General features: G+C 42.3%; 1 protein-coding gene across 1 annotated transcript; it reads right to left on the bottom strand.

Moving 5' to 3' along the window:
• Positions 1–19,668: 19,668 nt before the first annotated feature.
• Positions 19,669–57,627, bottom strand: CLRN1 (clarin 1). The gene is made up of 3 exons (XM_019748853.2): positions 57,135–57,627; positions 33,164–33,343; positions 19,669–21,280 (listed from the first exon to the last, which is right to left on the bottom strand). The coding sequence occupies exons 1-3, from the start codon at positions 57,385–57,387 to the stop codon at positions 21,015–21,017; spliced, it is 699 nt and encodes a 232-aa protein (XP_019604412.1). The 5' UTR covers positions 57,388–57,627; the 3' UTR covers positions 19,669–21,014.
• Between the last annotated feature and the right edge of the window lie 12,786 nt (positions 57,628–70,413).

Genomic DNA, 70,413 nt, shown 5'->3' with positions numbered 1-70,413 from the left:
CTTGTATTCTTTATCATAAAACATTATGCATAAGAAAAGTGGAGTCCTGTGAGCCATTCTAGCAAATTATTAACTTGAGAAGGGGATTGTGGGAACCTCTACTTTAGATAGCTGGTTGGTCAGAAGTTTAAATAACATTTCATTTGGTGTCAGAAAGAACCTGAAAACCAGCATTTAAAGCACATGGCCTAGAGTCAGATTGTTTGGGTGGGAATCTTTGCTTCTCTACTGTATTAGTTATCTATTGCTGCGTAACAAATTACCATAGACAGCCGCTTAAAACAACACCTATTTATTATGTCAAAGTTTCCATAGGTCAGGAGTCGAGGCATAGTTTAGCTGGGTCCTCTGTTCAGAGTCTCAAAGCTGCCATCAAGGTGTAGGCCAGGCCTTGAGTTCTTATTCAGGCTAGGGTCCTCTTCTAAGCTCACATAGTCCTTGGCAGAATTTATTTTCTCGTGACTACAGACCTTGTTTCTTTAAGACCAACAGAAAAAGTGGAGTCTCTGCTTCTTTAATTCTCTAATCTTGGGGGAAGCCTAAGATCTCTTACAAAGAACTCATGTGATTAGTTCAGGCCCATCCAGGATAATCTTCCTTTTGATAAGCTCAGAGTCAAATTGATTAGGGACCTTAATCACATCTGCAAAATCCCTTCACTTTTTAATCATGGGAGTGATATCCTATAACCTTTACCATATTCTATTGGCTTATACACGTGGTCTTTTTCTTTTTGTGTGAGTTGTGGCAGATTGTGTCTCTCAAGTACCATATTTTGCCGTGTATAATGCGTACTTTTTTGCCCAAATTTGTGAGGGAAAAATTAGGATGCGCATTATACATGGCTAGTACTAATTCCATATCTATATAAATGTTTTCAGTTCTTTTATTTATGCTTGGGAGTTAAAAGTGTAACTCTAGAAATCAATAACTATATCCATATGCAAAATAATACCCTGGAATAAGATAATCCATTTTGTTGAACTTGCAGCTGAAGAGTTGTTGGCTTTCTATGATGCATAAATATTGTAAATTTGTTACCGGTACATAAAATTTCTTGTACCTTGTATCTGTTCTTGTGTTTTGTAATTATTTGTCACATAAAATTTCTTGTACCATAATATGTTAAAAAATAAATGCTAAAACTCCTTTATAATACAAAAAACAAGTATTTAAATGCAAACAAATAAAAATTTAAATTAAAAAATTAAAATGAAAGATTTTTTCCCCTGAAAGTTTCGGCCAAAAACGTGAGTGCTCATTACACATGGCAAAATACTTAATTCGTCAATTTCATTTAGGTTATCAATTTTGTGAGCGTAGAGTTGTTCATAGTGTACCTTTTTTATCCTTTTAATGTCCATGGGATCTGTAGTGATGTCCCCTCTTTTATTTATATTAGTCATTTGTACCCTCTCTCTCTGTTTTGTCTTAGCTAGCCTGGCTAGAGGCTTATTGATTTAATGATCTTTTAGAAAAACAGCTTTTGGTCTGTTGATTTTCTCTGTTGATTTCCTGTTTTTAATTTCATCTCTAATTTTTATTATTTTCTTCATCTTATTTTGGATTTAATTTGCTCTTCTGTTTTCTAATTTTCTGAGGTGGAAACTTAGATTTTTGATTTTAGATCTTTCCTCTACTAATGTATGCATTCAGTGTTATAAATTTCCCTGTAAGCACTCCTTTTGCTGCATTCCACAAATTTGGATAAATTGTGTCCCATTTTCATTTAGTTCAAAATATTTTAAAATTTATCTTGAGATTTCTACTTTGACCTGTGTGTTATTTAGAAGTATATTGTTTAATCTCCCCATATTTTGGGTTTTTTTCCAGTTATCTTTCTGTTATTGATTTGTGGTTTAATTCCATTGTAGTGTAAGAGCAGGGATTATGTGATTTCTATTTTTTTAAATTTGTTAAGTTTTATAAGGACTCTAAGAGGTCAACAGGTCAACTGGGCAGGTATGTTTTAGGGGCCAGAATATGGGCCCCAACCTAACATCTTACAGTATTGAAGTGTGTTTTATGCCCCAGAATATGGTCTACCTTGGTGAATGTTCCATGTGAGCTTGAGAAGAATGTGTATTCTGCTGCTGTTGGATAAAGCAGTCTATAGATATTCACTATATTCAGTTGGTTGATGGTATTGTTAAGTTTGACTATGTCTGCCGGTTTTCTGCCTGTTGGACATGCCCGTTTCTGAGAGAGGTGTATTGAGGTATCCAACTATGATAGTGGATTCATCTATTTTTCCTTGCAGTTCTATCAGTTTTTGTCTCACAAAGTTTGATGCTCTGTTGTTAGGCACATACACATTAAGAATGGTGTCTTCTTGGAGAATTGACCCCTTTATCATTATGTAACGTCCTTCTTTACACAATATTCTGTTGATAAGAAGCAAGTCACAGGTCCCACCAGCATGCAAGGGGCAGGCATTACACAGAAACATGACTTGTTGGGAGGGTCACCCGAGGGTGTGTCCACCACATCTGTGTACTGGCAGTGATCTGGAGCCAATCATTTCACCTCTCTGTGCCTCAGTTTCTACTCGTGTAAAATGGGGATAATAATTTTAACCATCTTATTGGGTCACAATGAGGAATCGTTAATTAATACCTAAAAAGCATTTAGGACAGAGTGGCACATAGCAGGTGTTTATGACTTTTAGCTGTTTCTCCTCAAAATAGGGGCAACTCCTGCCTGGTTGCCCTCTTAGAGTTGTTACAAAACTTAGGGGGATGAGAGGTCTCTGTTAAAAGTGCCACATAAGTGGGGTGGATTATTGTTTTAGAGCTTGTCTTCCTCATTCTTTTAACAAATGTCTCTTTTTGACTACTTTCCTATGATTGTGCAACGACATGTCACGGTCTGTTTGCATCTGTGGATGAACGGAAGGGAAGGCTCTGCGTCAGTGCATCGTGTTGATGCTTCACCTCTGCCTGCTTTGTATTTTCTGCCTTGTTTTAGGGGCTGCTGAGACAACAGAAAGTTCATAGGGCGTTGAGTAAGGAGACATGGATTCACTGAATCTACTGTGTGATCTTACAGAAGTTACTTACCCTCTTTGAGCCTCCAAAGTTTAAAAAAAGGGGTGGTGGTGGTGGTGGACAGCAGTAGATAATCTTCAGATAACCCTTCAGTACTTACTTTCTTTGCTTTTGGCCTAATTTGTCAATTGTACCTGACTCCACATGGAATCTCTGACTCAGGCCCATGAAGCTTCTGCTATTTAAAGGCTGTTTGTGCTTTGGTGTCATGCTCTGTGCGCTTTCCCTGGACTTCAGATCACCCAATCTTCGATGGAACCAAGAAAGCCCTTCAGAGACTGCAGAATTCATTCTCAGGAACCTAATTGTAGGAACCAGAAGCAAAGTAATGCTTACCAAGTCAAAAGGCAGGCAAAATTAACAGATGCTCCCAGTAATGAACTAGGTGCAGAAAGGTTTTTCATAATGACTGCCTCCGTAAAGTATAAATAGGAATGCTTCCCTTCTCTCCCAGCTCCCCTCACACCATCTGTTATTTGTGTCACGCAGTCAGTAATTGCTGTATGTGACCTTTGTTGTTGGTGACAGGGATAACACTGTACATTGCCACTTCCTTGCTTTCTTCCATCTCCTGGCAGCTGTGGCTACAAGGTTTGTGTCTATCCTAAGATGGTAGATCAGGATTTCCCTGGTTCTTGTAACTAAATATAAACAAATCACTCACCCTCCCTATTGGGAAATAAGTTATAAATAACAAGTTGGAGCAATTTTTCATCAGAGAGGCTGTGGTTACTAGGAAACTGGGCACCGCAGTCAGGCTGTCTGTTGTTATTATGTATCCATATGGCGTTGAGTATAAGCTCTGGTTTTCTGTCTTTGGCCTTTCAAATGGTTGAGTATACTGTTCTTGCATACTGAAGTATTCTACTCTTTTGTGCATTTTAAGGGATGCAGACTTGGGTTCTAATTTGACCTCTGTCATCAACTTGCTGTGTGACTTTGGGTGAATTAATTCACCTCTCTGGCCCTCAGTTTAATTCTCGGTAAAAGAGATGTGAAGGTTGGGCTAGATCAGGGATTGGCAAATTATAGCTCAAAGGCAACAAATCCGGTCTGCCATCTGTGTATGTATGACCAGCAAGCTAAGAATGGTTTTTACATTTTTAAATGGTTGAAAATAAATTAAAATAATAGCAATATTTCATGACACAAAATATATACTATTTCATAGTATAATATAACAGTGTATACATATAAGATACAATATGTAATAATATATTATAGTATTTCACAGAAGTTATATGAAATTCAAGTTTGTATCCATAAATAAAATTGCATTGGAACACAACCACACTTGTTTACATGCTGCCTATGATTGCTTTTCTACTCAACGGCAGAGTTGAATAGTTGTGACAGAGGCTGTATGGCTTGCCAAGCCTAAAAAAATTACTATCTGGCCTTTTACGGAAAATGTTTGTTGCCTCCTGACCTAGGTGGTACCTTAGGTCCCCGAAACACCATTTTACAAATTGACTAATTCTCAGAAACGCTCTTTTTTTAATTTATTTTTATTTTTTATTGGGGACTATTGGGGAACAGTGTGTTTCTCCAGGGCCCACCAGCTCCAAGTCGTTGTCCTTCAATCTAGTTGTGGAGGGCGCAGCTCAGCTCCAAGTCCAGTTGCCGTTTTCAAGGAGCGCAGCCCAGCATCCCATGCGGGAATTGAATCCGCAACCTTGTTGTTGGGAGCTCGCGCTCTAACCAGCTGAGCCACCCAGCCACCCTTCAGAATTTCTCTTTTGCAACCTGGGAAAGAAATTCTAGGCTTTAGGCGAACCAGGCTTGGACTACTACTAGAGGAAATGTGGCACTTCCAATGAGTTCTGGCTGATAGGTGGCTTAAAAAGGACTAGAAATGTCTTGGCCCAAGATGGGATTGGGTGCTGGACTCTGGCCCTGCCCAGGCCTGGGGACCAGGGTAATGAGCCACAGGCTTGCCTGGAGAACCGGACCCTGCAGTGGTTCTAGGCTGAAGCCCCTGCAGGTCTAGTGGAGAAATGAGGTATTAGGATGACCCTGCTGTGACACAGAGACTCCAAGCTAACAGTGGCTTAAACAAGCCAGAAGCTCATTGGTCTTTCTCATAAAAGTCCCCATAACCTATGTATTAAAAGAGACATATCAACTGATTACAATCTATGGAGTTTATTTGGATGCTGCAAAAAAAATTTATGAGCTAATTAGGGAAATTTTAACACTGTATATTTGATAACAATAATAATTATTGATTTTTTTTAGTTGTGATAATGATATTGTGATCATGTTTTTTAAAAAAAGTACTTATCCTGGATGTATGCAAAATATTTACTGATGAAGTGATGTGATATCTGGGGTATGCCTCGAAATAATCCTTTGGGAGGATTAGATGTGGATGAGGCCATCTATGTAAAATTATTCAGGAATTTGTAGTTGAAGATGTGCAATAGGTATGTAGGGGTTCATTATATTATTTTTTCATCGTGTATATATTTGAAATTATCTGTAATAAAAATTTAAAAATATTTAATGTTCACAAGTAGTAATTAAAAATTTTCATTTTAAAGATATTTGGTCTATGAAAAATTTCACACAAAAGCCAAAAGTATATAATTACAGTCACTGTAGCTGGGTTTATAATAGAAATATCTGGAAAGAAAGTTTCCCTGTGAGTAAAGAAAAAAATCCCTGAAGAGGAATAATTATGTTGAAAGTTCCAAGCATTTAAAATTTTAAGCTGATGGAATATACTTTATTAATAATTTTACTATTAATATATAATCATTTAAACTGTTAAAGTAGATAAAGAAGACATAGAAATTACCACTAATTCTCTAGCCAAATACACCACATTTCTTTTGTATTTTTAGCCTATACATCAATCACAGAAACATTTGGCCTTTATTAGTACCTACTATGATACCGTGCGTGATGCATGGCATTTTATTATTTCTTCAATATAATCATTATAAAATTACTTCTTGGACTTAACAATAAGTCTGGGTTGGCAGTGATAGGTTGGTAGCTTCTCAGTTATCAGGAAGCCAGGCTTCTTCCATTGGTGGCTCTGCCATCCTCATACTTGGCTTGCATCTCATGGTCCAATATGGCTGCTTCACCTCCTGCCATTAACTCTGCATTCCACAGTGTTGGAAGGAGGAAAGGGTAAAGGACATGCCATTTAAGAGTGTGACATGGATTTTGCACATCTCACTTCTGCTCACATCCCATAGGCCAGAATCTTGTGGCCACTAGTGGGAAGGGAGGTTGGAAATGTAGCCCTTAGCTGGGCAGCCATTCATTCTACTAAGAATGTTTTTACTACATTGTAAGGGGAGAATAGCTATTGGGGGACAATGAATAGCCTGTCTGGGGTGCCTTATGGATATCTTTATGTGCAGATTCCAGGACTCTCCCTCTTGATCTGAGTCTATTTCTTGCTTTTCTCTCTCCTCCATCTGTGTTCTGGTCCCTCCTCCCTTTTCCCTGCCTTATTGTAAACAGCTTAGTTGGGGAGCACAAGTGGCCACATTTCTCCAGTTCTGATCCAGACACCCACTAACCTATTATTCATGAATTCCTACCCATATGGTTACTCATCTCACCCACACCCACACCCACATCACATACTTGGTTTTGTAGCTCAGCAGACAGGGGTTTAAGTCCTGCTTCCTGTACTTGGCCTATCTGTGACTGGGTAAGTTAACTAAGCTTTGTAAGCCTCAGCTTCCTCACCTGGAAAAGGGTATCATTGCATCACAGGAAAGAGTCCCTGCTTAGCTTACCGTATGTGATAACTGAGGATGCGAAGAGTTGTGGGCTTTATAAAGGACAAAGGCACTTCTTGGAAGTCATGTGTGGAGGCAGCCCTGGTGTACTGCACTTTCCCGAATCTGACCACACTGCCCTTCTCATAGAGGGTTCCTGTGTCTGTGCCTGAACCCCTCCCTCCTAGTCACAGCTTATTGATTCAGGCATAGAATCTTTTCTCACAACGACTTGATTGTTTATCTTGGGAATATGCATTTGGACTCAAGGGTCATGTGATGATGACAATCCTATTAGTGGTTGAGGTCTGTGGGACCTGTCCATGCTACTGGAGTCTTTCCTGAGTCCTGGAGGTCAAACAGCCCTTGTATTCTGTGAGATACATTTGTCCTTCAATAAATTCCATTTTGATCCAATTTGTTAGTTTCTCTTCCCTACAAGAACCTCAACTAAGCAATTCTATTATTGGCAAATTTGGCAAAGTATAACTTTTGGTGCCCTTGTCTTATAAATGTGTGCCCTTTCATCCTCTTGAAGTGAAAGGTAAATTGTGGTTTCTTACTGTTTTCATGTTCTTTTACGATCAAAATTAGCCATCAGAAAAGGCTCCAGCAGCAATCACTGGCACTGTAAAAAATGTGAATTTGTAGGTAATATATCTCTCCAGGATGACCATGTAAGCCTTTATTCTTAATTACATAATAAAACATACTTTTCCCAATAAAATAATTTTATATATCAGAAAAGAAATGAAGAAGTGAATGTTATGGGAAGAGGTTTCGACCCTCTCCACCTCTGCTTGACACCGTACCTAGTTTGCTTGTGTGCATGTCCACATGTGTGCATGTCCACATGTGTGCATTTCCAGATTTGCACACATCCACACCACACTCTATGCAATCACACTCTATGCAGTTAAGGTGAGCTTAACTATTCGAGATTTGGAGATAGGAGACCAGATATTTAGCTGGTTATTTCTCCTTGTCCCTTGGGACACCTCTCAAGCGTTTACACCTCTTGCTGTGGGTCCCACCTCTGAGGCTCTAGTCCTACATTCTGTCTTCTCACTCCTCACTCACTTCAGAGCATTTGGGTGGCTTGTCTGTGGTGTAAGAGATAAAACTCTCGCCAGACACTTGTTAACAAATGTCAAGAGAGATTTTATTCAAGCTATTGCGGTAGGGGAGAGAGACTTCAGTATAGAACTGAACTCAACTCTGAGGACAGCTCTTCTTTACTTCTTATGTTTGATCAATCACTGAATCCTGACTATTCTGCCTCATAAACATTTTTGTATTCCTCCACTGCCCGAGTCAGACTCTTATTATCTCCTGGGTGAGATTCTGCAAAATGCATGTCCTTGATGGTGACCCAGTCTCTGTTGTTATCCCCCCTCCATAAGCCCCAGCATAGTGTTCTTCTATTGTGTAAATCTACACCATTTCCTTTCAATGTTCTGCTGGAGAAACTCCCAGCATGCAGGCTCCCTCGCCCAGATTGGCGTGCTTCCTCCATACAGCCTCCACAGTTGGCCTCCCCAGGACACTGAACACCTCTTGGGGCCGGTGCCGACCTGCTGGGTAAATCGAAATCAGCCTTGCATATGCCTTCCTCTGGCCCTGTCAGCTTGCTAAGCCAACCCTGTCCTCCTTACCTTTCACGGGTGCCAGGATGATACCTCAGCTGGAGGCAGTGATTAATTCTACTTGACCTCTGGAGTATTTGCAACTCACAGGGTGCTGAAGATAGAGCTTTGAACTTTCTGAGCAGGGAGCAGACTTGGAAAGCCCCCAAGGTGCCCTGCACAGAAACTTTCAATTTCCAAAGTGAGCCATTTAAAAAGTATGATGTAAACCTTTTACTGCTTAAAGAAAATGGGAAGTAGTACTAACATAAGAGAAGATGAAAAAAAAGGGAAGAAGAAACCTCTAAGATTAGATGACTAAGGAATATCAGTGGCTTAAAATAATGACTATCCACCTGCTTGTCTCCTTGGTCTGTGTGGCAGGTCCTGCATGGAACAGACTCCCAGATGTGCATGGGGCGGGGCCACCAGGTTCTGGAGGCCCAGGTCGCCTCTGCTCGCCCCTGCATGGCCAAAGTCGGGGCTCCCAATGACACACCGCCCCAGCGAGCGGTACTGTGCTCTCATGGCAGCGCTGGACTCCTTGCAATCCCACACAGGCTGTTTTAGCCGTCAGGAATTGTAAAGATCTTTCGGGTGCTTCCTCTTTCATATAGTGGATAATCCAGCTGCGGATTAGATCTTGAATCCACAGAACATGGGCTGGAGACCCTTCTAGATGCATTGACAAGACATTTACAAGAGCTGGTAAGCATGAGGCTTCTCCTTTTGGGTTGGAGAAGGACATTTTGAAGCTGGGTAGTTGGAGAGGCGAGGAGGGACTTGTGACAGAAGACAATGCAAGCTTGTGGCATTTATGCCATGCTCAGCCTGTGGATCTACTTTTGAGCTTTCTTTCTTTCCTTTCCTTTCCTTTCCTTCCCCTTCCCCTTCCTTCCTTCCTTCCTTCCTTCCTTCCTTCCTTCCTTCCTTCCTTCCTTCCTTCCTTCATTTCTTTCTTTCTTTCCCTTCCTTCCTTCCTTCCTTCCTTCCTTCCTTCCTTCCTTCCTTCCTTCCTTCCTTCCTTCCTTCCTTCCTTCCTTCCTTCCTTCCTTCCTTCCTTCCTTCCTTCCTTCCTTCCTTCCTTCCTTCCTTCCTTCCTTCCTTCCTCTCTCTCTCCCTCCCTCTCTCTCTCTCTCTCTCTCTCTCTCTCTCTTTCTTTCTTTCTTTGTTTCTTATTTAAACCTGGTTGCTTCATTGCTTCTGAGCTTTCTTGTGAGATATTTGACATCCCAGACACAGACAAGGCTAGTTGAGAACACAGTTGACAGTGTGTGCAGCAGAGTTTGAGAGGCGCTCTTCTCCATCCCCGCCCCCACTCTGTCATAGACCTTGGTGCCTTCTGGGACCTTAGGGTGGGAGAACGTCCCTCAGGGAACAATACCTTTGCCTTGGGAAAGCAGTCCCCTCATAGAGGCCTCAGACCCAGGTAAGCTGTGAGCCGCCTTGGTGTGGACAGACTTGTTCCTGAGGAAACAGGAAGCCCTTGAAATTCCCAGAATGAAGTGGGAGGGATTAGGGGAGAGGGCAGGGGTGGGGAGGCAATGCCTTGGTTCTCAATTTGGCAGGGAGCTGTCTATTAACAGCCATCAAAAACTGGAAATTAGATCAAATATGATTGCGATTTATATTCATCTACTGAGCAATTCTGAGGCTATTGAGATTAGTTTCAGGCAAGTAAGCCAAGGTCAGGAAAAGTTAGGTGATGCCCCACCATCACAGAATGGATGCGAGGAAGAGTTGGGCTTGAACCCAGTCTCTTTCCCACTTCCACAAGCTGGTTCAACTTCAATTCACTTATTGAGAAGGTGATCTGTGTTTTAGTGGCAGCCTAGTTTCTGTGATTTTAAGAAACTGATTTAAGTTCTAAGAGCAGCGGACCATGCCCTGTACTTCTCTTTCCTGTAGGGTGCCCGTTTGAAGCTTCATCAATATCTTATAAGTGATTTGATTCACTCATTAGAACCAGCATTAGCATCTTCTCGTGAGTGTTGCAGGCAGCTATTGGCTAAGGATGGAGAAGATGTGTCAGCACAACAGAATTTATGTCTCAAATTAGTCACCCCCTTCAAAGGAAGGAGTGAAAGCCCCATTACATTTATAGTTAGATGAAAACTGAGGAGAAGGGTACATGCGAGATGGTTGGCAGGGGACTGAGTTTAGGGACTTCGGCAAAGATTAGAAGCAGTCAGTGCTCTGCGACAGAAAGGAGTGAAAATTGACCATATCATTCAACAAACAGTTATCGAGTGCTTAGCATGTCAGGCATTGTTCTAGGAACTGGGGATTCAGCAGGGGACAAAACAGAATTGATTTAAAGTGAAAGCGTTTTGAGGATCAGGTTATATTTTGTTTATGTCTCTTCTTATGCCCTTTTGTCCAAGGGTGATGGAAAGACTTAGATGTGAAAAATTTATATCCTATCTTGTTCTAAAAACCTAAAGCAACTTAGTATATAATTCATGAGAAGATTATAAAATAGAAGAGATAGGTAAATAAGTTTTAAAAAATTTGAAAAGCATAGGAACCCAAAATCAAGCCAGGCATAAAGCTAGTTACTAGGATATAATATGCACCTTTAAAATCCTAGACACCACATGTGGCTTTAGGCTTTTTGGTGACTAAATTATAGTGAGTGATGGTACCCAAACAAACAAACAAACAAACAAGCAACAGTGCTTTTGACGAAAGACAATGCCTCCTAATATACTAAGACCAGAAATACACTTCTCTAGTGCTCCAAAAAATAAGACACTCTGTGGTTGTGCTGTGGGACTACACCACAAGCAAAACACTCTTCGAATGAGGCTGGGAGAGCGGTCACCTTGAATCCGATGGCTGAGACTTTGTGAGTTCATATCGCATCTCCAGGCAGTGACCAGGGCCAAGGATGCCCATGGGAAGTCCGTCCCTGCAGCCCCATTGGGCAGAGACATCAAACACATGCTAAAGGTGTGGCATTGATCTTGCCTGTATCTCATGAGATAAAGAACTTTAATGTGATTCACAGAATAGCTAGAAGCGCGGGAGGAGGAACGTAAGAAGTCTTGATGTCAGCTTCTTGCCCAGAAGTGTGTGTTTGTAAACATGACTTCAGCTCTGGCCAGTTTGCTCCCCCAGCTCCTTATATACCTGTGAGTCTGGCCATAGGTGTGCTGTGATGGGGGTGAGAGAAGACCAGAGAAAGGATGCAAACATTCTGCCGTGTTAGAATAGAATGAATAAGTCTGGAAAGTGCTTTGCCTATTCAGTAGAAATCATCTAGAGTGTCTTTTTTTTTTTTTTTTTTTTTTTTTAAGGAAGTACTATTCAGTCAACAGGGATATCTGTGAATTAGATACACGCACAAAGTAAAGCTGTGACTCCATGTCTTTCTTTCAGTGTATCTCAATGTCTTTCTCTTTAGAAAACAATAAAATTGTGAAGAAAATTTTGTCAGTCATTATAAGGCTAGAAACTAGACCAAATGACCCACCAGGAGTACAGGTTAATATGTAGGATACAGAATTACAATTTTTTCAATCAACCCTGATGGGTAGTTATGAGGGTACCTACTAAATTCACATTTTCTGTGATAACTCCTCTATCCCTCCCTCCCCCCGCCCTGCATCCCCTGTACCGAGCCACTTCCAGTACCCATAAGTCATCGTCCTTCACTTCACATGTATGGGGCAGGGGTGGGCATCTGACCAAGGGCAGCTGGGCCAGAGGCCGGGCTTCACTCTTCTGACCATTCTCATCTTCTCTCTCTCTCTCTCTCTCTCTCTCTCTCTCTCTCTCTCTCTCCTTCTCTTGCTCTTACTCTCTCACTCTTTGCTTAAGACATTTCAAGTGGCTTTTTGTGTCTCATATGAAATTCACCCTGACCAAGTTATTAAGTAAAATAGGAAGCTTTCCTTTCCTTTGAGGTAAAGGATAGAGGGGTAATCGATATGACAAATGTATTTTACATTTTTATATATTTATGTATTAAAAAGGAAAGAGCAAGCATATTTTGTTATTTTGTGGGGGGCAGCTATGAAGTTTGTTAAAAAGTAATAAAAAAGAAAAATCTGAAGCAGAGAGTTTCCAGTTTAGTGTTAACGTGTGTGGTGAGCTAATACTTTGCAGGTTCCTTTTGCTGTGCTTTCCTGCCCACTATGCTCATTTCACTTCTTTCTCTGCACTGCAGGGACCTCTGTCCAGTCCAGGTAGCTGCACATAAGCTTTGGGGAGAAGGGCCGACTACGGTGAACTTAAAAAATGATGTTAAATTCAGTCATCACTCATCTGGGTGTAAATCAGTCAGACACACTCTTACAGAACAAGTTTTCTTTTGTCTCAAAACTAGCTAGAAAATTCCTAGGGCTGGGATTAGGTAGGAAAGGCAGAAGATGTACTCCTAGATTAAACCTAGAATCTCTGCTGGAGCAAGTACCATCTTTTTTCGGCACCAGAGAAAATTGGGAAAACTGAGTCAGTGTCAAGTTGTCCTCCAGGTAAAGCCCAAGCTGACAGCAGGGAGTAGTTCTCCCATCAACCAACCTGCAGGAGGGACACTATTCTGGGCCCCAGGACGTTTCTTTTAAATCAAAGTATAGTTGACATATAGCATTGGATTAGTTTCAACATAGTGATTCGACGTTTATATACCTTATGATGTGATCCCCATGGTAAGCCTAGTAACCATCTGACACAGTATGAAACTATTACGATATTACTGACTGTATTCCCTGGTCTGCTCAAGACTTTTCTCAGGGCTTGTCTGACCCAGAACTGTGGAAAATTCCCTCAGGAGAGGGAAGTGGGGGGACGTGGTATTGTGGAAGGGGAAATGGCCGCTTGAATAAGCACAACACAGGGAACACCCCCAAACCTGAACAGTGATAGAAAGCTCCCTCCTGGCTCTTTCAGATGAAAAGCTCTACTTTGCATTATTTAGTTCAGTACACAGTGCTTGCAGCATTTTGTGAAAATTGAGGCTCTAGGATAATTGTTGATTTTGGGGGGTAATTTATGTAGTTAAGGAAGCTCATCAGATTACTTTGGGTTTTCTTACTAGGAAACTTTTAAAACTGTCTTTAGTAATAAATTGAAGATAGAAGATCCAAGATGGCAGAGTAGATAAACAATCTACTTGCCTCACCCCATGACCATATTAAAATTAAAACTAAATTATAGAACAATAAACCTGGAGAACTATCTAAAGTCTAGCTGAACAGAAGTTTTATAACTAAGGACATAAAGAAGAAGCCACATCAAGACTGGTAGGAGGGACACAGACGTGGAACAGGCCAGCCCCACACATCTGTGTGGTGGTTGCAAATTGGGAGGCATATCTTAGCTGCAGAGATTCCCCCAGAGTAGTGAGGGACCCCAGCCCCACACTGGGCTCCCTAATACTCTTCCCAGAGTGTACTCTCACCAGTGCCAGGAAGAGGAGCCCCTACAACATCTGGCTGTGAAAAACAGTAGGGAGTCCGACCATCTGGGTGGGATGGAATGCTTCAGGCAACCCAGATGTCCTCTTAAAGGGACTGCACACAGACTCACTCACTCGCAGGTACTAACCCTGGGCTCTGGTGGAGGAATAGTGACTCAGGGAGCATCAGAGACCTAGGGGTAGAGACTGAGTTGTGTAGTTTTGGGGCAAGGACTGGAGAGACAGTTGCCATTTTCCCTGTGTGGATTCATTTGCTTCATAGGGAGGAGAAGAGAGAAAGCAAGAGATTGAGAACCTATTTGAAGAAATAATGACCGAAAACTTTCCTAACCTGGTGAAGGAAATAGACATACAAGTCCAGGAAGTTGAGAGAGTCCCAAACAATATTAACCCAAAGAGGCCCACACTAAGACACATTATAATTAAAATGCCAAAGGTTGAAGACAAAGAGAGAATCTTAAAAGCAGCAAAAGAAAGCAGTTAGTTACCTACAGGAAACCTAGATGTGCTCTTAAAGGGAGCTCCCATAAGACTATCAGCTCATTTCTCCACAGAAACTTTGCAGGTCAGAGGGATTGGTACAAAATATTCAAAGTAATGAAAGGCAAGGACCTACAATCAAGAGTACTCTACCCAGCAAGGCTGTCATTTAAAATAGAAAGATAAAGAGCTCCCCAGACAAGAAAAAGCTAAAGGAGTTCATCAGCACCAAACCAGTATTACAAGGAATCCTAGAGAGATTTCTTTAAGATGAAAAAAAAGGATAAAAAACATGAATAATAAAATGATAATAACTACATATCTATCAATAATTACTTTCAAGGTAAATGGGTTAATTGCTGCAATCAATAGACATATGGCAGCTGAATAGATAAGAAAACAAGACCCTTATGTGTGCTGCCTATAAGACTCTCACTTCAGATTGAGAGACACACTCAGACTGAAAGCAAAGGGATGGAAAAAGTTATTTCATAAAAATGGAAACAAACAAACAAAAAGCTGGAGTAGCAACATTTACACTAGAAAAAAATAGACTTTAAAATAAAGGCTATAACAAGAGACAAAAAAGGACCCAGTAATCTCACTTCTGGGTATTTATCTGAAAGAACCCAAAACACTACTTCAAGGGGACATGTGCATCCATATGTTCACTGCAGCATTGTTTACAATGACCAAGATGTGGGGGAAGCCTCGGTGTCTGTCAATGGATCAATGGATAGAGAGGAGGTGGTACATATATTGAATGCAATATTGTTTGGGCAGGGAAGGGAATGATCTCTTGTAATCTGTGGCAGCATGGATGGACCTGGAGGGTATTGTGCTGAGTGGAATATGTCAGACAGAGAAAGACAGATGCAATGTGATTTCACGTATATGTGGAATCTAAAGAGTAGACAAAAAAAAACCCAAAACAACCAGAAACATACTCTTAGATACAGAGAACATTTTGATGGTTGTCAGAAGGGAGGGGTTGGGAGGATGGGCAAAAAAGGGGAAGGGATTAAGAAGTATAAGTTGATTGTTATAGAGTGGTCAGGAATGTAAAGTACAGCATAAGGAATATAGTCAATAATATTGTAATAACTAGGTATGGTGTCAAATGGATACTAGATTTATTGAGTTTATAGATGGGAGGGGACTTGGGGGGGACAGAGTGAAGAAGGGGAAGGGATTAAGAAGTACAAATTGGCAGTCACAAAATAGTCATGGGGATATAAAATAAAGCATAGGGAGTATAGTCACTAATATGGTAATAACTATGTATAGTGCCAGGTGGGTACTAGGCTAAGTCAGGGGGATCACTTCTTAAATTATATAAATGTCTAACCATGTGCTGTACACCTGAAATTAATATAAAATAATATTGAATGTCAAATATAATTGAAAAATTTAAAAAGGAGGAGGAGGTGAAGAAAAATAAGGAGTCGAATCTCCAGGTATTAAACAAATAAGTCATGGAGATGTAATGTACAGCATGGGGAATATAGTCAATAATAATATGATAGTGTGGTACGGTGTCAGATGGTTGCTGGACTTACCATGGTGATCACTTCTTTAGGTATGTAAATGTTGAATAACTACTGTGTACACATGAAATTAATATAATATTGTATGCTAGCTATATTTTAATAAAAATGTTTTTAAAATAAAAATAAAACCAGAAAAAGGTAAATTGAATCTTTAAAAGGAAAATAAGAAGGGAGAGTCTTAAAGAATATTCCTTCAACCAAAGATCAAGAAAAAACAAATCTTTTACTCTTTTTACATTTCCTTCCCCTAATCTTTAGTGCCTTATGCACAGCTAGATCCATTGTAGATGCAAGATAAAACCTTGTTGAATGAATAAGAAAGAGTTTATTGTCATTTGGGAAGAACGCTGAAGGATACCAGCAGAAGCAAAAGAGTTTATTTAGTCTTTAGATATTTATGTAGAAAACTCATTCTCTGGTTCATTTGAGTGGGTGATGGGTAATGTGGTCAGAGAACCACAACTTCAAGAACAGTGGCACAGACAACATCTCACTGTTGATAGTGGAGGGTGCACTTAGCCTCTGGCTGCACCTCAAGAGACCTAGAAAAGTGTTTCACTGGCATGAAACAGGAGAGCTATCCTGGAGAAGAGGGCTTTGTTGGCTGGGCCTCGTGGGCTAGGCTAAGATAGGCTAAGCTGCAGTAAATATCCACCCAAACTCAGTGGCTCTACAGAAAGTTCATTGACCGCTCTTGACACATTCCAGTGCAGGTCATGAAGCCTGCCTCTGATTTGCAGTCTCGTCATCTGGATCCTATGACCTCCAAGGCTGCAGTACTGGGAAAGACAGAGCTGGAGGGATTTTCTTTTTTTAAAATAAATTTTATTGGGGAATATTGGGGAACAGTGTGTTTCTCCAGGGCCCATCAGCTCCAAGTTGTTGTCCTTCAATCTAGTTGTGGAGGGCGCAGCTCAGCTCCAAGTCCAGTTGCCATTTTCAATCTTTAGTTGCAGGGAGTGCTGCCCACCATCTGACGTGGGAATTGAACCAGCAACCTTGTTGTTGACAGCTCGTGCTCTAACCACCTGAGCCATCCGGCCGCCCCTAGAGCTGGAGTGTTGCATGGGATGTTCCTCAGGGCCAGGCCTGAAAGTGGCGTGGGTCACTTCAGCCTACATTCCACCAATCTAGACTCACTCACATGGGCCCACCTGCAAAGGAGGCTGGAAAGTGTAGTTTAGTTGTGTGCCTAAGAAGAGAACGCCTAAATGGCAGCAAATAACAGGGTATACACCAGCTTCTTTTGGGGTCTCTGGCCGGGGATGTGAAACAGACCCTGTCCTTCTCTACGTTAAGGCACACTCTTCATTATACTTGGTTAAATGGAAGGATAGCAACTGAAGTACAAATAAGCGAGCTGTGGCATCCTGAAATCCATACCACTGAGTTAGATATGCTACACTATTTTGCCTATGTAAAGTCCATGCCAAACTGGAACCTGAGGAAATTGCCATGACAAGCGAGCAGCTTGCGTGCACCGAGATTGCATGCTTCTGGTAGCGCATGGGCTTGAATTACTTGAGGGCCAGGCCACCTCCTCACCCACCAGACTAGATGAATGAACAAGGGCTTTTACAAGTGCCCGAGTCTCGCTCTCCTCCAGAATTATATTCATGGTCCACAGGGGCAAGAGTGGACTTTTGCCAAGTGAGGGACACATCTACCTTGCAACTCATTCTGTTCACTTTCACAGTGGGTTGAAATCTTTCAGACCAAGATTCTAGCAAAGAAACACAATCCTTTAAAATACTTGCCTTTAGTATTGGGTGGCTTTCACAACACCACACCTATTCTCTACCCCTGCCTCTGCCCCCGGGTCTCTACAACCATGTCTAACACTGTCCTTTAGGCCCTGCAGGGGACGTTCTCTGAAGATTTCTTATTTGGGTCTTGCAGTCAGTTTCAGGCTCATCCGGACTTTCCAAATAGCCCAGTGAGCTCTGGGTTGTGACATAGCAGGTGTGAATGGTTACATAAGTAGGTGGGTGGGTGGGGGAGTCACAAAGTCTGTAAATCAAAGTATAAGTTTATGGAGTTTACAACAGCATTTTGATTAGCAGGAGAGCTTTTCCCGAGGGGGAATTTCATCCCAGAATCCAGGGCCCCAACCTACCCAGTGTTTCTCTCTGCCTGTTAGTTTCAAGAAACAGGTACCTTTTTGCCTAAACTGACCAGCATGACTCTGTCCTTTGTCACTTGGAGGTGGGGGCTTATCTGTCCTGAACCATGAACCGTTGTCTCAGTGAAAGGAGTTGAGAATGGGCGTCTTGTCAGATCAAACACCGAGCAACCAAACAGCACAGGCTCCAAATATCTAAATAAAAGACATCAGGACAGCAAGGCAGCTACTAGAAAAACAGGGCAGGAGATTTCTGGTCAAGATGGAGAAGTAGCTTATTGTAGATTTTTTCACTGTCCTCCGACTTGCCAGATGTTACTGTCAAGCCCAATTCAGATCAAATAAAAAATATTTATTGAACACCTGAAAAAAAAAAGAAGGAAGGAAAAGAAAAACGGGGCGGGTAGCTTGGGACTGGTCTTGAAACAGCATTTCTATAACAACCGCACTGTTTTCACCTATACTGGACCTTTTACCTCTACTGGATCTTATCGGAAGGGGAGATGTTGAGGAAAATTGAGAGAGATGTGAAAGCTCCCTTCTCCCCGCCTCCAGACTCCCCCTTGATCCCTGTTCAGGTTTTGATAGGTAAATGGTGGGGACCAATACCCGTTCTCATGGCAAGCCGTGCTTACCTTGAAGCTGATGCACCATAATGAGGCCAGTGTTGTGCACCTCTTCCCTCCACCAGAGTTGAGAGGGAGCTGCTGCGTCTCCCCTGCAAATGGGCAGAGGGAGAAGAGAGGAAGTGTCCTAGGGCTGTGTAACGTGTGAGCAAACCGGCTAAACTGATCAACCTTGAACGCTTGTAAAGTGATGTGAGAGCAGCAGCTGTGGAGGAGTGGATGGGACCACGAGAGCCAAAGACCTTTGCAAACTGTAAAGTACCTTTCTCTTTCTCATTGTAAGCCGCCCTGTCTGCAGTTTAGTTCTGAAGCTTCCTCCTATTCCAGTGATCGCATCTTGTAAGCTCACTGCAGGGTTGACCCTGAAGGACTTCAGACAGCTTGCATAGCTTCTTGACAGTCTTTCCCATGGCGTAATAAACATTGAGAATTCTTGGTGCTCAGGGTGTCTACTGACCACTTGGAACCAACAGAGTGCCCAACTGTGGCCTTGTGTTTGCCACTCCAGAACCAGCAGGGGGCCCTGTGTCCCCATGAGAATGTGAGAATGCTGGCTGCCACCTGGGAGGGAGGTCGGACACAGCGTGATGAATGTTATTCCTTGGCCTTTGATCCCCACAGAGAGATCTGCGAAAAGACGTCCTGGCCAGCTCTCTCCTCAGAGGGTTACTCTTAGGGCACTGGGGACCACACATTTCATCTGCAAGAAAGAGGGAAAAGCTTAAGCACACTCGTCTGAGGGCGCAGATTGTATCTCGTTTTATTTTTGTGTGCGTCACAATTTTCAGGGATCGGCAGCCCAGCCTCTACTTTCCGTGGAGGGAATAGAACTGTTAGTTTGCCTGTTAGGTTCTCATTAGATTTTCAGCTGCTGCTGGAAGTTTTCTCTTTTTATAGAACAGAGAACAATGAGAGACTTGTTTTCTAAAGAAGAAAGCTTGGTGTTAGAAGTTTTTCAAACCTCTGAGGAGGGGGGAGAGAGAGAAAGAGAGAGAGGAGAGAGAGAGAGAGAGAGAGAGAGAGAGAGAGAGAGAGAGAGAGACCTGGCCTTCTGAGCCCTTGGGCCAATTACCCAAGTAGTGGCGGTCCTTGGGCTTTCCTGCCCACTCCTAGCTATGGATGCTTGTGTATTTAACCATTTCAGCTGAGGACTTCCATAACTGGGCTCTAACTCATTACCTCATTACCAAACCAAACATCCCTTTTATCGCTAGACTGACTTGTGGTCTACTAGAAGCTCTCCAGGTGTATTTCCTGAATGAAGGTGGAGGAACTAACATCTGGAAGCTAAGGGTGTCTGTTCTCATGTCAGCCTGTGGGCTGCAAATCACCACCAGAGCAAATTATTTCTCAGTTATATGAACAGTCATTCGTTTCTTGTAAGTTTTTCCAAAAAGGGAAAAGTACATTTTTTTTGAAAAATGAGCCCTTTCAAAACTGTGTCTGGGCTAAGTACCGAGCAGCTGTGGCAAGTGGCCTGGTGGTGGGTTCTCTGTCATTCTCTGCTTCTTCCCTGTTCATTTTCTTAAGAACAGCAGGTTGAGGAGAGAGGAAGGGTCAGTTCCAGGCTCAGCTGTGGTCTTTGGTCAGCTGCAGATCAATTTCATGGGTAATTCAGGGGGGAAAAAATGACTTGCTTTGTGACAGCCAGATCAAAACTTGGGATGACGTAGTGCTACCACCATAACCCCAGAATGTAACATAATTTTCCTAATTGGGAATTAGTACTCAAGACACTAAAGTTAGAAACAGCCCCAACAAGTCACTTTGCATCAAATTTACTGGGAAAATAATTTTTCATGATTCCTCAGTGGTCCCAGCTGTTACCTCCATTGAAAGTACGGTATTAATATAGTGGGATCTTCAGCACAGAAGTGAAAATACCCTTATCTTTGTCTTCTTCTTTTTTACGGTTAGAGGTTTGCAAATTTTGATCAACAGGCAGAGATAGTAAGACTGCTTTGAACGAACTTTCAACAAAATGCACTGATATATTTTATCGATGCTCATTTAATGCATTATCATTTTAGGAAATGATTCCAGCTCTGTTTTCTGGTATCTGTGGCAACGAATGTGTGGATATAGCAGAAATAGTATTCGTTTGTATTAAAATATATTCCCTCCGCCTTTCGATTCCTCCCTGATGGAGCAGGCATTTTGCACGTTGATATGTATATGGAATAACAATTTGTCCATGCTAGTAACAAAACCTTCCAAAGCCTTCCTTCTGCCCCCCTCATTTTCCAACCTGTACCCTTAGTACATAGTTTGTAAACATTATCTTTGAGGATTTAGGTGCTTTTACTGGACCATCTAAAAGGATGGACAAAATTAACTATGTCCAAGTGACCACAGCAAGGCCATTTTCTCCCTTGGAAAATTACCAAGATGCTTGCCTTTCAGTACATTAGATCTGCAGCCACGTTTGTTGTCTCTGTGTCTTTAGATTTTGCAAAAGGGAACTGAAATCCAGCAAGTCGTATGAGGAGCCCATTCAAAAAATGAACAAAAAAGCAAATGAAAACAACCCAGAACGAGGTGGTGTATTTTTCACTTTGCGTTTTGTAGGCATAAGTCCCTTCGTTATAATTTGCAATTTTTTCTGAGAGGTGGTGGATTTTCACTTCAGAGGCAAACAAAATCATGACGAGACAACCGCAGGAGCCTGCAACAAAAGGAACAAACAACATGTTGGGACAAATATTTCCTGAATGTAAGGAACAGGGAGGAGAGTTAATGTGCAAACTAAAGAAAGCCTTTGACCATCATCCTCATTTGCATTCTCCCGCAAAAATATACCATTTCAAATTAGTAATCATGAGCCTGATTCTCTACTCGATAGGTGGTAATGCCTAGGTTATGGCTCTGAGTGAGAAGATTGTGGGGGGTAGGATCAAGCTGCTCTTTCAAAGACTGGAAGATGTTCCTCTTTGCATGATGAGAAGGCTGAATTGCTCGGCACCTTAAAAGCACAACGGTGGGATCAGGCTACAAAGCAGCCACTACTATGATGCAGCTTCAAGAGAACAAATTTCTCTGAACAAATTTCTCAAAATACTTCATAGGCCATGCAGGATAAATGCCATGATACAACCCCGTGTGGAAGGCTCTAGGGCATCTTTTAGAGAGTTACATGATTCCTCCTCCACTCCAGCTCCCACCTGGCCACAGCTGCCCAGACAAGTCTGAGCAAAGGGGGTCGTAGATAAGGTATTGAGGCAGAGAGTATCTGCTCTCCTGTTTGTAACTCGGAATTTTCACCTGAACGTACGGCTACCTTGAATAAAAGCTGCATTGTTTGGCCGAGAGTGGCTGGGATACAGGGTAGGAAAGTCTCCTTCATGTATGCATGTATCAGGGACCTGCCCTCTCTTTCCCCATTCTTCCAGCAGCTGAAATATGGACGCAAAGGATGGAGCTCCAGGGGACATTTCGGACCAGGTGGCCTCAGAAATGGAAGCCATGTACTGTGGATAAACAAAAAGGGGGACTCTGGGTCCCAGACACCAGATCAACCCTGGACTTCTGCCTCTAGGTTTTGATGTGAGAAAAATGGAAACATCTACATTATTTAATCCACTATTATTATTTTTGCCCCGTTTATCACTTATTAGTATCCTGATCTAATTTTAACCGGTACAGCTGTGATCTGGGTGGAACCTCTGCAGGACAAGGCATCCATATGATTGGTGCCTAGAAATACTGAGGGTGGAGAATGGGGGACCCCCAGGTGGGTGGATGGCACAGGAGCAGAAGGGGTGGCAAGGGGGCAGGGCCAGGGGCACAGGGGGTGGCTGGGATTCCCAGCGCTTCCACAGCCGGTGCTGCATCGCAGGCTTCTGCACACGGTGCCAGTTCATACAAGACCTACTGAGATGGTTTTCTGACTTAGGTCCAACCAATTCGGGTTCATAACTTGATCTCACCACTTGCTATGTGAAATTAGGCTGTTTTAATCACCAAATCTCAATTTCTTCATCTATGAAATGTGGACAATAGAGATGATGCATGATTAGCACTTGGTATTAGAATTGACACCTGTAAATGCTTACTAATTGGTAAGTGTTCCTATGGTGTTTACATATTCCTTTCTTCTTGAAAGTCCTTACGTAATCCGTTACCCCGCAGCACACCAAGAAAACCTGACTAGATCAGGTAGACCACCCAAAAGAATGTATTAGTGCCTTGCTCCTCCAAATACTCTCCCATTAGGCAGGTGACTCCTTAGGCAGGGGTAAGTGCTTTTTGTTCTTCAATTATAGTTCATTCAAATACCCTGGGAGCAGCACACAGCGGCTTAAGTTTCCATTCATTAATTCACTCATTCATTTATTTAATTAGATTGATTACATGCCGAGCACAGGGATAGTGATGGAGATTTAAACATTAAAGAAAATGCATGTGGTTTCTGCTCTAACACAGAGTGTAGGGCAGGGAACACAGCTCAAACAATGATAAACTGGTCACAGTGAGTGTAAGGGAGGTACAAGTGGCTATTACTGAGGGGGTGGACAGCACCATGGAAGGTGTCTTGGGAGTAGCTGGGGCAAGCAAAAGGAGGCTGCGCTGTGTGAGGAGAGCATGTGGGGTGGGGGAGAAGCAATGCAAACAAAGGCCCCCATTCCTTTCCCAGAGGCAAGGTTTGTGCTGGGGTGAAGGTAGATCATGTGGGGTGGGGGATGGGAGTGAGCAGGAAAGGGGAAATCACATTTCTCTATTAGAATTTCACCTAGGACTGGCCCCATCAGCTTGATCATCATAATACACCCCCAAATAATCAAATGATGAAACTACTTCCCACAAGCCTCAGAGCGGCAGTTGAGAATATGCCTTTGTAAAATCTGTCAGCCTATTTTTGTATTCTGAGCTTAAAACCAGAGCTCTCCCCTGGCAAAACTGTATTATTCCTTTATTGTTAGATCCAACAAAAAAGGCTGCAATACTGTTTGCTCTGTATCTTTTATTTGAAAATTGTGGCGAAAATACCATTGCTTTTACCGTAAGAGCTTTCTTTGTCTGAGGAGGTGGTGAATTTCAGACAGAAGAGAAACACTGTACTTGCTTAGTGCTTGAAAGGAAAATTCAAGCTTGGTTTCCTTTTCAGGTTGTTAAATATTTTAAAGGTACTACTTTGTTAAGGAGGCAGTGTTGTAGTGAGACTGCATTTCAAATTCCTAAAGTAGAAGTTTCCTGGGGTGTCTTAAACTCACAGCCTTTTGCCACAGCTAATACTTTAAGCGCACAAGCTCTCGAATCAGAGTGCCTGGTCTAGTCATCGAGAGGATGGTCCAAGATTCTGCTCTGGATTCTGGGCTTGGCCATGAGGTCAATTTTGTCATTTCCGAGTCAGAACATAGAAACCCAGCCTGAATCTCTGCCAACACAGCTAAGAGATATGAAGGGAAACAATTCAGTGTGAATTTAGGATACTTTTGCTTTTCTCTGTAGATGGCTCTGAAAGAGACGTGAGACCAGGATAATAGTTTATGACTAATGGGCCAAAAGAGACACACAAAGAGTTTGTTTTGGTGGCCTGGCTGCTGGGGACATGGGGAGAGGTGTGTAAGGGAGGTGAGTGACGGTGAGAACAGGGCTTAGCCCATTTCTAGTGTGGCCCTTAGACTCCAGCAAGGGGGCTTCTGCTGTTGGTCCCACACTCAGAGGGTCCTGCTCTCTCTCTCTTCGGGAGAGTCCTCTCCCCACGGCATGAGGAATCCTTGAAGTCCATGGGGCAGGCCCTTCTGGAGTCCCTGACTCACATTCTAGATGTATTCCTGGGACCCAAACAGTCTGAGTGCTTTCCAGGGTCACCCAGGTACCTTCCCTGGGCCAGTCCTCCCAAGGGCAGACTTTGTAGCTGGTACACAGCCCAGAGGCCTGAAGGTGGCCAAGGCACAGCTGTTTGGGGATGTGGTCAGAGCTCAGATGCACAGTGGAGTGTCCACACACGTATGCGGGGGAGTCTTTTACATAGTGGAACCAGGAACAGGAAGGAAAGAGGACAGACGGGGCAGCTCTCCTCCCATCACCACATTCAAGTGTAGAATTCCCTGAGCTCAAGAATTCTTAATTTGCTTCTGGCCTTCCAGGTCCTTAGGGAGAGATGTTTGCCAAGGTAGGAGGGCAGAACATGGCTCTGCGACTAGTTTATTAGAGTTTAACTTTTAACTGTTTAGACACAGAGTATGTGCCCTTTCATTAATACTCTTGCCCAAGGCCTTACAAGTGTTAGGATCGGCCCTGCATTCTTCCCTCCTCCTTTACCCAGTTTTCCTTGCATACCAAGAGCCCAAACTCAGCTGGGGCCATTTAGACAGATTCCCCCCATGTCTGTCCATCGGACCAACACTGCTCCTGCTCACAAGAAAGGTTAGAGTACACGAGACCTAGGAAAGCCTGCCAAGCCTTGCTCAAGCTACAATTTGGAATATCACCAAACCTAGCACTCAGGTTTTTCTGCCCAGTGTTTTACTCAAAGACCAGCAATTTTTCCTTCATGTTTTGATTTCCCCACCATCTGGCTGGTACGGTAGTATTTTTTTTTTTTTTCTTTTAAGGACTTTGATTACTGAGTTAATTTCTGAGTGAATAGGATTGCTGAGTTAACAGGCTGTCACACCATGAATTATGTCAATTATCAAACATTTGTAATGTGCTAGACACGGCACACTCTTGACTCTCGCAGGCAGCTGTCTGGGGCTGCAGAACTGGGTACCTCTCTCCTCCGGGCCTTACAACATAGGGAACAAAGGTCACAGCCAACATGAAAACTGCTTCTACACCGCTGGTTGGCCCCTGAGCGTGACTGTGCTTTCCTGGGCGGGAAACTCTTGCAAGGATCTGTGGGAGTCCAGGGTATCACGGTTTTGGTAGAAATGTGTCCTCAAAGGTGAGGGGGGGAAAAAAGACGCTGAAACAATCTCCCATTATCACTGAGATTGTATTTGGGAAATAATAAATTAGAATTTCAGTTTCATTTAAAGTAAGGACCAACATTTACATTTCCAGAAAGCTAACACCACATTATCTTTAAACTCTCTTATAGGTGACAAATGTTAGAGGCATTCCATTTCCTCTACAAAATGATAAATCGATAATTTTCTTCTTTAAAGAGTCTTGAGAGATGATAAGTGGGGCTGGGAAAGCCACAACTTTGCAGGTGTCAGTGCTAATTTTCTGTGAAATGATGCAATCTCACTACAAAGTCATTTATTGGAGGTGAGATAACCTGCAGATTTCTTTCCCAAATGGAAGAGGTTCTGGCTTCCCACGGCTTTAGAGATCAATGTCTACCATCTAGAAAAGAGACAGAGGGACAGTAAAGCAAACTAATAACTATGCATAGATTTCAAGGTCGGAATGGAGAGCTATTTGGTCATGTGTTTCCAAAGAGCAGGTGTGGATGAAGGATTAACACCAGTTGGGTTCAGCTTTTTCTCTTCCTCTTCTGAAAGGGACAGTGGAAGAGCCCGCATCTAACTTGAGCTTTACAAGTGTCACGTTAGTGACAAGGGTTATTTGTGCGAAGAAGAAATGGTCTAAAAACATGCTCTTTTCTAATTTGAATTGATTTTTCAGAAAAGGAGAATGTCATTTGTTACCAGGAAATATGCAGAGCTGCTCCTACTGTTTGCTTACTTAACAAATATTTATGGGGTGCTCACTGCACTGTGGTGGACACGGGGTGGTACAGCACTGAGCCAAACAGACAGAAATCTCTCTCTTCATGGAGCTCTCAGTGGTGGAGGCAGTGGAGAGAGGAGCATTAACAAGTAAGTGCATTCTATAGTTTAGTGGAGTGTGAGATGCACTACGGAGAATAAAATAAAGCAGGGAGGGGGGATGACTTGGGGAGGCCCCAGAGAGAAGATGACATTTTAGTGCCCCTGGAAGGAAGTCAGAGCGTGAGAGAGTAGATATCTGAGTAGAGCATTTCAGGCTGAGAGGACAGCATGTGCAAAGGAACCAGGGGGTGAGAGCGCAGAGAGGAAGAGAGCCAGGCAGAGAGGAGTCAGAGGTGAGTCGTGTGTGGGGGTTTCAGGGGTGGGCACATCAAGTGGTGCTTTGGAGCTCATAGCCAGGACTTGGGCTGTGACTCTAAATGAAACAGAAGGGAGGACACACGTGCACATCCTGAGCAGGGAAGGAGTCTCTTTGCAATTGTTGTAATAGAACAAGGTTGAGCATCTCCTTGTGTAAGGTCCTGGCTGGGCCCTTTGCACAGTGAGTTAAACAGTCCTCCTATTGCATCCTTTGTTGTATGTGAGTGACCTACAGTGCGGTCCTCTCTCTACACTTCTGCCCCTTCAGCCGCTGCCTGCCTAGCGAAACAAAATTCCTTGCCGTTGCCATCACGGGCTGGCTAATATTACTTCTTCTTTCCTTCTGTGGCCTCCTTTCTAGAGTCTGTGCTGAGAAACTATGAGAATATTTTCATTGCTGATTTTTCCTGCCATAGGGTCCTTATCCTTCTTCAGGCTCCGTGGCTTTGATGCCCGGACACCCCTGGATCTCTGTCTTGGACTCTGAACAGCAGCTCCTCCGTAAGGATTGAAGTGAGACAAGTTACAGATAGTTTTTCACCATCAGTTGCAGAATAATGTGCCCTAGACGTATCACAGAGGCCATTATTGATACTAAAGCTGATATACCATGTAAGCATTCTTCTATTTTTGTACCGCTCTTTATTTTCCTGTCTGCACGTTTCATATATGACTGTGCTAATGTGTATTCCCTGCCACAGTTGTAATTATCATAATTAATTAGACCCATATTAGGAGCGTCCCTCTTTTGAAGGAAGGCAGTCATTTATGTGTTTGCCTTGCTTGGCATAACTCATAACATAAAGCTTTCTGTAAGAGAAGACATAATAAGTGTAATTTGCAATAGGTCCACATTTTGGACTTTTTCATCACCTCCAAAAAGCTGGAGCCAATACATTGCATATCATCCTCAGACAGTCTTCACTGAACTATCTAGAATGTTCTACTGTTGACTCATGGCAAGTCTTCCACCTAGCCTGCTCTCGTTTACATGCAGGTCTGGGCCCCTGCCATCAACTGGGAAACTTCTAGAATGGAAAATATAAAGGCATACACTCATATATCAGTGCTCCAGTGTGAAACTGTGGGTCCAGTTGCTTCTATACTCAGCTCCCTCTTTTTTGGCTCTCTCTCTCTTTCCACCTCTTTAATTTGTGTGTGTTTCTCTCTTTCCCCTACTGGATTATAAATCTCAAGGGAAGTGTTTTTGTCCCTATTTTCCACATTCTTCCTTCCCCTACCACCTTCTACCCCCCCTCTTCCCATTTACTCTCCCATGACTCACAGACCTCAGTGTTGACTGGTACTCATGAAACAGCCCCTCCTGCAGCATCTGGAACGCCGCAGCCTCCTGGTTTCCTTTCTCCCCTTCTGGACACACCTAGTCATTGTCCTCTGCTGGCTCCCTCTTCTCCTCAACCCAAAATTAACTGGCGGTGTTCTTCAGGGATTGGTCCTAGGCCAAGTTTTCTCTATCTGCATTCTCTCCTTAGATGATCTCATCCATTGTCATTGCTTTAAATAATAGCTATTTCCTGATTACTCCTAAATGTATGTCTTTCATCTCGACCTCTTCTTTGAACTCTAGACTCATATAACCTACTGTCTTCTGACATCTCCACTGGAACATCTCACAGGCTCTCAGACCGCCCCAAGTAGAACACCTGATTTCTAGTGCAAAGCTCCTCTCCCCACCTCTTTGTTGCCCTAAACTCTAAGCCGGTTGCTCCCCTGTCTTACTCGTCTTGCTTAATGTCACCACTGCCTACTAAGTGCTCAAGCTACTTGCACAACATTTTGGACTTACTTTCAAGATGTTTTTAGAGTCTATTTATCTCTCTCCATCTCCAATGCAATAGCCTAGTCTTTCGCCAGACATTTCTTAGAAGGTACATCAGCCACATGACATCTCCTTAAAGTCTTCCACAAGCTTCTCTTTGCGATTAGAATCAATTCTGAAAGACTTACCATGGCTTTTGAGGTCTGACATTAACTGGCATCAACTGATCTGTCTAATCTAATATTTTCCCATTTCCCCCTCACTGCCTACTCCCTGGCCACGTGGGCTTGCTTTCAGTTCCTACTTTCCCCAGAGTCTTCAGGAGTGCTTCCCTCCTTGGGAAGTTCTCTGAGGGTCCTCAGATCTCATGTGTCTGTAGAACTCAGCGACTCGAGCAGCCTCGCTGACCACCACATCAGAACCCCGTCTCCTTCTCCCCTCCTTCTCTATCATAGCAGCCTCTTTATCACCCTAACTGTAGTTATTGTTTTATGTAATTGTTTGTGCACATTTTTGTTTGACTCTCCCACTATATTGCGGGCTCTATCGGGACTGCGTGCCTGACACATGGTGTTATCACCAGTGCCTATTATAATGGTCAGCACTGGTCACACATTAGAATGACCTGAGAGAGCTTAAAAAATATGTATATACCAGGGCCCAGGCTCCACCCCCAGAGACTCCAACTTAATTAGTGTAGCGGGGGACCTGGCATCAGTATTTTTAGACAGCTCTTGAGGTCTTTCTAATGCACAGCCTGGAAAGAGAATCACTGCTGAAAATGAACTGCAGGGACTTATTAAGATATTACTAAAATCCTAACTTTGGGAACAGTTTTTCAGACCTAGTTTATAATTGACAGGATAAGAAAGAGCAAATCGACTTGCATGGATTTCATGGAACAATGATAGCGGTCAGAGATGGTACACGGAGAAGGCTGAGGAATATGATGAGCCAAACTGGAGGCCATGAAAAAAGCAAGGACCGTCTGGTCCGGGAGCGGCGGTGTACGAGCAAGCTGTAGTAACTGAAGGCATTGGTGGCCGAATCCAAAGCATTGTTCCCTCTCTTTTCTACCTCCAGCGTCTGGCTTGCACCTCCTCAGGAGACATAAAGAGGTGCTTGCAGCATTGTTATTCTGGGTAGTGTGAGAGGACTGGCATAGACAACAGGAAGACCTCTCTTCCCTTCCTTTCTTTCTGTCTTGCTGCCTCAGGACGCCACGCCTTGGGTCCCCCATCCAGTAGGGGGGTAAACAGCTGAAGAAATGACCCTGGAATGATATCAGCACAAGAAAAGGCAGAATCTAGGAGGTGAGTGAGAGAAGAAGAAAATGAGATCAAAGAGGAAGGAGTTGTCTCTGCTGATTGTGAGGGAGGCCACCTGGGCAGAAACACAGAGAAGGAAAGTCAGTAGAAGTGAGCTGCTCCCTGGGGGCTTTCTCACAGTGGAACTAAAGGACCTCCTAATACAGGTTGTGGTCTGAGTGTGTGACTTATTCGCTCACACTTAGAGTGTTTGTGATAAGGGCTGTAAAGCCCCCACCCTACTACAGTCAAGGTTTAGAGCTACAGTTTCCATGAATATTATAACTTCAGATAAACATTTCCAAAACTCCAGGGCTTCTGCGGACTGTCTATAGATTGAAGGGGGATGAGGTAGTCTGTGATTCAGTAGTGACCTGTTTACCTCCAAAGGTCACAAACTGTCAGTCCATCTGACCCTCAAAAATGTTTTATCGTCCTGCACAGTTTTTTAAAAAAAATGTATTGAAAATTTTGGTATTTAAAAATAAGGATTTGGGACTTTAAACAAAACAAAAAAAACAACAACAAATGATCTGGAAACACTAGGCCTTTATCCTCTGCAAGACACAGATCTGGAGCTGGCTCCTTCTTTTTCTTTCTTCCCTTCTCTTCCTTCCCTCACCCGCAAACCTTTACTGAACACCTTTTGCAACAAGTTCAAAGATAAATAAGCTATAGTGTAAGCACAAGGTCTGTGTGTTTCCACATATATTCCGTGCTCAGGTTTTCTTTGCATTAGACTTGGCCAAAAGCCGAGCTAAGATCTGGGACTTGGATTAAATACTGCATTGTCTGAGTCACCTTGCTTTTCAAATACCGTTAGTTTGGTCGTCCGTTAAAACTGTCAAATAGTTTGTCTTCCAAATGGGCTGTTCTTCTGCATTTCATTCAGAAGCTGGAGTGTGAGATGGCTGTGCCAGCTAATAAGCTGTTGTGTCTTGGCTTCAAACCAGCTCTTCTTCTCTCTGCTGTGATGCTGGGTCAAGACTCCCCAGACTCTTGCTTTGCCTTGTCAGCTGCTTCCCATTAGGCTCTGCCAATAGAGAGCCCTGGAGAGGGGGAGAGGGCAGGGGAGAGTCCGCTCCTTCCATTTTGCTGCAGAAAGAGCACTTCTCCCCACCGGTGTCAGCAGCGGGGAGTTCCCAAGCTCCTTCCACAGTCTCAGAGCCGCCTCATGAGGTCCTGACAGTGCCATCTCCTCAAGGTACAGTGCCATCTCCTCAGTGGGCTGAGAGCCAGCACCCCAGCCTTTCCTTAAGTCTCTAGGTTCTGGTAACCCCAGACTTCCCTTGGTTCTCCAAGCCCTGGCGACGGGAGCTGCTTTCTGATACTACTACTGTCTCTGAGCTTCCTCGGGGTCTCCTGTTTAATCAATTCCCTATAGCCCTGGTTCTCAAACTTGAGCTTGCATCAGAATTGCCTGAACAGCCTTTAAAGACACAGACGGTGAGGCCTAATGCCCAGAGTTTCAGATTCGGTAGGTCTAGAGTGGGGCCTGAGAATTTGCTTTTCTGTCAAGTTCCCAGGTTGATGTAGCTGCTGCTGGTCTGGGCACCCCACCTGAAGAACCACTGCTGAACGCTTTATTCCCTGTTAAAATAGCATATGTTCTGTTTTCTAGCTGACCTGACTGCTTCAATGCCCGTCACTAAAATAGCACATGGTCCAGTTTGGTTTGGTATGTTGGGTGGGGGAAATAGTGGCAAAACCCACTTGTAACCTGGACCTTCCCGTGCGATTGGATCTCTGTCTTGGTCTGTCTGTCCATACCTGGTACCTGAGCTCTTGCTCTGCTGCCCTGATTGCAAAGCCCTTAGCCTTCCTTTACGATATTCCATCCATCTCTCTCTGGCTCACATCCCACCACCTCTGTGGGCCTGCTCTGCTGGTAATTGTAAACCATTTGAATTCTGATTTCTCTAACCTCTACTGTACTAAGTGACCAAGTTAACGTCTCCTTCTGGGCTTGCTTTTTCCAGTCCACAGTACATATTGAATTGTTCACTGTGTGCTGAGCCTCATGCTGGATGCTTTGGCTAGAGGTGCAAAGATGAGAAAGACTTAGACTCTGCCCTCATAGCGTAGTCACTGTTGCACAGTTGAAAATGGTATTATTTGCTTGTGAAAGATCTGGAAAAAATATTAGCAGAACCCCCACTAGAGAGACAACTGCTTTGGATGGATGAGTCATTTGGTTGTCAAGATCTGCATGGGTTAAGGCCTGAAGGAGTGTGCTAGGGCAATAACCGCTACAGGCGTGAGTGCCTTCTATGAAGAGCGAGCCGCTTGGTTTCATAGAGAAGGAGCTGTGCAAGTGTGTGGAGGGGCTTGAATTATACCTAGGGAAGGGAGTGGTACCAAGAACAAGAAGGGGCCTGGGGCCTGGTAACAGTCAAAGGGCAACTTCAAAGGAGAATAGAACACAGGAGGACGGGGATTTTCAATTCACTGTTGGCTGGTGTGATTGTAATCTCTCATGTCTCCATGAAATCTTTAATAAAACTGCTTGCTTCCTGGGAACAGGACACAGTACTGAGTCTTCCTGCAAGTTTAGAGCGGGATAAAATCAGAGCCATTCTATAGAGCAATGGCTACATATGAGTGATAGACACAGTTTTTTATTTTCTCATCTTTTGCCTCCTTGTAAATATACCCTAAGCACCCCATGGCCCTAATTGGATTTTACATTCTTTTCCATCGGCTCTGGTTATGAGTAGCACATGCTTGTTGATGAACTAATTTCTGGGTTTAGAAATTATCCTTGTCCAGATACACCTACCACTAGGCTACACAAAGTACCTACAGGCCTGAATATGGCAACTTGTAAGGGTGGATGGAACACTGGCCCTTTGTTTTTTTTGATGGTTTTTATTTACTTATTTTTTTGTTATGAGTAAATGCAAATAGTAAACATTTGTAAATATTAAAAACTATGAGAAAAAATGAAAATCACCCATAATTTCACTGCTCAGAGGTAACTGCTACTAACTCAGAGAGAGAGAGAGAGAGATAATCCTACATATATATAATCCTATATATGTATATATATAATCCTACATATATAATCATATACATATATATAAGCCTACATATATATGTATATTCCAATTAGGTCGATGTTTATAAAATCTTATATACTGCTTTTCCTCACTTAACTTTTTGATACAAGCATTAATCCTTTTGATTATATCAAAATTGATTATATTCAAAAATATAATTGAATGTCAGCATCAATACACATAAACTACCACACATATTGACTGAATTCCCTACTGTTGGATAACTATATTTCCCTTCACTTTTTGCTATCATTTGTAATGCTACTGAGCATTTCTATATACATATTGTACTTTTGTATTTGGGTAAACCTGTTTTTGGACACACTGGAACATCCGTTTGGGGTAGAATTCTGTCCTCACCTGAAATGAAGCTCAGCAGATACAGTCCTAGAGGACCATGCAGCGTTTCGAAGGGCTTGCCAAAAGCATTGTACATGAAGAAAGCTGTCCCCACCATGGTCAGGACAACCAGGATTATGGAGAAGAGGATGACGTTGACGTGGATGCTCACTGGGATCGCTTTCAGCAAATTCGGGAAAACTGAAGATAAAACAAACATTAGAAGAAATTGAATTAGCCGTCGTCTCCAAGTGTAAATTTAAGAATTAAATCCCTCTTTTTTTTAACTTCAAAAATTGCTAAAATCCCTCTGATGAACACATTCTCACTTACTAATTTACAAGGGATTTATAAAATGATTTAGACACGAGACTATTTTATAGTAAAAACTAGCAAAGGGGAGATTTGAGGGAATTTTTTTTCTGCCTTTGGTCATATATAATTACTTAAATAAACAAGTGCTGGCTTTATAACCAAAAACTATACATATTTATGACCAAACTTTTAATGACATTTCTCAGTCATCATCTTTATATATATAGATTATATATAGAGAGAGATTTTATATATATATATATATATAATGTATCTTAACTTGTAATGACATTTTCAGTTTGGGGATCTCTGGGAAGGTTCAAATATCAGTAGGTTTTTATATTTCCTTTGCTACAAAGAAGAAAAACAAAAACTATTTCTAGCCCACACCAATGTAAAGAATGGGATATCTACAGTCAAGTTCAATATTTTGATGTAGCACAAGCTGTGGGAAAATAATTTCTGGTGGTACAAGACATATTTTCCATTTGGAAAACACGCCAAATCTATTTCTAGATTTTGTGTTCAGGATAAGTTTTCTTGTTTGCAGAGGAAATAAAATGCTTTATAAATGTAGGATTTCTCTTATCTGGTGAGGCATCACCACGCTTAACATCAGCAAATCTGGCAAAACCAATCTGGGAAAATTTAGTCCAGTCCATTTTAGGTCCCCAAACACTTATCATGTGGTTAATTTATTTATTGAGCACTTACTATGTGCCAGGCATTGTTCTAGGTGCTGGAAATAGAGCCATAAAACAAGATAGACATGGCCCCTGTTGTCTCATGGGGCTTATAACCTAATGGGATTCGACAGCCAATAACAAATAAACAAACAAATAAATGTGAGAGTTTATTGCCCAAGATGGCCACCATCAATTCCTCCCCTCCTTTCTTTTACGCACGTCACTTCCCCTTTAAGAGATAGAATTTATTCCGCAGTCGCCCTGAACCTGGGATGGCCTGTGATTGTTTGACCACCTGAGTATGGCAGCAGAGGACACCGTGCCAGTTTCAGGCCTAGGCTATAAGAGGACCAGCAGTTTCCACTTCATCACTTTTGGAGGCTTGAGCTGCCATGCAGGAATTCCAGGAAGAGGCCACCTGGAGGAACAACTGACTGGGAGGGAAGAGTGTTGGACGTCTGGCCCAGCCAAGTCCCTAGAAGATGTTAATCCCAGCTGCTATTTAACTGCCACAGCAGGAGAGACTCAATTGAGAAGCGTCCAGTTGAACTAATCCAATTTGTCTTAAGCCCCTGAGCTGTGGGGGATTATTATGCAGTGATAATAATAAGACATTTTCAGATGATGATACATCTATGGAGAAATAAAGTAGGGTAATGAGATTGGGAGTGGATGGGGTGGTCAGGAAAGTGACACCTGAGCTGACAGCTGAATGCTGAGAAGGAAGTGGCTGTGTAAGGATCTGGGGAAGAGCCTGCCAGGGGAGGAGTGAGCGGTGGGTGAGCCAGGTGAATGAGGGGAGGTGGAAGTGAGATTGCTGTGCTGGGGGATGGTGATCACCCCGCTAGATCCTGGTCTATTGACCCGGGTAAGGAGTCTGATTTTAATTCTAAATTCATCTGGAAGCCACTGGGGGGTTTTAAGTAAGAGAGTGACACAATCTCTATGATGTCAAAATACCACTCTAGCTACTGAGCAGTGAGTATAAGGGGAAAAGGGGGCCCGGGGTCGGCGGTGGGGGTAGCTATATACAGTGCAAGAGACGGCCTGGCCTAAGGGGGTAGCGTAGATGTGGGGAGAGGTTGTCAAATTTGGATTATATTTTGGAGCTAGAAGACAGGACTCGTTGAAAGAAAGGAATCAGGCTAAGTCTTGAATTTTTGGCCTGAGCAACAGAATGAATGGTGATACTATTATCCGAGATAGAAGCAGAAGGAGCAGGTCTGGGCATGGGAGGGAGAGGTGATATAAGAGTCCTGTTTTAGATATTTTAGGTTTGAGTTGCATGTAAGGCCTCCAAGCAGAGATGTCAAATAGCACTTATGTGTCTGGAGGTCCAGGGAGAAGGCAGGTGTGTGTAGTGAGGTGGGACTAGGGTTGAGGCAAGAAGGTGCCTAGGGTATAAAACTAAGGAGACAGTCACTCTCCAGGGCCAACCCTGCACTTGCAGAGCCTAAGAGTGAATGTCTCCTTAAATTTTATGTCCTAGCTGCCTCTGTGGCCTCACCCTAGTCCTGGCCCTGGTACTTAAAGCCACGGAATGGATATCACCTATGGACGAGCTGTAGTTAGAGGAGAGAAGGGCCAGGGAGGAGCCCTGGGGCTCCCCTATGTTTTCCCACACAGAAGAGAGGAGAAGTCGGCCAAGGAGACGAGAAAGAGAGCTTGTGAGTTAGGAGCAAATCCATGAGAGGGACGGTCGGGAAGCCCAGGGAAGACAACGGTGCAAGGAGGAGAAAGTGGTCAGCCGTGCAAATGCCCGTCCTATAGCGACTGTGTCAGGAAGGGACCAGGTGAGGGAGTCGCACTGGCTCAGAACAAGCCCTTCACCGCGGCAAGATAGAACTAATTACATATGTCCATACATAAAATGTGCTGAGCGCTATGGGACAGGGACCACCCTCTTCGTGAATACAGACAAGGTCGTTTGCCTCTGGCTGGTGTTCACTCAGGGTTCTCACTCAGGAGTCATGGGGAGGAAATAATCTATAAGAATAGGTGTGGAATTATCATCGAAGTATGAATTTAGATGGAAAAAATCAAACAAATAAAAGGAAATATGTATCATTCTATCATTTAGGGGCAAGCCAAAAGGAGAATGTATATAATAACATAGTTATTTAAGTACTTTACTAATCTGATTTAATTCTCTCAAAACCCCCATAAGATATGACTATTACCAGTCCCACTTACCAGAGGGAAAAACTGGGGCTCAGGGGTGAGATTTGGTAAAAAAAATTTACTGCCCTGCAAGCATTATCTACTTAATGAATATATAAATACTTTCGAAAAAAATTTGTTTAAAATCGAAGACATAAAACATTCCTATGACTATTCTAGATTAAAAGAGACTTGAGACATATTAACCAAATGCAATGTATGGATATTGAACGAACCATTTATAAGAGATATTTTTGAGATAACCAGAGAAAATTGAACATGGACTGGGCATTAGATGACATTACATAAATATTATTTTGTTGCTAATGTTAAGGGTATTGTGGTTGTGTTTTTAAAAGTCCTTATCAATTAGAAATTATATGGTTGGAGAGAAAGAGATGGAGATGGAGATGGAGATGGAGATGGAGATGGAGATGGAGATGGAGATGGAGATGGAGATGGAGATGGAGATGGAGATGGAGATGGAGAGAGAGGCTGGGAGGGAGAGAGAATAAGAAAAGTCTTCAGCTCTTTCGGGAAGCATGGGTAGTGGCAATATGGGTGTCAAGCTCACAGGTGCTGAGTCAGTGACTGCAGTGATCCACTCTGCTCTGTTCTGGGGGTGCACAGTGAACCAGCTAGTCTTGTACTACAATCCCCTGCCCTCTGGAGCTTCCAACTCTTGAGACAGCTCCATGAATCTAACCCGCTGTTCTTGCACTCGATCAACTGTTGACGTGGCTTGTACTAGCAATTCCAAAAAAACCCACCTGCTTCCTTCTAGCTCCCCACCTGTAAAAGAGGCAGCAACCTCTTCATCTCCGATAGGGTAGCTAGGTGAAGCCTATTTGAAAATTGAGGGTTGTTACCATATTGAAAAAATGCAGAAAGAAGTTGCCCTGATTTGCCTCCTGGAAAGAAAAGCCAGAAACTAAAATAAATTGTCATGTGGAGCATTTTAATTCTTGTGAAGTCTCTTAAAATTCCCACTTTTGTGAGAAAGTTATCCAGCTGGGCAATGATTCCTATAGGTTACACTTACATTCTATCCAGTTTCTTTTTTGGATGAAAATTCCCTGAGTCTGTAATGACCATCCAGAACTCTGGTAACAGCCCTCCATTCTCTGACCAACACTAACATGACTTTCCCTTGGCTGAAGCTGGGAGTAAACTATTTGAATAAATATTGGAAGGTGTCACCTTAATGGTGTTGAATATTATATAGCTGGGAGGTAGAGTTGTTTGGCCTTTCTTTTCTTTTAGGTTTAGGATTACAATACAGAAAAATGATTTGAACATTTTATTCTGTGAAGCGGTTGTCATTAATCCAGCAAGTCACTTCGGGCCTCCAGAAATTACTTGATTAGCTGTTGACAAGTGAAATGGAGTTAGTTCTTATAACGGGCAGCTGATGCCACATTCATAGCAGACGATTGGGCTGTGCATTCAGAATTAACTCTCCCTCTCTTTCATTCTCTTATCACTGATTTCTTCCACTTTGTATATGAGTCAGTGTGTCTAGGTCTCTCCTCCTTAAACCATCCCAATCCCTTGATTTCCCTTTTTCTCTCTCCATTATTTCATAACCCAACTTCTTCAAAGAGCAATATGCAAGTAATAATAATAAGAATAGAAATAACAGCCAATAATTATGCAGGATTTTCTATGTTCCATGTACTTTGCACAAATCAACACATTAAATTCTTACAGCAACATAAGGAAGGTACAATCCTCAATGCATAGATTTTTAAAAGTCAAGGCACAGAGAAGTTAAGTAACTTGCCTAAAGTCACATAATAGCATTGCTGCCTTTGATTTTACTTGTTCCCCTTTATAAGATTAAAGTAAAATTAACACAGTAAAAAATTCTTGCTCTGTAGTGTATAGTTCTGTGAGTTTTGACAAACTCATACAACTGTGTAACCATCACCACAATCAAGGTATAAAAGAATTCCTCCTTTCCCAAAGCTTCCCATTTCCCCTTCCTTGTCAACCCATCCCCCACCCTCAGCTCCTATATGTGTGACTTTACAAGGAACTCTCAAGTTTTCCCAAGTGGCTATAACACATCACCCTCCCACCAGCAATGTACAGGAGTCCCAAGTGGTCCACATTCTTGCTGGCACTTTGGCAGTTTTTAAAAAATTGTTACCATTTAATAGATGTGTACATTATTTCATTATAGTTTTTGTTTGCATTTGCCAAATGACTAATTTCATTGAGCATCTTTTTTGTGAGGCTTTTTGGCTTCCATATATCTTTTTTAGTGAAGGGCCTGGTCATATCCTTTGTGCATTTTTTTGTTGGATTGTATTACTATTATTATTGAGTTTTGAGAATTCTATAAGCATGTTTGGCCCTTTATCAGATAAGCAATTCACAAACATTTTCTCTAAGGCTGTGGCTTGTCTTTTCATTCTCTTATCAGTGTCTTTTGAAGTATGCTTTCTATTTGTATGAATTCTAGCGTATCAATTTTTTTCTTTTATGTATCATTTTTTGAATGTCAAATATAAGAAGTCTTTGCCTAATGTAAGGCCACCATTTTTGCTTATGTATTTTTCTAGAAGTTGTTTAGTTTTAGGTTTATATTTAAGGCTAGGATCCCATTTGAGTAAAGTTCATATAGGGCTAACGTTAGGGTTTGGGTTTTTTTTTTTTTTCACATACGGATATCCAAAGCTGAACATGGACTTAACGTAAGACTCAGCAATGCCATTTCTAGATATTTGCCTAAAAGAATGAAAAACATATGTCTACGCAAAACTCTGCATGCGAATGTTTGAAGTGGCTTTATTCATGCTCATGAAAACTGGAAACCACCTAAATAATCATCAGCTAGTGAAAAGATCGATATGCTGTGGCCCATCCGTGCGGTGCAAGACTACTGAGTGCTAAAAGGAACAGTTTACTGGCACACACAGTAATGTGGATAACTTGGAAATACGTCATATAAAGTGAAAGAAACTGGACTCAAAAAGCTGCATATTGTGGTTCTATGTATTTCACATTCTGAAAACAAAATGATAAGGACAGAAAACAGACCAGCGGTTGCCCAGTGGGTGTGGGGAAGGAAACTGACCACAGAGGGATGCAAGGGAAATTTAGAAGGTGATAGAAATGTCCTGTATCTTGATTGTGGTGGCATTTACGTGCTTCTATGTGTTAGTCAAAATTCATAGACCCATACACCTCAAAAGGGTGAATTTCACTATATGTAAGACTTTCCTAGAAGCACTCTCAAGAAGATTCCTCAGTAAACCGGACTGCAAACAAAAAAGAGCAGGAGGAACAAAGTCTGGAATGAGTGGGGTCTCTCAGATGGGAGAGAGAGCCTCAGCAAAGGGACGCCTTGGCACGGGGGAGGGAGAGCTTGGGAAAACAAAAGGAACATGAGGCCGAGAGTCAAGCACCCCAGGTTCGAGTCCACTGTGCACCTTTGAGCAGGTGAACGGGTCTGGTTCCCTCCCTGTACAAGGAGGGTGTTCCCTGGGGCCGCCTGGGAAAGGGCCAGGCATTTGAAATTAGACAGAAGAGGCTCCCAAGCCAGATTATTTTCTAACTCTGCGATCTCCCTTAAACCTTGATTTCCTTACCTGAAAAATACGATTAGTTCTACCTTTCGCTCAGATTTGTGAGGATGCAGTGGCATCCACATGGGAAGTACTAGCACGTGGTAAGTGCCTGGCCGAGGTTCGCTGGTAGAGGCCCATGTGCGGCCCATTCCCCCGTCCCTTCTCACCTCCTCAGAGACACTGCTGAGGAACTCTCTCTTCTCTCTGCCACATGATCGGTTTCCCCCACTCTCCTGGATCCGTCCCATCAGCACACAAACATGCTGTCATTTTTTCATCTTAAAAAAAAATCTCAGAAAAGTCCTCCTGCAGCTGTTGCTCTTGAACCCACAGCACCATATAACATTTCCCAAGGCACCAGAGAGCTTCCAGCTGCTCAACCCAGAGGCCAGTTCTTCGTCCTCATCCTTTCTGGTCCACACGCAACACAGCAGCTCGCTCCCTCCTCTTGGAAACACTGTCTTCCCTGGGTTCAGACACCAGACTCTCGGTTTTGCTGCCACGTCACCAGCTGCTATGTTGATGTACTTGGTCGGTTCATCGTCATCTGAGCCATCTCAGTTCTGATGTGGCTTCTCTTCTCACTTGTCCCTGCTCCCTTGACACTCTACCCAGTGTCATGGCTCCTCCTAGAAGCACTCTGAAACAGGTACTCCCAGCCCAGACTTCTCCCTGAATCCAACACTTGTATGTCTTCTAATTACCTATTACATATCTTGACTGGGATATTGAATAGGCGTCTCAGTGTGTCCCAAACTGAGCTTATATTCTTCCCGTCCTTATACTTGCTTCCTGTAGCCTCGTCATCTCAGTTGCTGGCAGTTCTATTCTTCCTTCGCATCATCCTTGACTCTTCTCTTTGGCTCACATTTCACATTCAACCCATCAGAAACCCCTGTTGGCACTACCTTCAGAAACTGGTCATTTCCCTCCATTTCCACTGTTCCACCCTGGTCTAAGCCGCCGTCAGGTGTCACTTGGATGACTGCAAGGGCTTCCTGACTGGTCTCCCTGCTTCCACGCCTCCTTCCTACAATCTACTGTCAACCCAGCAGCCAGAGGGATCTTTAAAACATGAATGGGTTTATATCACTCCCCTGCTCAAACCCGTCCAGTGGACTCTAATCTCACACAGTATAAGTCAAATCATTACAATGGCCAACAAGGCCACATATGATTGAACTCCTTGCCAGACCCCTGACTTCATCTGCTACCCATTTCCTTACTTAGTGTGCTCCAGCCACCGGTCTCCTTACGGTATTTAAGAAATGCCAGGAATACTCCTACCTCAGGGCCTTTGCACTTACTATTCCCTCTGCCTGGATATTCCCCGAGACATCCTTCTGGCTTGCTCTGTGACCTCCGCATCTTTATTTTAATGCCACTTTCTCAGGGAAGCCTTCTTTAACCATCTTATCTAAAGTTGCAGCCTCCTGTCCAGTCACTTTCCCACTCCCGAACCCCTTTCTTTCTTTCATTTTTCTACACAGCCATTACCACCATTGACAAATTCTATATTTTTACTTATTTGTTTATTATTTATTTCCCCAATCACATGAGGGCAGGTGTGTAGATTTGTTTCATTCACTGCTGTGTTCCTAGCACATAGGGGTGCCTGGAACAGTGTACATCAGTATTTCTCAACTTTTGTTTTCCTTGTTGCTCCTCACCCTGGAAGTCTTGGTAGACATTTTTCCTAACTACTCTCCCCCAACCATGAAATTTTAATACCACAAGTATATTCTATATTGGTTTCTGTATTGTATTTATATCTGTGCTTTCTATATGTATACACTTTTTAAAGAGTAAGGGTTTGGTTTTTTTTTTCTCCTCCAAGAACCAATTTTTATCCCCTTGGGGGATTCTTGCTGTTGTTGAGGATACATGACATAGCTGTTGGACACACATATGTCGGGTGGATATGTTTTGCTTCGAGTAGGATGCAGGAATGGAGTCTGAGGTGGTTAGCAAGTATGAGGTTTCTTGGGGGAAGACACTGGCTCAGACTGAAAGGAGTTAGCACCATATTGGCAAGGAAGGAAGGAAGAAGAAGAGCAGACAGACCAGTTAGCAACACAGGGCCAGAGGGGAGGTGGGGGCGGGGGGCGGTGGTGGTGGCAGCATTAAATGTGAAGGCAATTTCTGGTTAAGAACCAGAATTTGTCCACTGAGTCAGGCAGTCCTGTTGACCTTGATTTAAGCTGATTCTGGGGGCTGGTGGTAACAGAAGCTGGATTGAAAGAGTTTTTGGAGAGAATCTGGGACAATGGAGATAAAATTAAATAGTCATCAGAGGGGGTGATAGAATCCAGTATGATTTTTGGGTTTTTTAAAGAAGTTAAAAGACCTCGTTGGCAACTGGAATGGAATTCCAAATCTCTTTATTAAAAGAAAAACTTCTCTGGGTGATGAACACACAATGGGATTTATAGATGATGTAATACAGAATTGTACACCTGAAATCTATGTAATTTTACTAACAATTGTCACCCCAATAAATTTAATAAAATAAAATTAAAAAAAAAAAAAAAAGAAAAACTTTGATCCAACATACTTGGGTGATTGTCAACATGTTACATGGAAACTGACTGGTGTTTAGCAACAGGTTTGTAACGTTTGGGATTTGGTAGAAGAATTCATCTAAAACTTGAAAGTGCCAAACTCTTTCGTTAGCAGGGCCAGAGGACTGGAAGGAAGATAGACTTGCTTCTCACCATGTTTCTGTTAGTTTGTTCAAAGGTCCAACTCTTTATGAAGGAACTTTTTTTAAAAAATAAACAATATTATGACAGTGAAATGGAAATGAAGATAAAAATTTCACCCACAATCCTACCAACATAAATAGCAAGATTTTTCTTTTTTTTTGTCCCTGTCAACTCTTTGTCCATCTTAAAATTTATTTCCTATATTCTGTAATCATAATACAGTTTTGAGGTCACATTCTGTTCTTTTTACTTGGAATATAAGCATTTTCCATGCCGTACATGTTGTCTTCAAAACTATCATTGAAATAACAACATGGATTTTCCCATTAAACTGGTATGCTGCTGTTCATTGAGTTGCCTTCCATTGTTTCATGATGATAGCTGATGCTTTCATGAACCACTTCAAGCACATACCTTTTTCTTTCTTATTATGAGGGTGAATGACGAATGAGAATAACCTTTTTGGATGAATTCCCAGGAAAGGAATTACTTGGGTCAGAGTACTTTCTAAAAGAGTGCCGTATGTATATGTATAAATACAAGGTAACCTAATGAACATGAGTTATGGTTTGTAACATCCATATTAAACTCCAGTGTTTCAACCCTGGTTCAAAGCTCAATTCCTCCTCCCTAAAGTCTGGAAAGCAGGGATTTCTGACAAGATACCTAGTCCGAATCAGAACTGGAAGAAACTAGTGATTGGCTTTACTTTCCTACTAGCAGAATAGAAGACACCAGAGTCATAGGAGGGAGAGGGGAAAAAAGGAAACCTGCATTGCATAACTCGCTCAGCGTGCAGAGAACGGCTGTCATGCTCTCATTACTACAGTCTGCTATAATATGAAACCGAGCAGAGTAAGTCATAAGTTAATGACTTGGAGTGAAAACGCAGCCCCAGGACGCTCTCTGCAGGAATTTATCCTTCCGCCATCATTTGCTGGGGGGCTCTATTCCTTGCACTGTGTCCCCTGCCTCAGCACCCCCACTCTCCTGGTTGCTTGGTGACTGCTTGAGCCTCTGATCTGTGGTCCCCCCATTCTACAAAGCCATTACAAATGTTTTTATCTTCTATCCCTTTTCAGATATGCCAAACCTCCCGCACTCATTTTTTAAATTTATTTTTATTTTTTATTAGTTTCAGGTGCACAAAACAATGTAATAGTTAGACATTTATCATTTATGTCCCTCACACAGTGACAACCCCCCTCCCCCCATCCACTATCCCTCTGACATCGCACACAGCCATTACATTTCCACTGTCTCTATTCCTAATGCGGTACTCCGCTTCTTGTAAGTATATATATACATATATATGCATATATATATATGTATATATATATATACATATATATATACATATATATAATAAAATTGTAGTTGACATTCATTATTGTTCAGCTTCAGCTTCAGGTGTACATACAGTGCAGTGATCAGGCATCTACATCATCCCTGAGGTGGTCTCCCTAATGAGACAAGTGTCCATCGGATACCCTATAAAATCTTTACAACATTATTGATTACATTCCCCAAATTGACGTTCGTAACCCCGTGGCCATCTTGTGGTTACTGACTGTGCTTTCTAATCCCCTCACCTTCCCCCCTATCCCCAACCCCCACTCTTAAGCACCTTTCACACCCCCGCCTCCATTTGCCTTAGTCTTACATGTGTACCTGGCTTGCAAAAGGATCAGAAATGTGTACTGAACTGAACTGTTCCATTTCACAGAAAACAGGGGCTATCGGGAATTCTCGCAGCTTTCCAGTCGCCCATTGCCACCCACCTACACCTTCTCTTTGGTCCATGACCAACGTTCCCTCCATTTTTAGTGAAAAACATGTTCTCTCTTGTCCAAGGCTTGGACTTCTCCATGTGCTCGCAGACCCACCCTGTCCCACCTTTGCGGGGTCCTTTCTAGATCCATTGCCTACCTTTCCTAGCCGTCTTCTTCCTTTTCTTCCCTGTTGTTCTAGCACAGAAGTATGCTCAATAGCTTCCCATTGGAAACACACACACACACCCCCACACACACACACCACAACACACCACACACACACACCACACCACACCACACACACACACCACACACACACCACACACACACCACACACACACACACACCACACACACCACACACACACACCACACACACCACACACACACACACACCACACCACCCACACACACACACCACACACACATACAACACACACACACCACACACACTCACCCCACACACACCACACACACACACCACACCACAAACACACCACACCACACACACACTGCACCACACACCACACACTCACACACACCACGCATACACCACACCACACAAACACATGCACACACCACACACACATACAACACACACACCACACACACACCACACTGCACACATACACCATACCACACACACCACACCACACACTCACACACACACTGGCCTTAGGTTTCCTCTAGCTACTGCCTGACCTCAGTCTTTCTCTGGGTCCTCCCCTCCCATTCCTCCTCAGCTCCTACAAGCACACCCCACCCCTTCCCCACCAGTCCATCAAGACTGCTTTAGAAAAGGTCCCTTGTGGCCTTCTAGAATAAAATTCAAAGGACTGTTTTCATTGTCTATCGTTTGACATCTCCGTGGTGTTTGGGATGGCTGGCTATTACTTCCCTGTTGAAGGGTTCTCCTCCTGTGGTTTCCCCCAGCTGTGCTCTTCCAGCTCCCTGATCCTCCCTCTCGGTGTCCTTGGCAAGTCCCTCCTCCTCTCTGCATACACAGCGGTGTTTCCTAGAACTCGTCCACTTTCCCATTCGATTCCCCTCCCTGGACAACCTCCCCTTCAATCACAGCTCCAACTACCACCTCTAATGTGCTGATGCCTCTTTTCTAGCTCTACCCCAGGTCCCGCTCACGACCTCTAGATCTGCCTAACCAATGGGCATCTCTTGTTGCTGGCCCATAAGTGGAACCTCATTAAACATAACTAAAAATAATTTCATCTTCCCTCTAAACTTCTTTTTTTCTTTCTTATCTTGATGAACTATGAGAGCTATCTTGTCCAGCAGAAATCTGGGATTTATCCTGTCACCAAGCTCTGTTCATTTTTGCGTCTGACTGTTTGGGAAAGATTTCCCCTCCTTTTCGTCCCTCTGACAATGCTTTGGTTTGGGACCCAAACCAAATATTGGAGGAACCGCCAGACTGGTCTCCCTACCTCTCGCTGGATCTTCTTTCAATCCATCTGCTGTCCTGTCACATACTGCTTAACATCCTTAAAGGGCTTCCCATTGCCTACAGGATAAAATCTACTGCTTCAGTCCAGCGAGCGAAGTCTCCCACGTTCTGGCCACTGCCTTCTTCTCCAGCCTTATTTCTCCTCCTCTTTCCTCTCACAGTCTCTGTACTCTGGCCACAGTGGACTCTTCATACCTTTGCTCACGCTGTTCCTTTGCTCAGAGTGGTTTCCTCAATGCCCTCTAGTGAACTTATCCTTAAGAACTCTTCTCCGATTTCCGTGCCTGGCCCTGAGAGAATAACTCTTCTTCTTGGAGCTTTCTGAACAAATACAATAATTGTGATAGTAATGAGTGCTATTCAACCACCTCCACTTCGGGTTTTTCCCCATCTTGGCTCATGGTAAGATTGTACGTCTTGGCCCCTCTGAAGTGAGGCCTACCTAGGTAATAGGCCTTGGCCAATAAAATATGAGTGGAAGTGGCATATGTCAGCTCTGGGTCTCTTGAGAGAATTTAGTTACCAGTGTGAAAGTTTCCATAACGCTTTCTCTCGGCTACAACAACTGGCAATGTGCCAGGTGGTAGCTTCATCCTGGACTAGACCTATAGCTGATCTCTGAAGAAAACATGCCATGAGCAAAAAACAATTCTTTGTTGATTTAAATCTGTGACATTTGGACTGTTTAGTAAAACATAACCTACCCCATTCTGACCGATGTGCCTATATAGTTTTTACAAGCAGTTGGTTATTTAGGAACACTTCTGCTAGAGACAAACTCATAGATACACAGAGCAAACGGATGGTTTCCAGATGGGAGGGGCATTAAGGGGCTGAGTGAAAAAGGGGAAGGGATTCAGAAGTACAAGTTGGTAGTTTCAAAATAGTCACAAAGATGTAATATACAGCATAGAGAATATAGTCAATAATTTTGTAATAACTACATATGGTGTCAAGTGGGTACTAGACTTATCAGGGGAATGACTTTGTAAGTTATATACTCATAAATGTCTAACCACTATGCTGTACATCCAAAACTAATATGATATTGAATGTCTTCTGTCACTGAAAATAAATAAATACAATTATAAATAAATAAATATAAAAGTTTATTCTCTAATTGAGTAATACATTAGGAACATTTTTGGAAACTATTAAGTGACGTATATGTATGGACAAAATAATTTAGTGCCCTGGAAGAAATAAAAAAGAAAAGAAAATCACTTTTGTTAGATTCTGAGTTGTTTGTGAACAAGTACCCTATCTCATTCCCTTCACAGTCTCAGAGTCTAGAAAAATGCTTAGGCATGTAATAAGGACCCTATAATCTTTTCGTTGTTGTTGGGGGTATATATACTCTTTAACTTATGAAGAATTTGTGTCTTGCATGCAAAGTCATGATGTTTTCAATAGATCATTGGAGGATAATAAGAATAAAATTTAAAAAACTATTTGTTTTTACTAATTGCTAAGTATGTTCCTTTATTGCTTGCCATTAATCCATGTTTTATTTGATACCTCTAAATGTATGGCTTTCATTTCGGTTGCCTTAAAATTTATTTTATTTCTATCTGCTGGGTTCTTCTGTTACATTTTACCCTGAAACTTTGTTCTCCTTTTATATATTACTGATTTCACTTTAACAGTCATATCTTTTATCTTACAATTCTTACAATAGGAATTAGTAAGGCCAATCAAAACCTATAATTAACCAAGAGTATTAGGCAGTTGGATCATGCACCACCAAAGCAAGAAGATTGGAGGAACTTGTGGGAAGGGAGACAAATAGCCAGGCATTAACTGAAAAGTAACATTGAGCTTGGAAAAAACATAACTTTTGAAGTTAGGAGAATTTGGAATTAATCTGGTTTTGTGCCTTACTACGCATGTAGGTCTCTGTATGCCTTGGTTCCCTTATCTGTAAATGTGGATTGTAATAGAAATAAATCATAGAGCTTTTGAGAGATACAAGTGAGATCATTTATGTGGAAGCTCTTTGTAAATTTTAATTGCCTAAGTATCTTTTTACTATGATGAGAATGGCAGGAGAGTTATATTCCCGTTGAGAAGAGTGGGAGGTATAAGAACACAGTGCAGGGAGAATGTCTGTGTTTTCAAGTCTCAGGACCCATCATGGAGAGTGGGTGGTAGTTATTTGGCCTACAGGTGGTCAGAGTACATATCTGTACATTGGAACCAAAATACCCCCATGGGGGTCCTTAGATTACATGGAATTCAGGAGAACTTTCTGTCTTGTAGCTTAGATTTTTTTTTTTTCCTGAGTAGGTGGTGACTATTGCTGTAAATAATCCAGGAACTTTGGATTTGTAGTTAATTACTTATTTGATATCTGTCACACACCTTCCTCAGGATCTGATTTATTGTTCCCATTCTTGTTTTTATTCCCCTGGTGCAGTTCGTTGAACATTCTCTGGTTTGTCTCAAATGACATTTGGGCTGACGGCACACCTGTACCGTGTTTCCCCGAAAATAAGACCTCCCCCAAAATTAAGCTGCAGTTAAGATCGTCAGCCAGACAGACGCCTTTAGTACATTATGACAATGTTCCAGAAGAAGATGACATGACTATATTTGAATAAATGTAGATTGTTGTACATGAAAAAGAAGACATCCCCTGAAAATACCCCCTAATGCGTCTTTTGGAGCAAAAATTAATATAAGATCCGGTCTTAGTTTCAGGGAAATACAGTATAAGACCTGATCTTATTTTTGGGGAGACACAGTAAGAGGACCCCTGGTAGTCTCCTTGGAAGGAGCAGAGCCCTTCCACAGGCAACAGGCAGATGGAGGGCAAAATGTCAGCTGTACTTCTGATAAAACAGCTGGAGAACATGGCTTACATCATCCACCAGGTTCTGCTGGATCAGGCAGCCTCAGCCACCCGGTCGAGCAGGGCTGGACCACTGAGGGCTTCCCACCCAGGGCAGAGCTGGCTCCTTCATCCTGACCAGGTGGAGAGCAGGCTCCCGTCACTGGTGGGCAGATGTGGAAAGAGGGGAAGCCTTGGGGACTGGAAGCCGAGTATGTTCACTTTCTTGCTGCAAACTCGTCAATTAGAGCACTCATTCCCTGTGGGGCCAGGTGGGTGTGGATAAAACGCGAGACCCTTCATAGAACAGCAAAAGGAATGAAAGCCAAGGATCCCAGCTTGAGTCTGACCAGAAAACTTCCTAACTGTGTGGAAATAGTGCTAAATCCTGCTTCTCCCCACACCCTTCCCCCACCGTGGCTCCCCACCAGCCCTAACATCAAGGGCTTCTGACTCTTGACCTCACCTGATGTAACCTGTCATGGACACCATCCACCTCAGTAGTTCTCAACTGTGGCTGCACCTTAGAATCACCCGGGGAGCTTCCAAACCCTCTGCGAAGCCTGATTCCCTTGGTCTAGGATGGAGCCTTGACATCTGTAGTTTGAAAGACTCCCCGGGTAATTCTAAAGCACACCCAGGGTTACGGACCACTGGTCTAATGGTTCGGGTCTCATCAACCCTTTTCACCTTCATCTGGCCAGATGTAAAATGCAGGTGATACCATCTGTGAAGCTCTCAGAATGATGGCGGCCTCTGAGAATGATGGCGGCAATGGAGCAGCAACTGCTTCCTAGATTAAAGCTGTAATGGTAGCTTCAGAGGTCCTGTTTTCATTCTCAGCGGGTCCTTCTTCACATAAAAGCCATGTAAAAAAAGAAGTTGTATTTGGCCCCTTGGTGCTTGGCTATTCGTTTTCTTGAAAGGGAATAAGAGGGAAGATTTCTTTCTTCTTACAGAAATGCTCTTGATCTGACTTTCCCCTCAGCCCATCTGCAGCCAGTCATTATGAAAATCCAGTAAAAGAAATTCCCTGACATAAGCTCAACGCATTCATCTCCTTTAATATCACCATAATCTCACACCCAGGTACTGAGCCAGGCTTCTAATGGCTGTGTGGTCAGGGAGAATGAAATCCATGACCCCAGCACTTAAAAGGAGGAGACTTGATGCTATGATAGAACCATTTAAAATACAATTTCCTCACTACCTCGCCTGAATTTCTCTCAGCTGAAGTGTTTCTACCTGACTCAAGCCAATTCGGAGGCAGCCCCATCAATGAGCCTTAATCACCCACGGTGGCGTAGGGACGACAGCTGCTTTGGCACATATGTGTCTTTGATAACAGAACCCATTTAACTGCTCCTAATCCACAGGGTATGATTATGTCAGGGTAATAACTCCCGAGAATGGCTTTGCCACAGTTATAACATGCTGGGAGTGAGCGAAATATGAATCCTGCATAAATTAGTCTGCCAGGTACAGTTTGCTATTAGTCAGGTCTATCATACCTATAATAAAACTGCATCATACCAAACCTTGTTTAGCGGCATGACTAGGTGAACGGCAAATTTGTCATTGTTTAATGTGAATGAGCTTTGTTGCTAAAAATGTGCCTTTAACTTTATGAAATCCCTGATAGAGTTGAGAGATAAAAATGAGCTTTTGTTTTTCTTTTTTTTTAAATCAGATTTTAATTTATGCTCTAATTCTCCACTGGCTCTTAATACAATTTTTTAGAAACTTTTGGCAGTGAATCAAATGCTATATTATATACCTGCTTTTCTTTTTGCCCCTGTCTCTGTGTTGAAACTGTTCATGTCACCCCAGGAAAGAGCCTGCCATTTTGGTAATTGCTGTGGTGAAATAATTGTTGTAGTCAAAGTAACTAACTTTGAAGATTGTACCATGAAGATTTTCATTGACAGTGACCTTCAGTCAGCTAACCACAGACGCAATCAAATATCTCTGTCTTTAACATAGTCAACATCATGGTAATAATATAATTAAGAAACCAAAAGATCAGCCATAAGCATGTGACCTGCTCAACCTAGATTATTAAATAGGCTTGGCTTTACTATTTTCACTGAAATTGTGAACACAAGAAACAATAAACGACATCAAGTCTTAAGGCCAAATAGTATCACACAGATATATGAAAACTAGCTCTTGTGAAGTACCGATATTATTTTTAAATAGATGGTGAAACTGAAGGCTGCCCTTACATGTTTTGTCATCTCTTTGTATCCCTTTTGCATATTGTAAGGAGACAGAATGTGGCAGAGGGATGAGCATGACCTATAACATGCATCTGAATTTCAATCTCAGGTCTGCTCCTAGTACCTCTATGACTTTGGGAAATTTTTGTGATCTCTCTGAGTTTCCAATTTCTATATTTGTTCAAGAGGAGTAGTGTCCTAACACCTCTGTGAAAGGGTTGGAGATAATATATGCAAAATGCCTGGCACTTATAAGGCACACAATAACTGGGCAGCTGAAATAAATATTTTTTTCTTCCGGGTTGTCTGAACATCCCTGGGGAAGATGAGTTACCCTCTGACATTAGAAGAGAAAACAGAGCAGCAAATTTTGAGAACAATTTTGGAGTCATTCTCCAAAAGTTAAAGCTCACATACCAGCGGTTAGTTCCAGAAGTTCCACTTAGCTGCCATGCGGCTTCAGAAGCAGTTCTGTCAGCTTCTATTTCCTCTTGCAGGTAAGCCCAGGTCAACTACTTTACTGGCTGTTAGGGTGGAGGGTAATTTAACCATCCCACCACTCTGCCTTCGGATTGGCAAATTCAACCATTTACATGTAGAGTGATTATTGATACATAAGGACATGCTGCCGCCAGGTTCATCATGTGCCTTCTGGATGTTTTGAAGTGTAGGATAATTTAAAAGGAAGGAAGGGGTGTGTGTGTGTGTGTGTGTGTGTGTGTGTCTGCATGTGCGTACATGCACATACATGTGCAAAATTATAATTCTCAAGGTTGATTCTGTGGAATATTTTTTTCTGGTAAGGATACTAGAGGTATTTGTTAGGAAGGAAGGAGAAATAAAGGTTCTTTTCCTGGACTACAAAAGGAGAATCAGAAGTTCCTTTCCTCAAAAGCATTTTCCCGATATTTCTCACCAATTTGAGGATAATTTCTACTTAAGTTCTGCCTGTGGGGAAATAATACCTTTGAAGTGTCAAACATACTGGTCATTCCTAAATTCTTGCCATTATCTGTTTAAGAAATCAGATTCTGGAAAGGGGAATTTTTTTTAGTGAGGATGGATGAGGATTTTCTTGGAAAAATGGAGAAAGAAAAAATTAGAAGAAGTAGGAGGTCAGGCTCTCCCTGTCTTCTGACCTTCCTTTTTTGCTTTCTCAGTAATACCTTCTAAATTGAGTGTTTATGGCTGCTCCTGCTCTTGGAACCCATTAACCCATCTCCCTAGATTTCCAAAGCATCTCATTCATTTTCTCCCTCTTTAACCTGTAATTTTCTACACAAAAAGGTTGTGACAGACAGGAAGAAAAGAAGCATTCACTTTGATGATGAAATTTCACTTAGGCCCTCGTCTTGGCATAGAATTAACCCCTGGTCATTCACAGAATGTAAAAAGAATTTTATGAGACTCTACAATAGTAAGACAATTTATTGAAAGTCAAAAAGAGAGAGAGAGAGAGAGTTCTGTTTGGAACTGGCAGAAGTTTTGCAAGGGCAGTCTGATGGAGACAGCTGTGGAGCCAGAGGGGCAAGAGAGAGATACTGGCAAATGGAGTTGTGCCAGTGCAGAGTCCCATGCGGGACAGCTGCACCAATAAGAAGGCGTGCTGGGGTTTCATATTTTTCCATGCAGGATGCAAGATGCTTGTCAGCTTGCAGGGGGGCTTCCATTACAATTGTCTTCTCCTGAGAATTGTCCATTCCCCTCTATGATGGATGTTATAATAGTTTGCAGAGCGCTGCTGCTGTGATTGGGAACCATTCTGTTCCTGTCTATGATGGGTGATTGTTAGTTTGTAGGAGTTGCCATTGCGATTGGGAACTACTTTGTTTACACCTGTGATGGGATGTAAGGTGCTTGTCAGCCTGCATGTGCTGTGCTGGCCAGCAAGTCAGAGCCAAGTGGTTAATGTTTAGCTCATTCCTGTTAGCCCACAAGCTCGTTTTTGTTAACTCTTTGCCTGTCCCATCCTACCAGCTTACAAGCCCATTCCTGTTAACTGCTTGCTTGTCTCATCAGCCCTGACAAATGGTAGATATTTCAGAATAATTTCAGAATCCTGAACTTTGAGGACCAAAGAGTAACGGCACACAAAACTCACCACTTCTGATGATGGGCTGAAATCTGTCCGCAGAGGCTTTATGAGACTGAGACTAGACAGGTCATGCAGTTTTAAAGCTGGAAAGACTTTTCCTGAAACAGCCAGACCCTCAGATCATAGAGAGTTTGAACTGGAAGAGATGCTGGAAATCACCTAGTTTTACTTCCCATTTTACAGATGCAAGAACCGAAAACCAATGAAGTGATGTGATTTGCTCAAGGTCTAATCCCCAGTGAGTGGCAGATATCTGCCTCAATCCTCGGCTGCTTAAAGTCAAAAGTGTCAGTTTACCAAACGTTTACTAAGTACCTCTTGGGGGTGTGCACTGCGCTAGGTCTGGTTGGAGAGAGAGCTCAGGATCTCCTTGCAGAGAAATATGTATTCTCAAATACTTGTAATACCAGGTGATTTGAAATAATAGAGCAAACAGCAAGGTCTGGGAATGACAAAGGAGGAAAAACTTATTTGGCTGAGAGAAATTGAGAAATTTTCCTTCACACTGGTGCTTCTTAAACATTACTCTCCTCCTCCCACTAATCACTTTTTTACAATGGGAAGAAAACAGAATCTCTATTTGTTGGACTGTTTTAATGAATGAGTGAGAGTAGACAGTAGTCCCCCTGCCACACACACAGCTAAATGGCAGGACCACACATGCGTGCTAGGTGAAATGGTCAAGTGGCTTCCTTCCCCCACCCCTCCCACCAGTAGTCTTCCCAGGTGAACTCCCAGGTTTCCCTCCCTCTCCCACCATGCCTGCTTCCACACCGGCCACACACTAAGAAAGGAGAAGAGACAGGCACTGTTAACAGAAGAGGGTTGGTCAGAGACCTTTCCAGCTCTGCTATGGTTCGGCAGGATGACAGGAGAGGTGCAGGTGTGCAGGACAGTGACCAGTAGATCATCTGGGGCAGGTGGGGTTAGCAGGAGACAGGAGTCTCGCTTGCAGGGCATGTGGAGACAGAGCGTCAGAGGTCATAGAGATCCCGAATCCTAACTCATCTACCCCAAAATTTGTTTGAGAAGCCACTTGCTTGCTCACAGAAGTAATTTCAACATCCCTTCTGCAATCTGGATCACATGCTTTATTTGGTAAAGAGACTCTGCTTTTCTAAAATATGAAATAAGCTAAACCTCTGTTAAGCTTTTTACAAATTTTCAATCATAAGGTACAAATTAAAATGCTTTTTAAAGTAAGGCTCAAGTTGCAAGCTGTGACACATGATTGGTTCATTTTTATTTTTCACATTAAAAAAAAAAAAGATTCCATGAGTTTTCACTGGCTCATTGAATGTGTTGGCAATGAATAGATCAGCATACCTAGGAATGATTGATACCATTGATTCTTGGATATTGTATTTTCATGATGCTCTGCAGTGTTTCAAACCACCAAAACAGAAACCTACCCACACACACTGAGAGCAAAACTAGCAGTTTTTGTCTTGATAGCACACTTAGAGTTTAAACATCATCATTAAAATTTTACAGGTGACACATCAGGAAAAATTAAGCCCACCAGTTGTGTTGCCTTGCAAAGAAAACAGTTCTTCATTATAATGAATGAAATTGTGTGCTACGTATGAATGCCAGTGACCTCTAGAAAATGAACCACTGACCCATAAATGGATGAGAACCAGCCGGAGTAAATGAGGCAGAAATTTTCCCAGCATAACTGTGCATGCTGGCAGGGAAGATTCTTGTTATAATTAAAAGAGATAGAGTAGTCAACAGGGAACGTTCAATAGGAACAAAAATGACAACATAGCCTAACTATTTTTCTGGTCCATTCTTCATCCTCATGTTACACCACATATCTGGGTTTTAAAAGTGACACATACATTGCACATAAAAATAACACACATAAGATTGTAGACAACCAAGCAAAAATTCATTTAGAATATGGACACCATCAATGCCCAATTTATTCAGAGTAAATCTCCATCTAGATTTTTACTGTCCAGTATGATAGCTATTATCCACATTGAAATGGCTAGTGGACACTTGAAATGTGGTTACTCTGAACTGAGATTTGCTGTAAGTACAAAATACACACCAGATTTCAAAGACTTAGCACCCCCCCCCAAAAAAAAATGTAAAATATCTCAATACTTTTTTATATATTAAGAGTTAAAATAACGGTATTCTGGATATCTTGTGTTAAAGAAAATGTCTCTAAAAATTAATTTCACTTGTTTCCTGTTACTTTTTTTCCCTAATATGGCTACTAGAACATTTAAAATTATACACGTGCCTTGTGTGGCTAGCATTATATTTCTGTTGGCCAATGCTGATGGAAACGAAAAGTTTGGTCAGTGAGGTAGCATTTAGCAATCCAGCAGAATTGAAATGTGAATTCATATTAACTGAAGGTAACATGACAACATGAATAAAACTGACCACGAAATGACTGATACTTTGATGAGTTACCTTTTGCATTCCTTTTATACTGGAAAGTTTCTGCAAATCCAAACATTTGCTTAATAACCTTCTAAAGGGAAAATGCGAAAGAGGGAAGTTCTGGGAAATGAGTTGTACTCTAATTATAAATTGGACTCTGGAAGAAACAGAAAAGAATCATCCACTCAGAGCTTTTTGGAGGCTTTGAATTTCGCTTGAAGGAAGTCCCCGTTGAGAAGATAGGGTTAGGTCGCCCTATGGTATCTCCATTTCAGTGTAGAAAAAGCAAAGGCTCCAGCAAAGTCACTGGATGCTCCCTGCTTTTGTCTAAATTCATTTGTGCGAAGCTTTACTCATGCTTTAGCTGCCAGTGACTTATGGTTAAATCCTTCACTTATCTTTTTTCCTTTTTTATTTTTTAATACAGTTGCAAATCATGTGACATTCTGCTTTGTTCTCCAACCACCTCCACACCCCTGCCCCAGTGAAAGCTAAACAACTCTAACAGCCCCATTACCCTAGTAAATTAAAACCATTCAGCAAAAAGAGTTGGTATCCACTTTATCAAATCTAGTGGATGATAGTATCTTAAAAAGCTGAAGAGTAATTCTTTGTGAATTCTTGCACCTTATGAAAATTCGTAACACTTAGGAACTTATGTGAGTTGAAAGTTTGGTGTCCAATAACTACTAAGAAGACACAGGAATGTTGCAGAAATATAAATAGGCCAGCATTGAAATTTAATTAGACACTGCATGTTAATAATAAATTCAATTAATTTAGTCTTCTACCTATGCTAGAGAAAAAAATATCCAGGCAAAATAATAATTCATTTTAAATGCCTCAATTGGTAAGCTCCTTTCCTGAAGAGTGATTTATGCACTAATTTACTGGCTGTGTCTTCATAAGATTGTTCCAAACCAGCCCTTTTGAAATAATAATAATTTCTGAATGTGTGCTGTGAGAGATATAACAAATGACTTCTTATTAATTTTCATTTAATGAGTTGCCTATTCACATGGTAACTTTTTAAAAATTCTCTTCTTAAGATAAACAGGTTATAAATACTGTGGATAATACTTCCATTTCACAAAAATCGCAACAGGAAAACTGTCTCACGTTCTCTACCTGACTTGAAGATCAATGAGTTGCAAATTTCTGTACTAAATAGGCAACTATTTCTTTCCCAGTTAGTGCAGCTGATTGTTTTCGATTGCTATAGCTAAGTGATTCCAAATTGATTTGAAACAAGAGAATACTTATCATCAGGAAAGGTCCTAGCAAGGGTAAGTGGGAAGCAGACCTGAAACAGAGTCATGAGCAAGGTGGAAAATCAGCTGGGGTTGGTTATGGAGACCACAACAGTGACCGTTTAAAAAAACACACAAGGAAAACCACGGCTTGCAGCTTTCCTCTTTCTCTAAGTCCCTCCTTTTTTAAAAAGACCCCCGAATTTCTTATGTAAATATTAATATTTAAGAAGAATGTTAATTACTTATCTTTTGAAGACATTTAACTCCATAGCAACTCATTAACTATATGCTGTCATAATAATAATGTCATAATAATAATAGCAAGGATGAAATAATTAATATAAACACAAAATCATAAAAACTAGGAAGAAGAGATGGCTCAGAAGAGTCATAGGTGTTTCAAATGGTTCACAGCTATTTAAAAAATCCTGCATTAGACAGGGCAAGACTCTTAAAAATAATTCCATGCAACAAGTGTGCCTCAAGTATTAAGGAATTGCAATGCATTTGTTACTTACATGAGAACCGAAAGGGCCTCGCTCCTAATCCACACTGCCTCACGCCCTCTCCGTGGAAAAGCCCGTACTGCATCTCACCCATGAACTTATCCAGCTCCTGGCCTGAGGCGTTGACGAGCAGAGCCCCAGTTTTGCAGAAGAAAGTGGCTTTGATCCACAAGGGTGTCCCCAGGGCTGTCACCACTCCAAGGGCGCACACGAAGCTTAACAACCCAGCCATGCAAAAAATGACTTTCTTCTGTTGGCTTGGCATGATGAGAAATGGCTTTTGTGAGGGTGACGTTCAAAAGCAAGACCTTTGTGAGTGTCGAGAAGCTACTGCCCCTTGACTGCATTTATTATAGAAGCTGAATGGCCAGATCCCAGCTGAAAAGGCAAGTTCACTATCGACGGAGGTTCTGGCCAGGTTAAATGTCAGTAGAATGCTAGGGTGAAGGCTTCTTCTGCTTCTATTTCTCTCTAATTTGAAATCTTTGGACTAAGAATCTGTAAAATAAAACTCTTTCAAACTGCCTTTGAGTATCTCCTCCTGTGTCACTTGGTAACAAAGGTCTAAGATAACAGATGGAGTCCTCTGTGTAACTTGATAGATGCCTCCCCTTTCCTCAGCCTTTTGTCTGATTGGATGAGTTGAAACTTTCAGAAACAGACTTGGCTCCTACGGTAAATTTTCAGCAACTTGAGAAGTTCATTTATTGATGTGTTTTTATTTTTGTGGGTTGTTTTTTTGTGTGTTTGGGGGCAGGTAGAAGAGGAATTTTGGCAGAATTAGAAAAAACATGTCTGTTTATTGATATTAATTGACTCTGAAAAATGTTAATTGTACCCGGACAAAAGATGGGACTGAAGGGGGTCCTGCATGGATGTGAAGTGCCTTAGACCAGCGGTGTCAAAACTGCAGCCCGTGGGCCAACTGCGGCCCGCAATCCATTGTTAATTGGCCCGCAGCAAATTCCAAAAATATATTTAGTTTCCTTAAATAAACCAGGTGAGGCAATACGTACTTCACCTCGAGTGAGTGGCCCGGCTGTTTGTGTATTTTACCGCATAAGGTCCTTGGTGAAAAATGTTGAAAAAAGGTTGGACACCCCTGCCTTAGACCAACCACCGGGACTTGTCTTCCTAACTTCTTTTCTCCTAGATCCGTGATTTAGAACCAATGTATCAATAGAGCATATGATTCAAATTTTTCCTGGCAAACAAAACTATGGAGATGCAGGTGTAAATATCTAGATTTCTAAATGTTTCCCTTTAAAACATTTGGCTGCTTCTGGACAATTGCAAGGGAATGTTGTTCTGGGTCTGAGAGGTACCATGATCTGGAAGATCTGGAAAGAAGACAAGGGCATTGTCATGGGAAAAAGTGGCCGTGGTCAGACAGAAAGCTCTAAGAATTTGCCATAGCAAAGCAGGGTCCCAGCCAAGGTGATGGGTTAGGAGGACAAGAGACAAAGTCATGAGCAAGATTAAGTAGCAAAGGGAGTTTGGTTAAATTGTCAAGATCTGAAAACCAAAGTTCGGAATTCAGTGACACCATTTCCATTCTGCATTTCCAATGAGATTCCTCCTCCCGCAAACAGATATAGGACTGGTGTGTGTGTGTGTGTGTGTGTGTGTGTGTGTGTGTGTGTGTGTGTTTACGGAATATCTGTTGTATGCCTGTTGTACTAGGCTCTGATCTACAAAGAGTTCTTAACTTTTAGAACAAAAGTTCTCAACTTTTAGTAAGAACTGAGTATGTCTGGCACCTTGCTAAGTATTTTACCTGAATTCTTATTTAATCTCACAATACCATATAAAGTAATGATGAAAATGATGATGGTATGGTGGTGAATATTATGATGATATCCCCATTTTAAAGGTAAAGAAACTGAGGCTCAGAGAGATCAAGCAATTTGCTCAAGAAAGTAGTGATGCTGACTGCAAATCCAGGTCTTCTAATTATGAGGTTTATGTGTGTTCTAGGCAGCCCTTGACCTTGAAGAGATGACAAGCTCTTCAGTTTGGGTGGGGTTGAACTGGGGGTAACAAGGACAGAGTAACCCACTGCTAGTGATACATCTTGGGTGCTTGAAGAACAGAGACATCTGCAAATAGAATTTTTCCAGTTGATCAAAAGCACATGTTTGTGCTAGTTTCTATTATCTTGATCTACCTTTCAGCATGGCAGCTTAAAAGAAATTAATAAATGAAGATTTATTTTATACCATTGTCAGCATAGATGAGTCTCTAGGTAGTGTGTACTTTGAGGAGAATATAGACTTGGATTTTTTGGCACAGCTATTCTCTCTTAGTAGTTGCCAGGGTCTGTCTTGTTAAAGAGACAACTGTGCATAGAACTGACTCAGGAATGCCAGGGTCTCATTGGAGGAAGAGGCGGGCAGCATAAGCCAGGGCTTCAAAAGAATGGGGCATACACAAGATTCAAAAGAGGCACTCCAAATTAGGTTTACGATATCAGTGAGTCTTTTTAGTTCAGATTACTTGTCATACCCAATAAACAACTAATTACAGGTTACTTGGCCTCCCAGTGAATTCTCGGCTGGATTTAGAGTAATTGCCATCATTGTCCGCTAGCAAAACACCAGTGCCCACAAAAAGTGGTTTTCTGGGGGTATGTGTGCCACACCCATTCCAGAAACCATAGTTTAAGATGTCTAAGGAGAGTTCTGCTAACTAAATCAATGTATTCCGTAATTGAAAGAGACAGAACATTTCCAAGCCTGGGAACAGAAATTACCTACAACATAATCAATATTATTAATACCTCTACAGAAAGGGTGTGGTAAGAGAAGGGTCGGTGACATAACACAGTGGTTCAATGAACAAAAACCTAGCCAAATATATCTAGAGCTATCCAAGAAGAGCCCTGACTACGGATGCAGAGAGCAATTAGATGGCACCAGTTCTTAAGTATGCACCAGTCTATAACGAAAATTTCCCTGATCTGTAGAAACATGAGGAAAGTCGTTAGGACACAGTGAGTTAACCTTTGATCCTGATCTTTGTGGTTAAGATTTCCTTCCTTTATAAAATCATGGTAGTTGAATTTTTAATGTTCTTACTTGGCAAATTAAAAAATTGGCAAATTTATATCTGTTTCCAATTTACAAAACAAAACAAAACCCCAGTGGTCTGCGAAATGCAAGAGTATGAATCCCTACATGGAAGGGATGAGGCTAAAGACTGGAGCCCCGGGGGCCTGGATGACCTCTGCTTTGACCCGGGGTCCTCAGCCCGGGCTGCTCACCGGCATCACGTGAGGAGATGGTAAAGCTATTGATGTCTCGGGTCCTAATAACTCAGATTTAGATTTATTGGGTTTAGAGTGGCCCTGGTGTTAAAGCACCCCAGGTGATTGCAATGTGCAGCCCAGGCCGAGAACCAGGGGTGCCCCATTCTCACACGGCTGCCTTGTGATTCCTGACGAGGCTTTGCAGCTGTCTTGGTACTGGAATGCATGCAGACACAAACATCCGGTCACTGGAGGGAATATTCTAATTGTAAATTAATAAATCTATACCATTTATAGCTCACACTTTCCTGAATTTTTTTCAGCCCCAAGAGCATGATCTTGTTGAAATGCCTTGATGGTGTTAGGTTTCATCATATCCAATGCGAAAGACCCCAAGTCACCATGGGAATGTCGCGGTGATGTCTCCTGGTCGTGAAGCAGCCGCCCTCAGGTCGCACGCCCACCTCACCTCCTCTCCGTGCCTGTGCAGCTTCTTTTCAAACTTTAATCTTAACCTCCCACCGGCTGCATAGTAGTGTGTGATCCGCCCTCTGGGAATGATATAATAGAATCTGGCAGTCATTACGCCTGACAGCCTTCTTTTGAAATTTCATCTTAAATGTCTTGAATGACAGCGGTGACACCATTTTCCTTGCAGTCTCTCTGAGAATTTGAGTCATTAATGTCAGCAAGTTTTCACCAAGTAGCCTACTGAAATCTTTACTTCTCTCAATCTTAATAGCAAGGCATTTGGTGACATAAGGAAATGGAACGAGGCCTTTGCATCCTCCCCCGTGGCCCCTTTCAGGTTCTGGATGATATAACTCTTCAGCATGATTCCAAAGGACATAGGAAAACGAGTACAATTGCAGACTCTGTCTTCGCTTTCAATATAACATTTATGCCTCTTCTCACACTAATTTGGCTTCCTTATTTTTCCTTATAGTCATTCAAAAACAAAAACAAAACAAAAGTCCCAAATCCAAAGGCCTGGGAATTCTCCCCTGATTTACGCTCTCTGTGTAAGAGACAGCATGCATGGTGTGGAAAGACTACTGAGAGGAAGATGTGATCCAGGGCCTGGGTTCAGGTCCAAGTCCATCACTAAACTAAGAATTCCTTAATTTTTCTGGCGTTCATTGTACTCGTGTATGAAAAGTGATCTCGGCCTACATAGGCGATTCCGAATTTTTTTTAACCAGTGAAACCATTTCCTCAACTGAATTCTTGGGTGAAATAAGAGATAAAAATTGAGCTTCTGTACTGGAAAGGATGGGATCAAGGAGTTCTGCCACTGGGCCCCCCTCGCTCTTTATTCTCAAAGACCACCCCCCACTCCCAACCCTAAAGTCAGCTCTGAGAAGCAGTTGATCCTTTAGTTCCCTTCTAACGAAAAAAAGTTCTCTGCATGTTATGGAATTAAAATTAGTCCATTTGCTAGATTATTTCTCTTTTTATTCCTCTGCTGTACTAACCTGTTAGCTATGATAGAATATGGCCTTGCCTAGAGATTATTCCAATGATTAATTTTTAGATTATTTAATGAGAGTTTCTGGGTTTTGTCTGATTTGTCGTTGGTAATACTGATTTTGCTTTTCTTCCAAATGGATCATTATATGCGAAAGCCTCTCCAAGAGAGATACAACAAGGGCTTATCAAGCTTCCTGTTCTAACACAAGAGGCCTTTGTGAATCTATCCCATTTTTCTCATCCTTAAAGCAAAATCTGGCAAATTTGATTGACGTTTCTTGACTAATTCAAGTTGCTGGGGATCCTCAAGTAGCATTGTAATTCTCTAATGACTGTAAGGGGGAAAAACACTCCACAGAAAGAATTGATTGATTTATTAGGGGGAAAATTACCACATGTGCTAGACCTTGATTGCAGCTAATATTTGTAGAGCTAATTGCTTGAACTAGAGGATTAAAAGGGTTGAGGGAAGGGAAGAGAAAGAAAACAAAGTTCTTTTGGAATACAGATGAACCCACAGTGGGTTTGGACTGAGAGGGAGAATTCAGTGCAGGGATTTTCAGTGTTGATGATGGTTATGGGGATAGTTAGAGTAAGTGCAAGAGTTGAGCTTCTTTGACAGAGCAGCTATAGAGCGAGAGCCAGAAGGAGAGGAAAATTGCTGCTGCTATGATCTGTCAAATAAGATACGTGTGACACCCTTTGGTTTTTCTGGGTTTCTTGTTGGTATCTTATATCAAGACTATGTTGATTCTTAAACCTCAACCCAGCAGCATGTCTGAGCTATTACAGGAAGGAGGAAAAAGTTAGTTAATCTAAAGAAGTGAAGAGGGAAGCCACAGTTTGAAACACCTACGTTAACAATAATAGATGGACCAGATTCCTAGTACAGGGAAATGGATAGTCATTTTCCTCACTGCTGTAACCTGGGGTAGATGGATTGAGATGGCAAACTTTGAAGTCGTTTGATTCTGTCATTACCAATTATTATTGTTGTGTAAATGTTTTCCTTTGGGTGGGTGTGTGTCATTTAAGATAATGACAATTTCCGTGATGACATGCTTCAAAGTAGCAGTATTAACAAAAATTTAATACATATGGGGACTTACTCCGTCTCAGCTCTATTCTAAGTGCTGTGTATCGATTTATTTCTTTTCGGACACACTGGGGCAATTATTAAATTTCCTACCCCTCTGTTAAGATGTTTCAGGTTGTAGGATAGCTTACTTTTCAGTCATACAGATCACAAAGTCTCCAAAACCCTTCTCGTGGTGAAGAACTGGATAATAGCACACTTAGGTGAATTTATAGTTTGTCAAATCTCCAAAAACAAGGGAGTGATGCTAACTGGAGAGATCTTTGGACTAATTCCCCCGTACGTTTTTATTAGTGACTTGCTTAGAAACATAGCCTATATGTCATCCAAAATGTTAGCTTTATATCAAACCTTTATTTGAGCACTGACTTTGGGTAGACAGCTATAAATAATAGATACTAAATGGAGATTCAAGATTATCTTCATAGTTTATAAGAATGAGACCAAAGCAACAAGATGTCTTTAGGTTTAAAAATGTAATTGCCTGGGGAATTTTGGGTGGGCAGGCTGTCTGTGAAAAGACAATTAGCTAGACAATGCGTTCACAAGAGCCAATAGTGACAGGACTATTACAAGTGCTATGATAGTATAACATACACTTTGGCGTGTCTCCCCAGCCCTCGACCCTTTCTTTGCAAAATTCCTTCAATACCCACTGGTATAAACTCTGTAGCATCCACATTTACACTATGTGACCCACCCTTTCTAGTGTGCTTTGATTAAGAATAGACATCTGGACCAAACAGATCATGTCTCCTGGAAATCTAGTCATGGTGCTGAGAGAACAAGTCACAGCGCTGGCAGCCGTTCTGCAGAAAGAGAGAAGATAGCAGAGTCTTTTTCCACAAAGAAGATCTTGAATTGACCAAACTGGCGGCTCCATTTTTCTACCAGCTGTCACCCTTCTCCCACCAAGAAGTCAAATGTAGGTCTATGCTTTCAAAGTTTTCTTAGTCTTTTACCTATTTATTTCTAAAGGAAGCGCCTGGCTGGTTCTTGGTGCAGTACACCGGGTGAAACTGGCTGCGATGCCCAGAGGAGTGAAGGATGACTGCCGTGGGCCCCATGTGTGGTACGGGAGCATGTGTGTGAGGGCTGCCTGTGCCCCATCACAGGGCCTGTCTCACACAGCCCTAGATCAGGAGATTTCAAGCAGGCTGGTCTTGTCTGGTTCCTCCTTCATCAAGGATGAGCCCTCCCTTTTCATGCTGTCACTACCCCCATAGGTGTCCAGGGTCCCATCCTTGAATCCTGGAGGAACCACAGGGTCCTGTGCTAATGAAGTTCCTGGGATTGACTTCCTGGGATTTTCCTCAGGAGAGGAAAAGAAGAGTTGCAGAGGGCTGAACTGAGTCTGAGCGCACAGGCAGGCAGCCCTGCTGTGGGTGGGTTGTGGTGTGCTGGCTGCTGTCCAGCGAGCGACCTCACTAGGTGACCACGACAAGGCTGGATTACGGTTCAGTTAGATAGATGATCAGGGACTCCCCTTCCACTTTCAGCCCCTCGCTGCAGCTCAGGCCCCCTGCCCAACCTCTCTTGAATGTGAGATCCCTTCCTCCTCTTCACTTTCTCAGACTATCGTGTCCTTCAGCAAATCTGCCTGCATCCATGCGTGCTCTGCAAAGAACTCTGATTTGGTTCTTTCTGTCCAGCTTTAGGGTAGCTCGCACATGAATTGATCTTTCAAATAGCTTTCCTTCTTCTCTCTCTCTCTCTCTCTCTCTCTCTCTCCCCCCCCCTTCCTCAGTTTAATTAGCGTATATATATGTTCCACCCGTGAGAAGATCCTGAATGAACTGCCTATTGATGCCTCTTAGAAAATCTAGACCATACTGTCCCCGTGGATGGTGAAACACAGGCTGGTCACTAGGGCAGTGACGTGTTAAAGCCAAACATTTAAACCTAGTGGCCTAGACACTTTCATTAAGCACTTGGAAAGCAAGGCAAATTTTCTAGGTTAAGAGTCCCTTGCCAGGAAATTCAGATTGAAATTCATATAAAATCTTTATTAATTTTCTGACTGCTCTGTGTGTATTCTCTGTGCATAGTTCTTATTTGGAAAATAATAAAGGCCAATTGTAGACCAAGCAACCTAGAGGTCTATGAATGCCTTATCTTTAAAGTCTCTCTCCAAGATGAGCAACCAAAGACAGGTAACAGGGTGGTGAGTACTGAGAAACCCAAGCTAGACTGGCAACAGCCTATGGAATTACCAGACTTGGGAGCCAAAACTCTGTGACTTTTCATGTGCTGAAAATCACCAGCAAGGCGGATCAGACGTTACGCTGTGTTTTTACCTGGTGTAAAAAGCCTGGGCACTGAGCCATGGGCACTCTGAGAAGAGATGTAAAGGCAGTGAACCTGGGCTCCTTATGAAGGAGAACCAAGCTTCACTTTAGCTTTCGCTTCTCTTGGAACGAAGGCTAGCCAATGACTTTGTCATATTATTGACACAAGAAATGTTTTACCATTATGAAAAAGATTATCTTAACAAAGATGTCTAAAAAGGAAAAAAGCATACCCTATTCAAAAATTAATTAGAAGTATATTTATAGATCTAAATGTAAAGCCTAAAATATGAAAAACTTCAAGGAGAAAATCTTTGTGACCTTGGGTTGGTAAAGATTTCTTAGAGAAAGAACATATGAACCATAAAATTAAAAACAAACTGATGAATTTTTTAAAATTCTAGTCTTTGAAGGGCATTATAATAAAAAATGAAAAGGAGAGCCACAGACTGGGAGGAAATATGTGAAAAAAATATATATATGATAAAGGGCTTGTGTACAGAATATATAAAGACCCCTCAAAAGTCAACAATAAGAAAAAAACTATCCCAAGAAAAAAAGAGTGGGCAAAATATTGTAACGACACTTCGTCAGAGAAGAGAGAGGGGTGGCAAATAAGCCCACGCAAAGATGCTGAATATCATTAGTCAAAACCACAGTGGGATGCCACAACCCACTCATTCAGATGACTAAAAAAAAACAAGCAAAAATCTGACAATACAGAGGATGTATTGACAAAGATACAGAGCAACTGAAACTCACATATCTTGGTGGGAATGGGAAATGGCACCCTCTTTGGGAAACAGTTTAGCAGTTCCTTCAAAAGTTAAACATACACTTTCAAAATGGCCCCACTACAGATATTTACCAAAGAGAAATGAAAGCATATGGCCACATAAAAACTTGTGCACAAATATTTATAGTGGTTTTATTCATAATCAATCCAAATGTCCACCAACTGTGCTTGGCTAAGTAAACTGGGCACACCTATATAATGAGATACTTCTTAGGAGCAAAAAGGAACAGACTACTCACACATGCACCAAAATGGATGAGTCTCAAATGCTTTTTGTCAAGTAAAAAAGTCAGATGCTATTGAATGATTTCATTTACGTGATATCTGGAAAAGGCAAAACTATTGGGACAAAAATTATATCAATGATTGTCACGGGCTAGCGGTGAGGAAAGGTATCGATTATTAAAAAGCAAGAGGGAATTTTGCAGAGTCATGATCATGGTGGGGTTACATGCCTAAAAACATTTGTCGGGGCGGCCGATGGCTCCGTTGATTACAGCGTGGGCTCTGAACCACAAGGTTGCCGGTTCAATTCCCTCATGGGATGGTGGGCTGTGCCCCCTGCAACTAAAGATTGAAAATGGTGACTGGATTTGGAGCTGAGCTGCGCCCTCCACAACAAGACTGAAGGACAACAACTTGGAGCTGATGGTCTCTGGAGAAACACAGTGTTCCTCAATATTCCCCAATTAAAAAAAAAAAATTTAAATCTGCATTAAATTTTTTTAAAAAATTGTCAAAATTTCTAGAACTGTACAACTAACAAGGGAGAATTCTATTAAATGTAAATTATACCTAATTAAATTACACCTAAAAGAAAGAAAAACAGTTAAATAATTAAAATATCTTGAAATGCCACCACTCAGCATAATGCTCTCTAGATATTTTCTCATGTAATAAGTTAAACGTGAATTAACCTCTTTCTCAGAATAGAAAAAGGGGTATTCTAATCAATTCAATATTTTGTTTAACAGAGTTACATATACTATTACATACAGAGACTACTGCTTCCAAACGAACTATAATTCAAGAACTACTTCTTCCAAAATTCCTTCTACTGTAAACATTCAGCATGTTTTAGAAGATGTGGCATAGCCAGGAGACCCGGCCTCCGTGATCGGTCTTGACACTAACTGAGCCATTACCACGGACGTGACTTTCCTCTTTGACTTTTATTTTTTGCTATTTTACACTCGTGGATTTGGCAAGATTGGTGGTTCTCAACCTCTCTGTGCCTAGGCAGCAGGTATGGAACACTGTCATTGGCAAGAGCTGTCATCACAATGGGTTGAGAGAAGCAGCCAAGGAAGAAAAAAACCCCAAGGGGTCATTTTAGTATCTTTGGGGGGGTGCATTTTAAAAGTTACCACACATCTGAAATTCTTGGGGGAGTCACCCCCAACTTGTTTGAAAAAATATTGAATTAAATAATCTCTGTGAAGCGTGTCAGTTCATCCTGGTATTCTGCCAAAGGCGTAAAACGTGTAAGGCAGGGTCTGCCTAACAGTAACCTTCTGCTGCACCCAGGTTCATCTTTCTGTGATAGTTCAGAAGGCACTCCTCCTCTACAATGGTCTGGGAGCGCCACCGTGACCACCACTTGGACTGACCATCCGCTCTTGTCAGGCGGGGCGGGCAGAAGGTGCAGACGGTATAGAGGATTAGGCTGAAACTGTATTGACCCTATGACACCCTGGCAGTACTGTATTTATTTTTTTCAAATAACTCCATTTTGGTTTACTTGTCGTGTGTTTCTTTTTCATAAAATAGAAAGAAGGAAAAATTCAGTTATTTGAGTTTTCTGGCTCCTTGTACTATGGGGCTCGGGGAAGGAACAGGAGTTCTAAGAATAAGAATGTGAGCTGAGTCTGCTCTAGAACTCTGAGAGATGAATCATGAAACTGTGGTGATTGGATAAATCATTTATCAAGAACAAAACTCAGCTCCTTATTCCTCCTCCCGTCTTGAGCCTTTCCCATCTCATCAGTGGCACCCCTGTCCCGCCTCAGCTCAGGCCAAAACCCAAAGAGCTGTCCTTGGTTTATTCCACCACCCCCTACTCTGCTGCATTCAGTCTGTCAACACATTCTTCCTGCTGCACCGGATCCTGACCACAGGTCACTATTTACCCTTCTGTCACCCTGCTCGTAGTCGCCATGGTCTCTGGTTTGGGCTCTAGCGATTGCCTTTTAACATCTCTCCCTATGCAAGTCACTCTCGATTCAGCAGGCAATCGTCCTCTCTTTATAAATATAAGTGTAAGTCAGGTCCCACCAAACCCCTGAGAGACATTCTGGTGACTTCCTATTGCACTTACAATACCACTGCACACTCATGTGGCCTGCAAATCTCTCTGTGGTCCTGCTCGTCTACCCCATGCCATCTCCTCTTATCCTGTCCCCCAGGGCTCAGCACACGAGCCTGCTTGCTGTTCCTAGGACACTCGATGTTTGTGTCAGCCTCAGGGACTTGACCCTGGCCTTTCCCTGTGCTGGCAGTGGTTGTCCCTCAGACCTTCCAAAAGTTGGTCCCTTCTCTCAGCTCAAATATTACCTTCTCGGAGGGTTCTTTCTGGACCACTCCACCTAAGCAGCATGCCTTGACTAGCCACTGTCTATCCCATTGCTGTTTTATTGTCTTCCTATTGCCACCTACATTGTATTATAGGATTTATTTGTTGGTCAGCCTGATCACTGTCTGTTTGTCCACTACAATGTGAGCTCCATGAGGACAGGGAGCGTTTCCTGTTCCCCATTACATCTCCAGGGCATGGAACAAATATCTCCTGACACGGAGTGGCCCCTCAATAAATACCATTGACTGTGGAATAAATGGGTGTACCTGTGTGCAAATGAAACCTGAAAGGCAAAATGTGTCTCCAGCTCAGAAGTGGGAAGAGCAAAGAAAGTCTGGCTATAGTAGCCTGTCTAAAGCCTTTGCAGAATAAATGGTATTAATATGTCTAAAGAGAAAATGTGTCAATCAGAAGTATCAGTGAAGAAAATTTAAAAGAGAATGTCAGAGAGAGAAAAGTTAGCAATGTGCCATTAGTTACTGAGAGAGGGAGATTTTGGTCCTTGAATTTAATGTGTTGGGTTCCCGATACAGGTCATCCGGGCAATGGATGTGGACACAAAAAGATGATGATGGCTTGAGCCTTTACAGGAGACTCAGAGAACCCCACTACCTGACCCCAGCTGTCTGCTCCCAGGTGTCATCTGGCTTTACGTGTGGGTTCCTCTGCCAGGACGAAGGTGCTGTCCAGAGCGGGTGAGTGCCGGTCCCTTCGGAAATTCCAGCTTTTGCTTTAAATAAAGAAACTGGTGTTTTGATTTATTCTTCAGATTTTGTGACCTTAGTTAGTGAGAGTCTACCCCCAGGAAGAGAACTATTCTATGAGCGCTGGGAAAATCTAGTTAAGGCATCTGCAAAGCTGAGGGCCAGACTCTGGAATGTGTGCCCCAGGCAAGCAGCACCTCTACAACACCCTTCTTCAAATGTATTTTCTTCTGGTTCTCTCTCTCTCTCTCTCTCTCTCTCTCTCTCTCTCTCTCTCCCCCTTCTTTCCCTTCCTCCCTTCCCTCCCTCCCTTCCTTTCCTTCTCTCTCTCTTATTTATCTCTATTTCTTTCTGTCCACCTACTTTCTAAACAGATTATCATATCCCATGCAAACTCCACATCGGGCTTTTTTCATTTAATAAAATGCCTTTGTAAGCATTCGAATGCAACATATATATGATTGTTTTGGTTGTTTGGGCTGTCTGATTATTTTGACAGCAACAAATTCTACCTTTAATAAGTCTGTTTGGGGTGGGCTCTCATTGACGCTGGGGGTGCCCTTGCCTGTGCATGTCTCCACCGTCACCCACTGAAGCTCCCCGAGACATACACACCATCTCCTTAATTCGAGATCTGGAAGCAGTTCCTTTCTGAATCCACATTGGACACCCTATCCTGACAACCACTAGTGCAAGATGCGAAAGGTAATGTTTCTGAGTTTGGACGCTGTGAGTACCAGCGGTGGAAGCAGGAGCTTATGTTGCACTTTATTCTGTACCCGACTCTCAGCTACGAAGCAGATCCAAATAGCAGATTTGGACAAGGCTTCCTCTCACAAATGTTGTTGAAACCTCATTGAATGTTTTGTCATCCCAAAGCAACCCCTTGGTGAAGCAGTCCTTGAGTTTATAATACCCAGTACTAAATGTGGGATAATAATGGATTGCAAGGATAACGTGGAATGATAATATAGCACCTTGAAATAGTGCCTGGCATATAATAAGTGCTCAATAAAGTCTAGTTATACTTTATAATAATTATTATTGTTCATATTATAATTACTTTCTGAACTGGGGAGATGCCTCACTTGAAACAGTTAAACTATTAAGCACAT

The sequence above is a fragment of the Rhinolophus sinicus genome, linkage group LG01 (genome assembly GCF_036562045.2).
Source record: "Rhinolophus sinicus isolate RSC01 linkage group LG01, ASM3656204v1, whole genome shotgun sequence".
NCBI classification, from domain to species: Eukaryota; Metazoa; Chordata; class Mammalia; order Chiroptera; family Rhinolophidae; genus Rhinolophus; species Rhinolophus sinicus.
The sequence above is the reverse complement of the archived record's forward strand: the minus strand, read 5'-3'. Positions and strand labels throughout refer to the sequence as shown.

Excerpts from the sequence above, each read along its gene's own strand:
- CLRN1 (XM_019748853.2), bottom strand. The coding sequence starts at position 57,387 with ATGCCAAGCCAACAGAAGAAAGTCATTTTTTGCATGGCTGGGTTGTTA. Across the intron at positions 33,344-57,134 it reads GAGGCCCTTTCGGTTCTCAT|TTTTCCCGAATTTGCTGAAA; the intron begins GTAAGTAACAAA and ends TTTTATCTTCAG. Across the intron at positions 21,281-33,163 it reads TCTGCTGAGCTTCATTTCAG|GCTCCTGCGGTTGTCTCGTC; the intron begins GTGAGGACAGAA and ends CTTTTGTTGCAG.